Below are 57,923 nucleotides of genomic sequence, written 5' to 3'. Positions count from 1 at the left end.
CTTAAAAAATAAGATGAAGCCGGGCGGTGGTGGCACACGCCTTTAATCCCAGCACTCGGGAGGCAGAGTTCGAGGCCAGCCTGGTCTCCAAAGCGAGTTCCAGGAAAGGCGCAAAGCTACACAGAGAAACCCTGTCTCAAAAAACCAAAAAAAAATAAAAATAAAAAAAAAATAAGATGAAAAGGAATAGAAGACACTGAACAACAAACAACATCTGGTTTTCAGGGCACACACACACACACACACACATGCCACATACACACACACATACACACCATATACACATACATACACACCACACACACCACATACACATACACACACACACCACATACACATACACATACACACACACCACACACACCACATACACATACACACACCACATACACACACACCACACATACACCACACACATACCACATGTACATACATACACACATACATGTACTACATACACACACCACACACACACACACCACACACACACATACACATACATACACACCATACCCATACCACATACACACACCACACATACATACCACACACACACCACATACATACACAACACACACACACACACACACACACACACACACACACACACACACACACACACACACACATCTACCAACAACAGCTAGGCATTTTCCTTTCTAGCTGACTTTAAGATCTTCCTTTCTCCTCGTTTCTATAGTTTTGCCACCCTCCTGAGCTCAGGATTCTTCAACCTGAGGGTTTATGTCTGGATTTGAGTCTGGGAAGTTCTCTCTCTCTCTCTCTCTCTCTCTCTCTCTCATTTTTTTTTTTCAAGACAAGGTTTCTCTGTGAAACAGTCCTGGCTGTCCTGGAACTCACAGAGATCCACCTGCCTCTGCCTCTCAAGTGCTGGAATTAAAGGCGTGCGCCACCACCGCCCAGCGATTCTGAATGGTTTGTATTAGCTCTGTTTTCCAGTTCACCAGTTCTCTCTGAGTCTAATCTGTTTGGCGCATCGTTGCCCCACTCCCCAACCCACAATGTCCACTCTCTCTTCTCTCTGTTTTTTGACAGGGTCTTGTATTGCAGGCTGGCCTGATACTCCTCAGGTAGCTGATGATGACCTTGAATGCCCGGTCCTTTTGTCTCCACTTCCTGATGCTGAGATTACAGATGTGCACCACCATGGCGTCATGCATGCCAGACAAGCATCTTCAATATTTCTTTTGTGTGTATGTGTGTTTTGCCTACATGTATGTCTGTGCACCATGTGTGTGCCTAGTTCCTGTGGAAGCCAAAAGGTGTTGGATCCCCTGGAACTGGGGTTACAGACAGTTGTAAGCTGCCATGTGGGTACTAGGAATCAAACCCAGGTCCTCTAACCACTGAACCATCTCTCCAGCTCCCTGTTTTTCATTTCTTTCTTTTTTTTTTTTTTTTTTTTGGTTTTTCGAGACAGGGTTTCTCTGTGTAGCTTTGCGCCTTTCCTGGTACTCGCTTTGGAGACCAGGCTGGCCTCGAACTCACAGAGATCCGCCTGGCTCTGCCTCCCGAGTGCTAGGATTAAAGGCGTGCGCCACCACCGCCCGGCTTGTTTTTCATTTCTTAATGTTTTATTTTATTCCCTCAACAATCTCCTTATAATCATTGTTATTTTCATTACAGCCCACTTTCTTGTCTTAATATTTACTATTTAGAGTGTACTTAGTATATAGTAGTTTTCATGTTGCGTCATCCCAGCCCCCCCCTTTTTTTTTTCAAGACAGGGTTTCTCTGTGTAGTTTTGGTGCCTGTCCTGGATCTCACTCTATAGCCCAGGCTGGCCTCGAACTCACAGAGATCTGCCATCTGCCTGCCTCTGCCTCCCGAGTGCTGGGATTAAAGGCGTGTGCCACCTGTCCGCAGTCATCCCAGCTCTTGGAGCACTCTTGTTTGCTATGTCCCTTAGGAGGAATTACCTCATGGAATAATTTCATTTCATCTGGGAGTCACCCCAAAGATGGTGACAGGGCACTCTTAGTGGGCCACGGACACGATGGACTGACTAGTAGGGACCCTAAAGAAAGCAGCTCCACATGTAGGTGATGAGTCCAAAGCATTGATTAGGGGACACACATGCAAATCAGGCTGCTGATTACCTTCGGGACAGACGTGAGGTGAGGGATTCTGCCTGGGTGTGTCCACAAAAAGGGGTTCGGGCAGAGTAATGGAAGGGTTCAAGGAATGGCTGCAGATAGAGTGAGTTTGGTTGTCTGGCAACTTTTCCATTATTTTTAATTTATTTTTATTTTTGACAATTTCATACATGTATCCAATGTGCCCTGATCATATCTGCTCCCCATCCCTCCTCCCTGTCCCCACAGCCTCTGCCCCAACGTGTCCCTAACTTTGTATCTTAAAAAAACAAAAACAAAAAACAGAAAACAAGTCATTGAGTTGAATTAGTGTTCAGCGTGTGCATGGGTGTGCCCCCTCCCCATGGAGCATGGGAGGGACTCCATGCCAGAACAGAACTGGTTTTCCTTCCCCCAGCAGCCACCAACTGCCAGTAGCTCGTGGGCTGGGTGTGGGGCCAGGCGAGTCCCACCCGACTGGCCGCGTCTTGAGCGACCACCTGAACACTTGTACCAGTGCCTGGGGACGGCCGAGTCTGTGGGAGAAACACACAGCTGGCTGCGGAACCGTTTCCTATGCAGTCGGTACGTCTTCTCGTTTAGAAGTGGAAGAAACTGGGACTCCTACACAAACTTGTGGTGTCTTCAGTAGGTTTCTTTCTGGTGCTCACTCTCTCCATCCTCTCCTCTCCTTTCCCTTTTTATCTTTCTTTTCTTTTTTTTGGTGAAATTCACCCCATATACCCTGGCTTATTGAAACATCTCTGTAGAACTCTTTCTTGCTTCAGTGTGGTTATGTGGCGTTTCTAGGAATTCCAAGGGTCAGGAACCAGGTTTTCATTTTGTCCTTTAGTTAGGTCGGTCCCCAGCACCGTGTAGATGACTTAGACAAGGCTCCTCTCACACAGGACTCCCAAATGGATGCCTGGAAATCGTGTTTGTCCACTTTGACCACATGGACATAACAGACTAAGACTCTGAGGTGACTGACTGCTGCCATCAAGATCCTTTAGCCATACCTCTGGCCTGAGCAGGCAGTGTCTATGGCAGCCGGCCAAGGGAGATCAGAAAAGAATAAACAGGGCTTGTCCGGGATTTGAACCCGGGACCTCTCGCACCCTAAGCGAGAATCATACCCCTAGACCAACAAGCCACTGGCGTTTGCCCCTGGCCAGATGTGTCCTCTCTGCCACATCATCATCATTAGAGGCAGCAGTTGTGGTTCCTAGGAGCAGTTAGTTTCTCTGCCACTCCTCTCCGGTTGGCTGCCAGCCCAGGCAGGCAGTACTCCAGCAGGCCTTGCTCCTGGGCTCTTCCCTCAGCCGCTCAGCCACTCCTCCGCCTGGGGCCCCATACAGGGCTCATTCTTCCAAATGCATTGGTGGAAGAAGTCCAGGCCCTGGCGGGCAGAGAAGGCCAGGCCCCAGCAGGCACCTCTTCTCTGGGTAGCCCCGGGGCTGACTAGGCCTGTCTAGGAGTTCTTACAGTCGATTGGGAGCTGTTCTGCTTTTTTAGTTCCTGATCTGACCACCAGGGAAAGATTCTTCACACCTGGTAAACTCCCGGGTGCCAACCCAGAAGCTGGACCCAGCTCACTCTTGCCTAGGCTGCATTGGCTGACTTGCCTGGTCTCTTTCCATTTGCTGGGAAAGGCAACACTTGCCCTGTCTACCTTACAGGGTGATGTCAGGACTAGGTGAGGGACATGTAAAGAGCTCTACAACACAAGTAGTTACAGTGATAACTAAGACGAGGAAGGACCCAAGAGAAGAGTGGCAGCTTACTGCCTGCTGCAGGCCAGGCCAAGCGTGTGCTCTGTGCTTTCCCACCAGACAGCCTGGTGAGGGCCATGTTCTCTGCTGAAGATAAGGATGCTCACCTGCACTCACTCAGTGTCTCCGGTTATTGGAATGCTTCCTCTGGCCTAGCCTCAGCTTCTGCGGCCATCTGCATCTGGAACTGCTTTACATGCAGGACACACAGCTTCCCAGACTGTCTAGAAAACTGGAGACAGGAATCCATCTTTACATATCCACACTGCGTTCCCCACCCCAGCCAGCCCTGCTCGGCGGTCCAGGGAAACTGCCAAGTGTCAGCTCCTAAACTGCTCTCACCTCAGAGAGTTAGGAGGCGGTTTTGGAGGCCAGGCACTGGCACAGCCTTTAATCAGAGGCTCGGAGGCTGATGCCAGCATGGATTACATAGCACGTTTCAGGCCATCTGAGGCTGCAGAGTGAGACCCTGTCTCAAGAGGGAGGAGGAAGAGAGAGCCAACTATGAGTGACCAGGGCCCAAGGACACGGAATCAGCTTGCCCCGAACACCGTTTTCCAGAGTGGCGGCAGGTTCATGAAGTTTCTATAGTTATAGAACAGGGGTGTTAGAAGTTAGAGCCCTTTTCACATGCATTGATGGGAATGTCACGTAGGTGGATTAGAGCAAAGTGAGGAAATCTCTGCTATGGTGTCAACTGCTATCTGATGACATTCTTTTTTGGATGGTGGAAGCTAGTGGTCTGTTAAGACATTCCAAAATGTTTCATGTGATAGTCACAAGGATACTAGGTCAGACACGGAGGTGGGCAATATAGATTTAATATGGATAAAGATAACCCAAGATAAATAAACTTAGCTCCAGATCTACAACATCCCAACTGTCCACCATTATTAAATTTTTCAGTCTAGTGCTCTTCCAACTGAGCTGCTTTGGCAGCTAACACAATTATGAAATTCTAATCAGTTGAGTAGTCTCACAGAACCTTTGACATAGGCATAGTTTGTTTCTGAGGACTTCCATTCACACGAGGATGACCTGCACACTGCCTATGGGCGGTGTGGATGGGGGCCCAACAGGTGGGAAGGATCCCCAAAGAGAATGAGGGGTGAAGTCATGGCTCACGTGTTAGGACCGTGTAGGAGACACAGTGGTCTCCGCTGGGCTTATTCCACATCTAACACATATGGAGCCCTTTCTTGCTTTGGGCAGGGGCTTCTGTGAGCGGGGAGCCCCTAGTGGGCACAGTCTTCAGTGGTCTTCGAGTCTAACCCTGTGCCTGGCCTTTGGCAAGCCTGACAGTGCCAATGGCCGTCAGCAGATCTTAGGCCTGATCCGCTTAAGCACGTGACAGGACCAATCTCACCGAATTCTCCATGCAACTGTACCTGTAGTTGCCACACAGCAGAGGCTGTGGAAGTAATAAATGAATGAATGAATGAAAGTCTCAGGAATGTGCACACACAAACGAAATCACTAGTGGAAACAGATGTTCAGGGGAGTCCTGAGTAGAACCCCAGACTGTGAAGTGATAGGCCTCACTTCTGGGGATGGACGAGCCAGCCTTCCTTTGCTCCTGGGCTGGAAAGTGTTATTATTGTCGCTCAGGAGTGTCTGTATCACACAGGCGGTTCTTCTGACCAGTCATGGGGAGGGGGTGGGGCTCATCTATTCTTAAACCAGAGAAGCTTTTCCTGTAGCTGTTCCTGTGCTGCCCACTGATTTATAAATAAAAGGACTCAACACGTCATTCCATGACCTCAGCGCACATTTTCCCTGATGGGTGTGTCGGGGGCTGATGTTGCTCCTGAGGGGACTTTGCTGAAGAGGCGTCAGAGCTGAAACTCCACCTAGGTCCTGACCAGTGCTTTTGGGTGGGGGAGGTTCTGAGTTTGGGGCAGGATTGTTCTCTGTGTGGCCTCTCTGGAGCAGGATTCTGTGTCCTGAGTGCCAGCCATCTATCTCATTTCTGCGGTTTGGGCATCATGAACCATCCCTCTATGCTTTCAGATGCTTCCTGAATGGGATGGTGGGTAGGGGGTGGGGCAAGGGTGCCCTGATGGAAATCCATCAGCACCTGCCTGCAGTTTAGTGCCAGACTAAAGTGGCTGTGCCCTGGATCCATGCTGTAGAATTCCAGGCCCGTCATTGTTCATGTGTTTCTGCATCCAAGAAGCCACAGATAGAATTTTTCTAGAGAGCCCCCTGCTGTACCTCTGGAGCTCCTTCACTTCCTCCCAAGCAGGAGGATGGCTTTCAGTCAGGCAAATCCTTGGGGACTCTGTCATATCTACTAACGCATGTCAGGCCTTCCTGGTTCTAATCATGCATCCGGAGAACCTTGTGGCTCATACTCAGCAAAACTGTCACAAACATGTCAAGCTCACTGTCACCTCTGCAGGAAGAGCACAGCGACACTGCTGATGAGATGGCCCAGTGGGTGGGGGTGACTGCTGCCCAGGCTGATGACTCAGACGGTGGAAGGGGAGAACCAGCTCCCACAGGTTGTCCCTTGACCTCCACATGTGTCGGGGGCACAGGCTAACCCGAGATGTCTCTGGAAGGAGTGACTGAGGAGTTGGAGCCTGGGTAGAATGAAATGTGACGGTATGTTCTTTTGGTAATTTTTGAAGTTTATAAATACTAAGCAGAGAGGAAAAATGATTAGGACAGGGAGGCATACACCCCAAGCCTCCAGATACAAGACATTCCCTGGAGCAGAGGAGCTCCCTGGACTTGGGGAATTCCACCTCACCCAGTGCTTCTGGCTTATGTGCTGTGAGTCCATCCTGGGAGTCAGTGACCTAGTGGTACATTGTGTCTGCTGTTGAGGACATTGTTTATCGTATCCCTCTGCCCCGGTGTCTCCCCTGTGAGGTCCCCCAGAGAGGTATTCTTATCTATCAGAACCACAGAAATAGTTGGTTTGCATTGGTTTGTATCAACTCTTGCATAGACTCTCCTGAACTCCAAATTATGTAAATGAGTAGCTTCTTTAACAGTGGTTCTCAACCTTCCTAATGCTGTGACCCTTTAATACAGTTCCTCATGTTGTGGTGACCCCCCAACCAGAAAATTATTTTCATTGCTACTTTCAAAACTGTAATTTTGCTACTGTTATGACTCTAATATAAATATTTGTGTTTTCTTCCGGGCAGTGGTGGCGCACGCCTTTAATCCCAGCACTCGTGGGGGCAGCAGAGCCAGGTGGATTTCTGTGAGTTCAAGGCCAGCCTGGGCTACAGAATAAGTTCCAGGAAAGGCACCAAAGCTACCCAGAGAAACCCTGTCTCGAAAAACCAAAAAAAAAAAAAAAAAAAAGTGTTTTCCAATGATCCTAGGTGACCCCTGTGAAAGGATCATTCGACCCCCAAAGGGGTCACAACCCACAGGTAGAGAACTGCTGTCTAGAATGCTTGGACTAAGTCTGTGGCCCTGGGTGGCAAGTTCACAGGGTGATCAGAGTTCACTGTCAGAATTCTCACTCCACGGTGCTGGGTTCCTGCTTTTGACTCATGGCCTCTTGTGGTGTCCCATATATTTCTACAAGTCTCCTGTAATCTATTTAGGAATAAGAGGCTGTGAACCCTTAATGAGAATAGAAGAAAAATCCCTGCCGTGCTTAAGAAAATATCCCCTTTCCTAGGACGCTGAGCATTTAGAATGTGCATCTAAATGGAGGGGAGGGGACTCTTTTCCTCAGGGAGGAGGACTTGGCCGTGGAGGTCAGAGAAACAGAAAATGCCGAGTATCATGAAAAGCATATTTAGAAAAAGAAATGGAGACAGCTTTTTCGAGGAAGGAAAAGAAAGCTCTCTGCAGGTAGGAATTGCTGCTCTGGAAAAGGACCAGAGCTGGGCCCCTAGCACCTACCTCGGGCGGCTCACAACGGGCTACTGTAACTAGAGCTCTAGGGGATCTGGCACACTCTTCCAGCCTCTGCTGACACCCACAGGCACGTGTCACACTCATACACACATACACACTAAAAAAAAAAAATGTGAAAAGCATTCCCAAGAATGAGGATGCACTAGTGAGCCAAGGAATAGGCCAAAAGACAATGCCTTTTGTGTCATGGCCTTCCTTCCTCCTTTGCCCATGTCCTCTCCGTGGAATCTCCCATCTGTCCCTCACTGCATGGCTTCAGGGTCTCTGGAGAGGCGTGCCTCTGCTGGGCGTGGGTGAGAATGTGTGCTTTGGTGATACTCCTTTTGGCTTAAGCTTCACTGGGCCATCTATCACATCGTAACTGGGTCCGGGTTCCTCCCAACCCCTCTGACATGGGAGGGGGCTGTCTGAGCAGGTATCTGGATATCAGAGAGGCCCAAGAAGTGTCAACCATTTAGCCTTACTTTAGGGGTAAGAGAGCCAAGGCTGTCTTGACTCTAGGGCAGTCAAAAACCATGTGCAGACAGCAGAGGCTGACTTGCAGAACGCTGGTTGAGCAGTTGCCATGTGGCCTCTGGCTCTGTCCTCAGGTGCTGCCCAGGTGGATTCTGGATCCTCAGAAGGATTTTTCTAGTAATCTCTGCAGGATCCTACCTGTGGGTGGGCATCTGTGTGGGGTAACGTGTGTGTGCACCTGGGAATGTCAGTCTTTCCAAAATGGCTGCCTCGTCTCCTCCTAGTGCTTTTGACTTAGGATTCAAGAGACTGTAACAAATATCCTGGTCAGGCTAGGTTATGACTTTGGGTTTTGTTTTTTGTTTAAAGAGTTTTTTTTTTTAATTTTAATTTTTTTTTTTTTTTTTGGTTTTTCGAGACAGGGTTTCTCTGTGTAGCTTTGCGCCTTTCCTGGAACTCACTTGGTAGTCCAGGCTGGCCTCGAACTCACAGAGATCCGCCTGGCTCTGCCTCCCGAGTGCTAGGATTAAAGGCGTGAGCCACCACCGCCCGGCGAGAGTTTTTTTTAATGTATTTTTTATTATTTTAATTGTATGTAGGATGCACGCGCACACACGTGCGTGCGTGCGTGCGCGCGTGCGCGCACACACACACACACACACACACACACACACACACACACACACACACACACACGTATCTGTGGAGGCCAGAAGAGGGCGCTGGATCTCCTGAAGATGGAGTGAAAGCAGTTGTGAGCCACTCAATGTGGGTGCTGGGAACTGAACTTGGGTCCTCTGTAAGAGCAGTATGTACTCTTAAGCACTGAGCCATCTCTCCAGTCCAGGCTTAAAATATAACACACACACACACACACACACACACACACACACACACACACACACACACATATATCCAAACACATTGTATTAGAAAAGGCTAGTGGGCCAGAGGAATGGCATGGTGGAAGCTGGCCGACACTGTAGGTGTCATCCAGGCTGGGTGACTAGGGTAGCAGGGCCTGTGGCAGACAACTCATACAGGCCACGTCTTCCGCTCTCACACTTCTCTAAGGGTAGGAAAAGGGAAAGGTGGCTGAGAAGGCAGCACACGCTACATGGTGAAATGGCTGTGTACAAGCATGAGGACCTGAATCCAGAGTCCCGGGACCCAGCTCTCCTCTCCCCCTCTCCCCAGCACCCCCCCCCCTTTCGTGCCCATTCCTTTTTAGTTTGGTTTCTGTGAGCCACCAAGTCCAGTTAGTGCTGGAGTGTGGATGACCTGGTTGGCTGGATCTTCGGCAGGTAACCACAGCAGCTGTGTGGTCTTGAGTGCCATGACCTTGAGGTCATGAGGTCATGTCCAGAAGATGGCATTTCACAGCCCCCCTCCCCATTCTCCGGCTTTTATGTTCTTTCTGTTCTCTCTTCTGTGATGGTCCCTGAGCTCTGTGTGTGTGTGTGTGTGTGTGTGTGTGTGTGTGTGTGTGTGTGTGAGAGAGAGAGAGAGAGAGAGAGAGAGGGAGAGGGAGGGAGGGAGGGAGGGAGGGAGGGAGGGAGGGAGAGGGAGAGGGAGAGGGAGGGAGAGGACATAGATGCTCCACTTAGGCCTGAGCACTCAGTAGACACTTATTTTCAGCCCTTTGACCAGCTGAGTCTCTTCATTAACTGCTTCCCACTGCGGAAAGAAGCCTCTCAGGCTAAGGTTGAGAGCAGCTCTAATCCATGTGTGTAAGTATAAATACTTAAAAGGCAGTTAACAACATGTAGATAGGCCTCCCAAGCTATGGGCTTTTTACAGCCTTGTAAAAAAGATTTACAGTGCCAGGTATGAATTCCCTCCCGTGTGCCAGGCCTAAAATCCAACCAGGAAGTGATTGGCTATCCCGTAACCTCTACCTGATATGTGGGTATCATAGCCTTTAGGGTTCACTACTGGACAAAATTGACACCCCCCTCCACATGGCATGTATAGCACCTGCTGGCACCTTAAAAGCTAGCCTTCAGAGACGTTTTCAGGTGAGTTCCAGCTTGATTTCTCTTACGACAAAGTCGTCAAAGATAGGGTATCCCCCCCCCCCCCCCCCCGGTTTTTCAAGACAGGGTTTCTCTGTGTAGCTTTGCACTTTTCCTGGCACTCACTCTGTAGCCCAGGCTGGCCTCAAACTTACAGAGATCTGCCTGGCTCTGCCTCCCGAGTGCTGGGATTAAAGGCGTGTGCCACCACCGCCTGGCCAGAGATAGGGTCTTAACAATCTGGCTCTGGTGGGCAACCAAGAGCAATGGCAATAGCGTGTGCTGTTTTCAGGGACCTGTGGGACTTGTAGGGAGGTATCTCATGCCTGATACTAAGACACTCACTGAATAACCTGTATAGTTTGAGGGAAGTATTGTTCAGTGTGCAGGGTACCTGTGTTCAAACTCCGTTTAAAAAAATCCTCTTTTAAGTTTTCTTTTCTTTTTTATTTATGTCTATGTATGAGCACTATGTGCATGTCTGGTGCCTGTGGAGGCCAAGAGAGTGCTGGATCTCCTTGGAACTGGAGTTAGTCAGATGTAGGCCACCATGTGGGTGCTGGGAACCAAACCTGGGTCCTCTGAAAGAGCAGCAAGTGCTCTTAACCACGGAGCCATCTTTCGAGCGCTCGTATTTTAGTTTGCTGTGGTGGTTTGAATGAGAAATGGTCCCCATAGGCTCGTGTATTCGAACGCTTGGCGCACAGTTGATGATGGGGAGCGGGTAATGGAACTTTCAGGGTGTAGATCCTTGCTGGAGGAAGTGTCTCACTCACCAGGGGCAGGCTTTGAGAGATTGTGTGAGGCTGAGTGTGTCCATTACCCCACAGTGACCCTGACTGATTCAGGAGTTTCATTCTCTTCTGCTCTAATCTAAGAGGCAGCCTGGAGGTCCAACTAGGAAGATCTCATGCAGAGGACCAACGAGACAGAAGTGGCTCAGGCCCACCCTGGACCCCTAGGCAGGGTGCAGCTGCTTCTGGAATGTTCCATGACAAAGGGGGCTGCAGAGATGGCTCAGTGGTTACGAGCACTGGCTGCTCTTCCAGAGGACCCGGGTTCAACTCCCAGCACCCATATGGCAGCTCACAACTGTCTGTAACTCCTGTTCCAGGGGGGTCTGACACCCTCACACAGACATATGCAGGCAAAAGATCAATGCACATGAAATAAAATTATTAAAAAAAAATCTAGAAAATGCTCCCACTTTCTGTTTCCTCTGAGGTGGATTCCCAGCCTCTCTGGATAGGGACCCACAAAGGACCAGGTGAGGTACAGAGAACCCTGAAGCCCAAAGCAGAGGTGAGGATGAGATGTAGGCAGCATTTACAGTGGATATAGGTCAGCCTCTTCCAGGCCACAGAATATTGACCCACCTCAGCACCCAGCCTTGCATATCCAGGTTCTCTGACCCCAATCTTTTATCCTCTGAAGAACACAATCAGCTTTGGGATCATGAAAGGTTTAGGTGGGGATGGAGAGGCCCCTAATCCTGGACTTCATCTTTGGGAGGCTTAGGATCATTCCAAGTCCCACTATGTCTTTAAAGGAAGGTACTGTGGGGAGGGGCAACAGCAGAATAATAATCTGTAAGAGGGACTGGAGGTGGTGGTGAGGGCGTCCCAAACACAAGATGTCAGGAGAAGACGAGTTCTACCTGTTTCAGAATATCTCCTCGGTGGGGCCCTGGGACGGGCCCCAGTACCACATTGCTCCTGTCTGGGCCTTCCGCCTCCAGGCAGCCTTCATGGGACTTGTCTTCTTTGCAGGGACCCCGCTCAATGCCACAGTGCTGGTGGCCACACTGCTTTACAGAAAGTTGCGGCAGCCCCTCAACTACATTCTGGTCAATGTGTCCCTCGGGGGCTTCCTCTTCTGCATCTTCTCCGTTTCCACTGTCTTCATCGCCAGCTGTCACGGCTACTTCCTCTTTGGCCGCCATGTTTGTGCTCTGGAGGCCTTCTTGGGCTCTGTAGCAGGTACCACAGGCAACCGGGGCTAGGAAGAGGCAAAGGATGCTGCTCCAGGATTGGAACCTGGAGCCAGACTTTTGGTTTGGAGCAGGCCCTTAATTACCCTGAGTAGTTTGACCAGAATAGGATGTGTGAGCATTCGACTCTATTCTAATTCTCTGAACTTGCGCAATTCCATTTGCATTCCGCTCCAGGCTGGGTGAGGCTACCTACCCTATTTGTTTCACATTTGCCACAGGTCTAGTGACAGGATGGTCGTTGGCTTTCCTGGCTTTTGAGCGCTACATTGTCATCTGTAAGCCCTTTGGCAACGTCCGCTTCAACTCCAAGCATGCATTGATGGTGGTCCTGATCACTTGGACCATTGGTATCGGCGTGTCCATCCCACCCTTCCTTGGCTGGAGCAGGTGAGAGTGTAGGGCGGTGGTCTGATGTGGGAAGAGACTGGGTATAAGCTTTCATTCTTGGATATGCATTGGTAGAGTAAGGTAGGGAAAAGGGGCAGCTGGAGACATCGGAGTTTACTATGCAGCTGGAATGGCTGTATTCTTTCGGCATTCTTCCAACTGGAGAAGCTAACCCAGGAATCCCTGCTCCTACCCTGCTAGTTCTCAAGGAGAGTCCAGAGTGAATGTTGGATCCTTTTCAGGTTCATCCCTGAAGGCCTGCAGTGCTCCTGCGGCCCGGACTGGTACACGGTGGGCACCAAGTATCGAAGCGAGTACTACACCTGGTTCCTCTTCCTGTTCTGTTTCATCGTGCCTCTTTCCCTCATCTGCTTCTCCTACTCCCAGTTGCTGAGGACTCTCAGAGCTGTGAGTGGCTTTTGAGAGGGTCAGGTAGGAGTAAATCAGGAGGCTCCAGGACAGACAGCGTGTGTGTCTGCCCCAGGACATGTCTGGAATATCCACAGTCAGATAGAAGGAATATCAGGAGCTAGCGAGAGTGGGTAAGGGGGAGTGAAAAATTGTGGAGTTACAACTCAGCGGTACAGCACTTGCGTAGCAGGTGTGCGGGACTGGTCCCCAGCACAAGAGGAAGTGAGGGAAGGAGTAAAAGACCCAAGAAAGAGGGAGTGAGGCTGTGATCTTTCTGAATGTCAGAGCTGAGATTCATCTCCATGATGCCTCCCTCAAGGGAAAGCCAAACTCAGCCAGAAGAGCCAGTGAGAGGGTTATGACCCTTGTGCTCATTTCCAGGTGGCAGCTCAGCAGCAAGAGTCAGTGACGACCCAGAAGGCTGAACGGGAGGTGAGCCACATGGTGGTGGTGATGGTGGGATCCTTTTGCCTCTGCTACGTGCCCTATGCTGCCCTGGCCATGTACATGGTCAACAATCGTAACCACGGGCTGGACTTACGGCTCGTCACCATCCCTGCCTTCTTCTCGAAGAGCTCATGTGTCTACAATCCCATCATCTACTGCTTCATGAATAAGCAGGTAAAACTCTATCTACATTCCCATGAGGTCCTGGGCCATTAGACCCTGGTTCTTTCCCTATTGACCATGTTTTAACTCAGCACGGTGGACGCTACACAGGCCTTATAGATGAGGAAAACTACAGGAAGTCCAAACAAGCCAGGAAACTCTTGGTAGGCACATGTATGAAGAGGGTGGTTCCTAAAATACTAAAGAGAGGATAGACTTCGAGCTAGAAAAATTGAGTAGTCAATGCTAAGGATTGAACACCGGACCTTTTACATGCTAGGCAAATACTTTTATTACTGAGTTATATATCCCTACCCTTAAGTTTTCTGTTTTGGTGAAAAAGTAATAACATCAGTAATAACAGACTTCTAGCTTTTTGTAATTTTTTCCCCCTCTTTTTAAGATAGGGTCAAACTGTGTAGCCCTAGCTGTCCTGGAACTTCTATGGAAACTAGGCTGGCCTTGAACTCAGAGATCAGCCTGCCTGTCCCCAAGTGCCGTGTATGTCCAGCCTTCTGCAAATTCTTAATCTGGCCCTCCTAAAGTCTAGCCTGCAAGAGCAAGTAGTTAAAAGTGGAGTTTACGTAGTTTTTAGGACAAGGATGACATACACCTTTCCTTCTAGTTCCGGGCTTGCATCCTGGAGATGGTGTGCAGGAAGTCCATGACAGACGAATCCGACATGCCTGGCTCTCAGAAAACAGAAGTTTCTACTGTCTCTTCCAGCAAAGTTGGCCCTCACTAAGGACCGCCAATTGGCCTGCTGGCGGCAAGCAGAGCACCATTTAGTTTCTACATTCTCCATTTAAACCCTAACGCAGGGAAAAGATGGGAAGGGGAGCGGTAGCACTCCTGGCAGGCAGTTCATTTCCTATTGCTGACTTCCTGTCAGCAAGGTTGCTGTTCCCATGCGGGCCATTTCAACAGTCACAGTTTCTACTCCTAAGTGGCCCTTCACTCCTGGAGAACTGTAGGAGAAAGGGCTGTTTCTGGTGTATGGGTAACACTTTCCTTTTCAGTCATTTTTCTTCTTCCTTGCTGGACCCGAGATATGTCTTGTGTTAGAGTAAGCGATGGGGCAGTGGGAAAAAAGGCAGCGACCACCAAGCACCTACAGGGAATTTAAAGGAACTTACCTGTGTGGTGTCTCCCAGCTGCTGCAGCCTAGGCTGTGGCGGCCATGGTTGGAGCTGCCTCAGCTCCCTCATCTCAAACAGAATTATTCTAGGCGTTCTCCTCCACTTGGCTAAATGAATGTATTCACTTAGAGCTGTGCATTGATTAAAGTTAGAACTTTAATCCTGTGACGTCCTCAAAATGAGTTTGCATGTCTCAGTACCATTTATAAATCAAACCCAAGTGCTAAAAACATTTTACCTTACCCTCTTCCTACACCTGCTGCTCTTGGAAAAATGAGCTCCTTTGAAATGAAAACCAAGATAAATGTGTGTTCAATTCTACTCAAGGAATGCTGGGTGCCATTATCAGGTAATGATGCACTGGAAGGCAGGAGGGTCATAGCAGTGAGAAGCAACCAGAAACCTCAGGAATAGGAAAGGACTAAGTGTGAGGGAGACGTCAGTGTTCTCTCTCAGCCTGGTGGGGAGATATGGTGGACCTTCTGGGAGAATTCCTTTTCTTTGACATTTTACAACAGAATTCTAAGCCATAATCCCATTTCTTCCTTCCTTCCTTCTTTCTCTTTAAGAAATGATTTATTTTTATTTGATGTGCATTGGTGTTTTGCTTGCAATGTATGTCTAGGTGAGGGTGTCACATATCCTGGAATTGGAGCTACAGACAGTTGTGAGCTGCCATGTAGGTGCTGGGAATTGAACCCGGGTTCTCTGGAAGAGCAGTCAGTGCTTTTAACTGCTGAGCTGTCTTGCCAGCCATTTCTTGGTTTCTTGAGACAGGGTCTTGCTATGTAGCCTTGGCTGTCCTGGAACACAATCCCATTTCCAAGAGAATGAAAGACACATAAGACCCTGATGAATGTAAACAGTTTTATTCAGAAACAGATAGGTACCTGTTTGCATTACAGAATATAAAACTTGGTTTACACTCTATAAAAAAGAACCAATACTCAAATTCAAGAGAGTTTAGCATTCACAGAGCACACCCTATGGACATGCAGCCACTGCTCATTGCCTCAGATTTGATTTAAACCAGAAACCCAAACCCCAACACTATGTGGGGCTCATGGAGATGAGAGCAGTTCTTGCTGCTGAGCACCCCATGTCCAGAATATGTCATCGTAACACACTACACTTGCTGGTTAAGTGTGTGACTTTCACATCAGTGTTAGGCTCTGTGCACCGAACGAGCTGTAAGGCCCTCTTGCCACACAGTGTATGATGCACCCTTTCTAAGCCAGGGCTGGTGGCATTAATTATCTCTGGTCTCCTTAACAATAAAGAGTTGAGGATCTGGAAGGCAGAGAATGTTCATTACTCCTATCCTGGGATTAAAACATCGAGTGTATCTGCTATCAAGAGCTTGATGCAATGGCTGGGGTGAAGTTATACCACACCTGGCTCTTCACCACACCAAGCAGCCTACCTCAACAGGATTGTGGAAGACCAAAGGGTAGGTCTAGGTTCAGATATGACCACCACCCAGCACCACCTGAATGTATTATTCAGCTATAGGAAATAATAAAGATTACACATATATATCTATATATTTATCTTAGTAACCTGAGGGTTAAAAATTTAGAATACAATAATTCTTCTGAAGAGGCCCATTAGTAAGAGACCAAAATATTGGGTTGCACAAAATATGGGTAAATGGAGTTGGCAACCGATGGGGTTTTTGATAAGGACGGCAACCTGATGGTCCATGACCTTCCTACCTACCCCACCTTTTAGTGTCAGAGAGAAAGGGAGATGGCAAAATGGGATGTGATGGTTAAAGACAGGAAGGGTGAGCAGTGGTCCTCAAACCAAGGAGCCCCCTCTGTATGTCCTTCCATCCTTGAGTCAGAGCTCAAGCTCTGGTAAGCAGAGGCCTGACAGAGAGTGGTTTGTGTTCTGAGGTATGAGGATCCCTGGTCAAGTCAGCAGCATGAGGGTTTTAGAAACCAGCCCACAAGACAGGAACGCTGCAACCAAGCTTGTAACTAATACTGCTGTTTAACCGTTGTCCACAAGAGAAAAAGAAGGAAAAACCCCCACTGTATCAGGAGGTTCAATGTGTTCATGTAAGGTGCCCAAGTCATTCATCTTGTGGCTTTTTAAGCAAATTCCCATTCAGTAATTATTTTTCCCGTTAAAGGCACTTTCAATGACATGATTGGAAAAAAGTCAATTGTAATTGCAGTAAAACCAAGATTGATTCCTAGGAAGGGGCTGGATGGGGCCTTACAGTGACTTCAATAGGTACACAATCAGAATAAAATGCATGCCCTGCACACACTTTTTTCCTTTCGTTTTCCAGCTGTTTCTAGTTGGAAACAGCTCTATAAAGAGCTAGAAATAGCCCTGTGAAGAGATCATACACACTACTTGATTCATTTTTCAAGACACTGGCCCCAATTCTTCCCACCACAGCTGTGCTTGACAGAATTAGCAAACAGCTAGTCCTAGAGGGGGAAAAGAATGAAGTCAAGTTGTGTCAAGCTGCTCTACAGCACAGGGATCCAGCCTTGCCCAGACGGCGGCAGGCTCAGTGGTTGGCCTGTGACAACTGAACGGCCACTTATAAAATGAAGCTTTTCAACAGGCAAGATAAAGCATTCTCTCTCTAAACATAAATGACGGAGTACAGGTTTTTCCTTTTTTTCTCTCCTGAACATTTCTATTGATCTCAGGCTTTAAAAAAAATTAGTTAAGTGAGAATTACAAAAAAAATGTGTGGTAAGGGGTGAGAAAGAGTAAAGGCTAATAATTGCCTACAAGTGTGGGTCGAGGATCTTGATCCTTCATGTTATACTCCCAACTAGAGAACAATACAAAAATAAACACACCATGTTATACATTATACAAAGTGTAAACCTACAAACACAAGTGTACTAATCAGAGTTGTTTCTCAGAAGCACGGGTCCCCTCCAGTCCCTCAGAGGGGAGGAGTAATGGGGACGGGATGGTTTTCATTATCTCAATATGCCTTTTCATGTCTTAAAAAGTTTGTAACAACAGTCTCAGTAGCGCAAACAATTTCATGTGAAACCAGAGCTGTAAAAATAAATTACTTTTGAAGAAATGTAGGTTCCTCTGTCTGCAGCTTAGAACTCATCATGTCGCACTAAGGCCTCCCCAAAATCTGTGGCCTGGCTGCCCACAAATAAATCATACTTGTCGACAATCTCCTCCTTGGTAAGCTTGCCATCCTGAAATCACAGGGAACAGTGAATTGAGGTCATATATACTTGCCATCCAAATTCAGAAAGACTGCTATAAAATAAGAATAACTTGAGACTGTGATAACTTAAGATTCTAGTTCCCTCTACATGCAAACTCAAGTGTTACCCCATCCCTCCTTTGCATGCACGCACGCATACGCACACACACATAGCGCACGCGCGTGCGCACACACCACACACACACACACACACACACACACACACACACGCCAGCATCTTTTTCACCAAGAAAGTCACTAGTGAGCCGGGGATATAGTTTAGTGGTAAAGTGCTTGCCTCGCATGACTGAGGCCCTAGGTTTGACTCCTGTAATCAGAAAGCCAGACAGAAGAGTTGTTCAAGGCTAGCCTGGGCTACAGAGGGAGATGCTATCTCAAAGGAAAAAAAAGTCTCAAAAGTGAAAAGATGGGCCAAATATACTCAACAACTTCAGGACAGAGACACAAATCTGTTCCCTAGGCAGCAAACGCTCCTTTTGGAGTCAGAACTACAGGGCAGCTGCTAGATATGGGTGGAAGATGGCCAGGAACATTGTGTTGATACTCTAGGGCGCATTCTGAGGCCTAACAGTGAACTCTCCAGGGCCAATCTTTCTATCACCCCAACTCTAACAACATGAGTCATATTCAAAACAGGCTGTCACTCATCTCAAACAGCACCACGACTCCTCAAAGAGGACTGCTCACATTTCTCACAACTCAGGACATGACAGCTGGCTGTTGAAGTAATGCTGAGCAAGAACTTAAAACTTATCAAGCCTGCCGGGCGGTGGTGGCGCACGCCTTTAATCCCAGCACTCGGGAGGCAGAGCCAGGCGGATCTCTGTGAGTTCGAGGCCAGCCTGGACTACCAAGTGAGTTCCAGGAAAGGCGCAAAGCTACACAGAGAAACCCTGTCTCGAAAAAACCAAAAAAAAAAAAAAAAAAAAAAAAAAAAAACTTATCAAGCCTTAGTAAGGGTCTAAGAAACAGCATTTGAAGCCTAAAGAATGTTTAAAACAATTAAAAAAAAAAAAAAAAAAAAAAGCTGGTCTTTAATATCCAGGTCTCTGAAAAGGTGACAGGGCTTAGTGAAAATTTGATTTCACCTAAAATTTCACCTAAGCACCTCAGACAATTTTTGAATTTTAACAGGGTCCAGAGAAAATCTGGCTTATAACCACATGTAAAGGGCTTAAATTTTAAGAATATATTTGATTTTGGGAGTGGCAGTATACACCTTTAATCTCAGCACTGGAGAGAGAGGTAAGTGTGTCTCTGTGAGCTAGAGGCCAAGCTGGTTTACATTGTAGTCTCAGGCCAGTCAGCAAGAGCTATGCATTTAGAGTCTCAGCCAGTCAGTCAGCTGCCTGTCTGCCTCTCTTCCTCTAAAGAATTATATATATATATATATATATATATATATATATATATATATATATATATATACATATATATATATATACACACGTATGTGTGTATTTGATTTAGGATGGCAATGGCAATAACTGGCTTGGACAATAGGTAACAGAACACAGGAAATAACAGCCAAGAATTTAAAAAGACAATTTCCTGGGGATTCAACAGGTAGAGTTGATGCATGCTGGGTCAGGCTTTAAACCAACACTCTGCTGAAGCCCAGGTTTCTCCAACACTATGAGCACAGAGCAAACACTTCGCAAAATGAGATCAGATAGGTAGTGCTGTTCTGAAGATTTCTGGTCATTAAATTTAAGTCCTTGGCAGACTTAAGGTAATTAAGACCCTAAAAATACTCGGTGTCTTTTGGTGACATCTGTTTAAGGCAACTTCCTAGGAAGACTTTGGTCGTGGCTAAACTGCTTGGGCCTGGAATCACTTACCTTGTTTTGGTCTGACTCATAGACTAGATGCCTGGCTTCTGCCTCTGCATGGTCATAGTCTGAAGGGAGGATCCAGTCCTTGGTCTCCTCCTTGTCCATCTTCCCGTCCCGGTTCTTATCTCGGAACTCAAGAAACTGTTCTCGCTCTGTCTTCACCCATTCTGGCTCATCAGCATTTCCATCATGACTGTACATGTCACCTGTGTGCACAGACAGATACAACAGAATTAGTCTTGTTCCAAAGGCTCCTCATGCTAATCTGGCTTAACCCTTCTGGTACCCATACACAGTCACATAGTTTTCTTAGGCCAGACAGACTTCAGAAAGTAAGGTAGTTTTCCTGTGGCTTAACTGCTATCTTTCACAAGAATATTTCCAGATGCTGACCAAGTGATAGCAGAGCAGGGTCTGTATCTTTAAAGCAAAGTAGAAGCCCAGCGGTGGTGGCGCACACCTTTAATCCCAGCACTCATGAGGTAAAGGCAGGTGGATCTCTGTGAGTTCGAGACCAGCTTGGCCTATAGTGAGTTTCAAGACAGCCAGAGCTACACAAAGAAGCCCTGTCTTGGAGGGGTTGGGGGTGGGGGTAGGGGCCAGGAGAAAAGAAAAGGCAGAAATAAGGAGGTGAAGCTGAGCATGGTGGTGTGTAAGCCCAGCACTTTGGGAAGCTGAGGCAGGAGTTCAAAGCTAGCCTGGGCTACATGAGAACTTACCTCAAAATAAAAAAATAAGTTGACTAATGTCAACGAAGATTCCCTTGCTTACTACATTGCATTTTACCCCAAGTGGCTGATTATACTGGACCACTGGTTTAAGGAGGTATAGCTCTAAACTCTGAAGGAAACAGTCTACTTACTAGTCAATGCCTATATAAGTGCACTGTACCAGTAGTCTTCAGTTAGGACAAGCATGCCCTTGGAACACCCTCAAGAGTACACTGAGAAGGGACAAGCTAGAAAGAATCAAATTTCTGAGTCTCAACTACATAAATATATTTTTTTCTTAAAAATTCAACTGTGTAAGAATGTGGCACGGGGGCCAGGTGGGGGTGATGCACACCTTTAATCCCAGCACTCGGGAGGCAGAGGAAGGCAGATTTCTGTGAGATCGAGGCCAACCTGGGCTACAGAGTGAGTTCCAGGAAAGGCGCAAAGCTACACAGAGAAACCCTGTCTCCAAAACCGCCCCCCCCCCCAAAAAAAGAATGTGGCATGGCTCTTAAGGCTTCTATCCAGTTTCCTCTTCTACAGCCTCCCCTTCTTTACTTGGAATGAAACTTACTAAAGCATAAGAAGCTCTAGAGACAATGAAAAACATTGGTGTTGGTCTTGAGAAAGCAGATGGCCAGGAAAATTGGTAACAAATGCTTTCACATGTCAAGAGGCTCCTAAATTTTTGTGTGTGAAAAACAAAAACTAAGTCTGAATTTTAGCTATGAGATCATTAAAAACAATTCTGATGATAGATTACATCATAAATTTTGGCATATAACTCAAAAGCTGGAAGAACAAAGTAGCACGGCCCTCGCAAATCTCCATTCCACTTGGCTACACAGACAGGTCTTCACTACAGATACAGTTCTGTTTTCTATTAAGGTAGCATATGTACAGGAAGTGCCATTTGTTCAACTGGTTTTGAGACAGGGTTTTAGCCCAGACTGGCATCAAACTGGAGATGCTCCTGCCTCAGCCTCCCAGTTCTGTATAACATTTTCAGAGTAATTTAATATGTAAGACACTGAATACTAGGCTTTACTCTAGAAAACAATTCTTTTTGATATTTCCATTTAAATGCACAATACACTTGCAAGCAATTGTGTCAAGATAATTAAAGCTTCTAAGATAAAATGAATCAAGAAGAAACAGAAACATGTCTGCAAAAAATAAAAATAAATAAAATACAAATAGTAGAGAATGGCTTATATTTTTGTTTTCTCAAGTCAACACTATTTCTTGTTCATTTTGTGACTAGTAAATGGAATGAACACCCCTACAAAATTAAACAAAAATCAACTATAATCAAGGAATGGTCACACTATTGCCAAGCAAATATTGGCATTTAAGAAATTATATAGGGCTGGGATGTAGCTGAGTGGTAGAGAGCCCACTTAACGTGCTAAAGCCCTGGGTTTGACCTCCAGCGCCTAACACAAACACATAAACAAAAATAAATGTGTTTCCAGTTTAGCAAAGAAAAAAGGTGTATATTTTACATATTTACCTTTTTGCATGCATATAACTCAAAGCACTATTCCCCTTTTAACAACTATAAATGGAAAAATAACAATTAGCCGGACGTGACAGAACACATCTTTAGCTCCAGCACTCAAGAAGCAGGGCAGGTGAGCTCTGTGAGTTGTAACCAGCCTGCTCTATACAGTGAGTTTATTGCGTGCTCACTGTACTCTAGGATCATGACTGGCACCTACTTACCACCTTTTGTTTTCATCAAGAAAACTTTCAGGCCGGGCAGTGGTGGCGCACACCTTTAATCCCAGCACTTCGGAGGAAGAGCCAGGCAGATCTCTGTGAGTTCGAGGCCAGCCTAGTCTACAGCGCGAGATCCAGGACAGGCACCAAAACTACACAGAGAAACCCTGTCTCAAACAAACAAACAAACAAACAAAGAAAACTTTCAAACATACACATACTTAGGGAAAACCCCATAGATCTCCCACTTAGCTACCAACTCCAGCAGCTGCCATGGCTTTGCCACACATGCTCATCCATGATTCCCCCACCCCAATTATTTTAGGGCAAATACTAGGCACCACCTACTCCCATATACTTTTAAATTTTCTTATAGGACCATGACACCATTACCACGGTTTATAAAGTGACTCCTGTGCATCATCTACTATCTATTGCAAGTTTAAACTTTTGAATTACTTTTTAAGAGTTGGTGTATTTCAGCTTCACAAAATACTCCTGCCTCAGCCACCTAAGTGCTGGGATAACAGGCAGGGACACCACACCCAGCTTATACTGTTTTAGATGTCTAATTAAATATTTTAGAAGTGCACTTGAAAACATAGTGAACAGTGTTGAAATTTCTTTAGGTCTGGTGCAGTGGTGCACACTACTCCCAGCACCTGGAAGGCAGAGAGAGCCAGGAGGATCACCACACGTGTGAGGACAGCCTGGGCTACACAGCGAGACACTGTCCTAAAAAACAAAACCAGAAGCTAAACTATACCATGTGAGTACATTTTAAAGGTCTATGAGTAAAGATGAGGAAAAAATACTATTTAGTTTATTTAAAAAGTATTCAACCTACCAGATAATACGAAGGTATTAATTTTTTGGTTCAGACTGTCTTAGAAAGTCTGGAACCATAAATGTATCATAGAACAATGAAATGCATACAGACAAAATGGGAAGATGATTAGGATCTGGGCCAAACAAGAAAGGAGTAAATGGGGCTCTTTCACTCTTTCTTTTCTGTTCTTTTTTTACAAGTCTACTTCCTGTAATAATTTTTTAACTTTCTTTTTTATTTATTCTGTGTTTTTTACATCACATATCTTGATCCTATTCATTTCCCCGTCCCTTCGTGTCTGCCCCCCTACCTTTGCAACCTCCCCCCAAAAACAGAATAAAATTTAAGAGAAAAGAAAGGGGAAAAAAAGGAAAAATCTCATTATGGAAGCTGTAACAAGACACAGTGAGTCACAAAGTATACTTTTTTTGTCCATGTATCTTTCCTTGCAAGTGTTCATTGTAAAGAGTCATTGGTCTGGATCGAGGCCTCTGGTTTCTGGGATACTATCGACACTAGGCCCTCACTGGGACTCCTCTTGGATACCCTTTTGTTGCTCTGTGTCATGGAGGTCCTGCAGCTTTAGGTCTGCAGGACCAGCCCCTTCTCTTTCTTTATGATCTCTTTCCTAACACGGCAGACACTGGCACATGCTCACAAACTGGAGGACACTGCTGGGGAGAGAATCTGAGGTCTCTAAACACAGCACCCCAGCTGCACAAGCTTGCCATAGTTACTGACCTACAAAAGAAAGCTATACACACTCTTGATTGTTTTGTAGCTTCACAACGTAATTCCTCTGCCCCTGAATCTGTAAGATGCAAAAGAAAACCTGTACCTCTTTATTTGGCCTCAATGCTTGCAAGTGATGTTACTTAACTGTGATAAGCCTGAATTTCTCTGCTTCAGAAGTTTAAATGGGGAACTCAGCTTTATCAACAAAAATGCCAAAACCAAGAATAAAAAGATAAAATACTTAACAGTAGAAAATATGTTAAACATCAACTTGGGTTAAGAAAACAAGACACTGTCATGATGAAACTTAATTATTTCACAAAAACCCTCTCTTCCTGTTCACCTCACTTTCTGTCAGGGATGATGAAAGAAGACCTAAGTAAAGAAGTGCCTCTGCTCAGCGCAGTTACACGCAGTAACAGAGTAAGCTTTAAGACTCCCCTTCAGGCTTAATACTAAATACCTGAGACCAGAGATCAAAAAACAAAACCAGGCCGGACGGTGGTGGCACACGCCTTTAATCCCAGCACTCGGGAGGCAGAGCCAGGCGGATCTCTGTGAGTTCAAGGCCAGCCTGGGCTGCCAAGTGAGTCCCAGGAAAGGCGCAAAGCTACACAGAGAAACCCTGTCTCGAAAAACCAAAATAAATAAAAAAAAAAAAAAAAAAAAAAAAACAGAAAGGTCACTAGAAAAGTTACTATGAGCAAGTATGAATGTGAGTGCAACAGAACTGAGAACCCAGAAATCAATCTATGTATCTGCAGCCACAAGGTTTTCAATAAAGAACGGAGAACCTCTTCAGGAAATGGATATCCATGTATAGAAGACTGAATAAACCAGACACAAACGCGAACCTCTAAACTGTAAGATCAACAGAGGAACACGGAAGTCATGACTCAGTACAGACAAGGAGAGTTGTTGAAGACGCCCAAACACAGACAGCAAGAGTAAAAGCAGACACACGAAATCGTACCAAACTACAAAGCTTCCGCACAGCAAAGGAAACAGTCAACAGAGGAAGAGACAGCCAGCAGAAAGGGACAGAAGAGCCAAGCGACTCACTCAAGGCTAGCCTGAGCAACACTGTAAGGCCCTGTCTCAGTACTCAAAAGATATGCACTAGAATTACGTTTCAAAACAGAATGCCAATTGTAACAAAGACACTGAGTAATCAGAAAGCCATTTGTTAAATTATTCTCAGGATATAATAAGTTTCACAGGGAAGTAGGGAGTGGATATGATCATGATACATTGTATACACATATAAAAATTCTAAAGAATAAAATAAATACTTTCAATCCTCTCAAGTTTCATTTGTAGCCCTGCTTCTGCCCCTCAGAGACCAAAAAAAAAAAAAAAAAAAGGGGGTGGGGGGGGGATGGCCAAAATAAACACCCTAGATGAAATGGAAACTTATCAGAGACTGGGAGAAGGTGCATAACACAGTCAGTGAACCTTGGCTGGTCACCATTTACTAACACTTTGTTCCACACAGTCCAGACTTGCCCTGAACCCCGAGCAGTTACCTGCCAAGTGCTGAGATTCATGCCTGGCTTTTCCATCACTTTATTTCATACACTTTCTTTTTAAATTATTTAAAAATTATGTGTACATATATACATCTGTGTGTCTTTGTGAAGGTATGGCGTGTGAGAGTCAGGCGGCTATGGAAACCAGAAGCAGGTATCAGATTCTCTGGAGTGGGAGTTATAGGCAGCATGGGTGCTGGGAACTAAATTTAGGACCTCTGGTCAAAACTGGGACATGCCAACCTCTCCTGTCCAAGTGATACTTGCAATGACCTCACTACTATTCATCACATTGGTCTGGCTTACCAATCTGTTAGGAGTTGACCTATAAGGTCAACTGTTTCTATGGATGATTACAACTTCTAAAGCATTTCGGTATTTAAGGACACTAGAAACAGGGAACTTACCAATATACTCCTCTAGATCAATGAAACCATCAGCATTCTTGTCTATATCCTCCATTGTTTCCTAAATAGGAAAGAACAAAAGACTGTTAGTCTCTGGTGGAATTTTCCAGAAGATGGTATGGTATGTGGGGTTAAAACTAGGAAGGATAGCACACACGTAATCCCAGCTTTTTGGGAGCCAGAAACAGTCGGATCAGAGGATATGATGCTCATCCCACGTTGAAGGTCTATATACAGACCTATATAGAAAATCCCAGGTCAGGGATATGGAGTGATAGCCAATCTCGAAGCCAGCTAGTCAACCAACCCCAAATACACACAAAAACAAAAACCCAAAACCAAACAAAAAAAAGAAGGAAGGAGGGAGGGAGGGAGGAGGGGAAGGAAGAAAGGAAGGAGAGAAGGAAGAAAAAAAGAAGGAAACTCATTCTTCTAGTTAGAAAATTGTTAAATATTAGCAATTACTTATGCTTCTACCTATAATAACTATGAGTCCTTTGGAGGACACTATCAAATGACAAAAGATTGTAGCCCTAGTCACACTGAGCTCTTGCTAATGGGAGATGAGTCTGCCTTCTGTGAGAACTCCTGAGTATCACAGAATTACCTGGCTTCTGAACAGCAATCATAGGATATGTTTGTTAAGTCCTCTTAAGGCACTGAAGCAGCAGCAGAAGGAAAAGGTGAGTTGCTGTTGGCCATCCTTGGCCTTGCCTACCTGCACAACTATGTCTTTCATGTAGTCATACTCCTCAGGGTGCAGGAAAGCAGTGAATTCCTCCTTTGTAGCAATTAGGTCTCCATCTTTATCTGCCATTTTAAACCTCCGCTCATCTCTCACCATCATCTGTTTATAATTGAATCCATCATCAGGGTCTGGATCATCTAGAAAACAAAAATTTAGGCCAAGTCTTAAAAGGCTTCCAGAAAACACAAAAAAGGTACAGGGATCAGACTGATTTCAAACAAGATAAACCAAACACTAAACACACAGGTAAAGTTAAACCAATCATGAAGAAATGATTTTGAGTTCAGAGGCAGCAGTAGAAAGACACTTGGTTTGGGACTAAAGTTTCAGTGATCACACCTCCAAATGGGGTCTAAGCTGAAGGTAAATGAAGCCATTCAACATTGAACTGGCCCCTGATTAATTAACTCAGTTATGTGCTGTTTCATCATACTGGTGTTAAGGTTAAGAGAAGGCTTGGATTTCTTAGTTCTATCTGGGAAGCAGTGGAGGCTTTAAGTTACACTGGGTGTGAATCTATCACCTTTAGCTGTGTGTGGCCTAGGGCAAGCAACTTTTTTCTTTTGATTTTTTTTTTTTTTTTTTTTTAGTATTTTATGTGCACGAGTGTTTTGCTTACATGTATATCTGTGGACCATGTATGAGCCTAGTGCTTGCAGAGGTCAGAAGAAGACCCCAGATCTCCTGCGACTGGAGTTACAGATGGTTGTGAGTCACCATGTAGGTGCTGGGAATTGAACCCAGGGCATCTGCAAGTGCTCCTAACTACTGAGACATTTCTCCAGCTCTTGGGCAAGAAACTTAACTGTGTCTCAGTCTCCTACTCTGTAACATGAGACTGTGCCTACCTCACAAGTGGTTATAAAAAGTTTAATAAGAAACAAACAGCTGGGCAGTGACGGCGCACGCCTTTAATTCCAGCACTTGGGAGAGAGAGGCAGGTGATCTCTGAGTTCTAGTCTGGTCTACAGAGTTTGTATCAGGACAGCCAGAGTTACAGAGAAAACCTCTCTCTCTCTCAAAAAAAGGAAGGAAGGAAGGAAGGAAGGAAGGAAGGAAGGAAGGAAGGAAGGAAGGAAGGAAGGAAAAAAGAAACAAACGAAACTAAAATGGCTAGACAGCTGCCATCATTTTTATTAAATGTCAGAACTTCCATTAAGACTCTAGGTATCAAAGGTCTTTGTCCTTTTAATTTTAACTTCATTTTAATGTCACCTGGATAACAAGAACATCACCATTCTGAATGGTCCCACTGATCCTCTCCCCAAAATCTACTGAAAATTACAGGTAAAAAATACAGACTGCTCCAGGGGTAGAGAAAGTAGGTCAATAGTTTTTTTAGGGACTGAGGCAGACAGGAAGGTAAGACAGGAGGACATTTTGGGAAGTGATAGATACATTTTAGATGTCAATTATTCTTTGATCAAGCTTTTATTAGAAAATAAATATTAAAATATGGAACTGGAGAGATGGCTCAGTGGTTAAGAGCACTTGCTGCTCTCCCAGAGACCCTGGGTTCAATTCCCAGAACCCATACGGCAGCTTATAATTATCTGTAACTTCAGTTCCAGGGGATCTGACACCTCTTCTGGCCTCCTCTGGCACATACCCATACACAGAAACAGAAACACACAGAAACACACACACACATACATACACACACACACACACACACACACACACACACACACACACACAGAGTAAAACAAGATCTTTAAAAAAAATCATAATATAACCAAATGGAATGTAGACTAACCTAACTGTTATGATTTTGAGTTGTACAAGCAACAGCTGGTTCCACATCTAGGAGACTAAAATTTAATTTCCCTAAGCTGAAAAAATATAAAGGAGCTAACTGCAGAAAAGTAAGAAACTGGGCTGCTGTGTGGACCAAAAGACCTAGGAGGTATGAAGATACTTTGAGCAGTAGAAAATACCACATTAAAATTAGGAAATTAGCCGGGCGGTGGTGGCACACGCCTTTAATCCCAGCACTCGGGAGGCAGAGCCAGGCGGATCTCTGTGAGTTCGAGGCCAGCCTGGGCTACCAAGTGAGTTCCAGGAGAGGCGCAAAGCTACACAGAGAAACCCTGTCTCAAAAAACCAAAAAAAAAAAAAATTAGCAAATTATTGTTCCTGTAACACACTAAATAAAAAGGCCACGGTACTATTTGTCTAAAAACTCACTGTTCTCTTTTAACGATAATAGCATATCGTTGATGCTTAATATTAGAGGCCAATCTTTCCATATTTTAAGCACTTAAAACACAAAACGAAACAAGAAAAAAGCTGGGTGGTAGTGGCACACCCCTTTTTAAGGGAGGCAGAGGCAGGCAGATCTCTGAGTTCGAGGTTAGCCTGAACTACAAGAGTGTTCCAGGACAGCTCGGGCAACACAGAGAAACTGTCTGGAAAAACAAAACCAAACAAAACAACAAAGACAGGCCAGGCATAATGACTCACGCCTTTCATCCCAGCACACCAGAGGCTAAAGGGCAGAGCCAGGCGGATCTCTGTGAGTTCAAGGCCAGCCTGATCTCCAGAGAGTTCCAGGTCATCCAAGGCTACATAGTAAGACCCTGTCTCAAAAAATCAAAACCGGCCAAACAAAAAACTCCCACAAACAAACAAACAAACACCCAAGCAACCAAACAACAAAAACCCAAATTAAAAAAACAAAAACAAAAACAAAAAACTGCCCTATTCTGAAAACTAAACAGCTTGAAGCTTCTTTGTTGATCATCAAGAATTTAGTAAACAGTACTAATATTAGTTCACACAAGGCTGTGGGACCCTGCATAGGTAAAGTCAAAACCACAGTAGGTTAGAGACAGAGAACGAAGGAAACAACATCTTTCTCAAATACTAAGTTGTCTTTTAAAAACAAATACCCAGTTTCAGTAAAGTTAAGTAACGGTAGTCAACTTATGCGTTCAGACTAGATTCCTATGAGCCCTCTGTCTCCTTCCTTGGGGTAAAACATGGTGACTAGAATCAAGTAGCCTGACAGTAACACACACCTATAAAAGACCAGAAAGGGAAGGCAGACTACTTGAAGTGTGGCGCCTATCCCAAACACCAGTTTACAGTCCTTGCTGGCCTTGCTCTTACTCAGCCTCTGGTCCTGCTCTAAGCAGGGCTAATCTTGGAATCTTTTATTTTTACTTATGAGAGACAGTGCATACAGTACAAATGCTCCTTTTGTGGAAGGTGGAATCACTGACGAGCCTTTAAAAGTTGAGCTGATTCACACATAAACTCAAATCGAGTCAAGAACATGTTCTCACAGAACTCCTCAGCACTTGTTTAAAGCTGGCCTGCTACCCGCTGAGGGCTGATCACCCATAGTCTCCTAGGACAGAGGCCTTATAAAGACATTACTTCTTCAGCCACGGCTTTGCCTTGTGCAGACTCAGGCAGTAGAAATACCCATTACATTGAATCATCAGCCCTCTGAGGCAAGAAAGCTCTCAACAGATTTTTATGCACATAATTATACATAGTTGAAGCAGAATTCTGGACAGCAAGGGAGTACCAAAGGCTGAGCCGAGATTTATTAGCACACCATTTTGTTGAGATCACAGATAGTCTAGTCTATCCTTTGCTTCATATTTATAATTAATTCTGATTAAGTCAGAAGGGTGTTGGGTCTCAGCCAGAGAGCAAGAAACATGGAATGCTTCTCCATCTGTGCTGGGTTCTTAATACACATGTTCTTAATTTGGTGGATATGTTTGGTTCTTGGCTCAATGTCAAGCCCTGAGAGACTGCCTCTTTAGTCTTAGGAACAAGAACAAGTCTCTTCCCCAGAAATCATGCCGTCCTGTAATTAACACGACAGCTAGGTGTCTGGTGGGGGAACAAACCTTTACACACTCCTGTTAGTCATTGGTGGGAAACATGTCCTGCAACCCTAATTTGCCTAATTTCAGGATTAAAGTACAAAAAGTACCGTTTATATATTCATGCCTCAAACTAAAACTACACACAATACAGAAATCTCTATGGATAAAAGCACCCCTGCACATCAGTTCGGTAAGACTGCCACCTGGAGTTCAGCAGCAGGCAAGCAGAAAAGCATCAAAGTCAAAGAAAATATTAACCAGTAGTCCCGACAAACAAAAAGCCTACCAAATCAACAACAAAAGCAATCCAAGCAGTGCTTGCCTTGAAGCATCTGCAAAGCAGGCTGATATAAACTCATGTGCCAGAGAAAACAAATGGGACATTTTCATTTCTACATTTCAGTAAGCATGACACACTGACGGCTATCTTATTTGAATTTATTCCATCCATTCCCAATAGTTTCCACTTACTCTCACCAGTTACAAAAGAATCTAATTTGATTTGAATTTCAGGCCCAAAATTTGAAAAGTACCATGGTAAGAGACAGCTTAAGGCAAGGCCTCTTGCTTTGCACTGCTGGAACACAGTCTTATACATGAAATCTATTCTAAAAATTACCTTTATATGAGATACAAAGGAAAAAAATAGCAAAATATATTTGCAGTGCTCAAGACATAAATGTCAAACTTCAGAGGATCAAAATAAAAACTTAAGATATATAATATACAAGTTTTAAATTAATGAAACGAAGGAGAGTCAACTCAGAATCAAGCTATTGAAGTCTGGCACAGTACCCCTCTTTTCCTGTCTGACCCATTTGTTTCTTTGACTCAAGACCACAGTCTCGGCCAGCCTGACATCTCGCCCCTTACCCAAGTAAGTGCCATAAGTCACGTTTCTGTACTCATCCCAGGAGATTAAGCCGTCTTGATTCATATCAAACTCCTGCCACTGGTTTTCAACATTGTCATATATGTATTTCTTCTGGGCGTGCTTAATCCAGGATTTCAGCTCCCCCTCCGTCACAAACCCATCTTTATCCGCGTCTATTTTATCTACAATCATTCTACAAGACAAAACAGTTGTGTTTCAAGGGCCAGGTCCACAAGGCTTTTCCCCCAGACAGTAGGGACCTACCTAAAACGTAGCCGTAGGTGGCATTTTTATACTCCTCCCAGGACACGAGGCCATCCTCATTGAGGTCATGCCCCTTCCACTGCCGCTCTACATCCTCGTGAATCCAGCGCTTTTGTGCAAACTTAATCCAGCCTTTGAGTTCATCCACAGTGACAAACCCATCCTTGTCGCCATCTATTTTACTTACAATCTTTCTGTAGAAAATGCAGAGAAATCCAGCAAGAAGTTAAAAAAACCACAAGTCTCTGGACATAGCCAGGAGTGTGCTGTGACCATAGGTGTTGCCCAGGGCTAACACACAGAAATAAAAAAAAGCTTCCAAAACAAAACTGTTGGACAACGGAACACTTTTCTCTTTACTAGTCTGTTCCCGGCCAAAAACAAGCCATCTAGAAAAGGTGACTAGATCATGGCCAGGGGACTGGGTCCTAAAGTCAACCCAGACAATCTCTTCGGTTAGGTCTGAGTCTGATCTGAACACCCATGTCAACATGGGTTCTCACTTGTGCATCAAATACGATGTAAATCTTTCTATTTTTCTTTACCATGTTTTTAAGAGAAAGTATACCTATGGGTAAATAACCATAAGCAGTTACAATGTTTTCCTTAGAATTCAAGATATCTAAATCAGACTTCAAAATAAAAAATTAGTTGCTTTTAGAAAAAAGCTAATTTTTTTTGTTAAAAACACACTTTTTTTAAAAAAAAGTTCTCAGGTGAGACCCTGTCTCAAAAAACAAACAAAAACTCAGATCACATATATTTTAAGGCAAGATAATTGTAAAAAAAACAATTGAATGCAGGAGGCATGCATCTTAAAAAATGCCAGTAGTTCTTATATATTACATGGAATTTGGTTTTTACATATAGCCATGAAAACGGACCTCTGAGGAAAGCTATGGAAAGAATATGTATTCCTGGCTGTAAGACTGTTAATAAGCTGAGAGGTTATTAGCAGGCAGATTATAAAGCAAAACAACAAGGCGAAAGGATGGACCTACTTCCTTTATAAGCTTTTTTCTAGATATGTCACTTTAATTAAGGATTTAAAAGCAGTCTGCAGGCTTTAAGTGTGGCTCAGGAGTAGAGTGCTTGCCTGGTGTTTGTGAGGACCTGAGTTTGAGCTTTAGCACCATTAAGTAAATGCTCGTGACAAAAAAAAGCCCCAAAAGATGTAACCTCCTATTTCTAGAGGACTCAGACAGGCTATGTAAAGCCACACAATAAGCAGCCCCGTTTAAAATGGGAACTCTATCAAAACTTTCAGCAAAAGTGAACCATCAGCACATTCCTCTGCTTGGATGAACAAAACTATACATGTTGGCAGCAAATGTCCTTTCTTAGTTCATGGCTGTTTCATGACTAGAACATGAGAAAGTGATTAGGAATCCGATCTCAACAGATTCATACTGATACAGCATTAGCGCTACTTCTTATCTAGACACATACAGCATTAGCGCTACTTCTTATCTAGACACAGCACTTTCCCCTAGAGAATGTATAATCTTCTAACCTGGGCTCTATACCACTTGCAGAACAGGGAATGCCCTGAGATGGCCTCTCCTAAACACTGTTCTCCACCTGCATGGACACAGGGTAAACTTTCCTGAGAGAATTTTAATAACATCAACAATTAAGAAAATTTCTGCGCCGGGCGGTGGTGGCGCACGCCTGTAATCCCAGCACTCGGGAGGCAGAGGCAGGCGGATCTCTGTGAGTTCGAGGCCAGCCTGGGCTACAGAGCTAGTCCAGGACAGGCTCCAAAGCTACAGAGAAACCCTGTCTCGGAAAACAAAAAAAAAAAAAGAAAATTTCTGCATCATCTACAGTGGGATCCAGTTTATGTTCAAATGGTACTTGCTACCAATGGAGCCACTACTAAGAAAACAATGGACAAAGTATCAGAACCTCTCCCAATCCCAGAAGGATCTGTGAGTTATTATAAATACCTGAAGTACTGCTCAGATGAAACAGACTATGACTGTTCAAGATGGGTTCTCTTCACAAAGGTGGCTGGCTGAGCAGCAGTCTATTCCACATCAACCCCCAAAGGCTTAACTTAGGGGCTGGCAAACTCTTTTTGGAAAAAGTAAACATTTTTACTTCATGAGCCACATGTAGCCTGGTGTATGTGTACGAACAAACAACCTTCTGAGAGAAAATAAGGGCTGGAGAGATGGTTCAGTGGTTAAGAACACTTTGCTCTCACAGAGGACTCAGGTTCAGTTCCCAGGACCCACATGGTGGCTCACAGCCACCTGTAACTCCAGTTCCAGAGATCTGATGCTTCCTTCTGACCTCTGCAGACACCAGGCATGCCTTTGGTGCACATACATAAATACAGGTACAACATTCATATACATAAAATAAAACAGATCTAAAACATTTAAGTGAAAGATTGGGACTGTAGCTCACTTGGTACATGCTAACCTAGCATGCACGGAGCTCTGGGTTCAATCCCAACACCACATAAACCTAGTGTAGTGGCACCACCTATAATCCTAGCACTGAGGAAGTAGGGGCAGGAGCATCAGAAGTTCAAGTAATCCTCAGCTACATAGTAAGTTTAAGGCTAGTCTGAGATAGTTAAAACCCTGTCACATAACAACGCCCCGCCCCCCCAAATAAAGCAAAGTAGAAAAAAGCTGGGCATAATAGCACACGCCTGAAATTCCAGCACTGAGCTAAGCATGGTGGAACACACCTTTAAACTCAGGGAGGCAGAGACAGGCTCTAATGGTTTGAAAGAAAATGGCCCCCAAAGGGAGTGGCACTATTAGGAGGTGTGGCCTTGTTGGAGGAAGTGTGTCACTGTGGGGGCGGGCTTTGAGGTCTCTTGCTTAAGCTTCCCTCAGTGTGACTGTCAGTTGACTTCCTATTGCCTGCAAGATGTAGTACTCTCAACTCCAGGACCACATCTGCCTGCATGCCGTCATGCTCCCCACCATGATGATAAGGGACTGAACCTCTGAAACTGTAAGCGAGTCCCCTCAATTAAATGTTTCCTTTGTAAGAGTTGCTGTGGTCATTGTGTCTCTTCACAGCAATAAAAACTTTAAGATACAGGTGGATCTGTGAGTTCCAAACCAGACAGGCTATACAGTGAGACCATGTCTCAAAAAAACTCAAAACCAAACAAACAAAAGAAATCCTAGCACCCAGGAGAGATGCCTGTAATCTCAACACTGGGAGGCCATCTTGGTCCGTATAGTGAGATCCTATCTCAAAAGGCCAAAGAGCCGAAGCCAACCCAATCCCAAAACAAACAAAAAAGTTCTACTTGTCAACCATCTTAACAGAAAAAGATACTGAAAATTATCTACTAAACTTGTCCTGAAAATGCTTCCTGTGGTCTTTTACATATTATGAAGATTTCAAAAATAGTATTCATTTTTTAAACTACATATACAAACAATGACTTTTCTCCTTAACAATCACTCTCTTAAAGAATGACAGGGGTGGTGTGGTGGTGGTGGTGACTGTGATTTGCAAATTTTGATGAAAAGTTGGCTACCAAATCAATGTTTTCAAATGCCACAATAAAAGTTTATCTGGGTTTCTTCTCTCCTGGGGGGGAAGAGAATCTCACTATGTAGTCCAGGCTGGGCTTGAACTAACAATCCTTTTCCTTTAGCTTCCCCAAGAGCTGGTGCATGCTATCGTGCCTGGCTTCACCTGAGATTCGTGCTTTCAAGGCAGTCACTGCATAAATGAAGAATGTCTGTCACTGTCTCTAAAATTTGGGGAAAGCAAACTTTTAAGCTCATTTACACATTGCATAAAAACATGGCTTCATCACTTTTTCCAATTATACACAGCCTGCCCAATGTGCTGAACTTTTGATATTTACTGATGAAAAAGTGGAACACTATTCTCTACTGAAAACTGCTAGAAAAGCTATTCTACCACCCACAAAGCAGAGGAGGCTCACTAAAGTCCTATCTACCCTAAGTGACCCCAAACCTAAGGGTCATCCATTATTTAAGAGTAATTCTGCAGAGACTTGCTCAAACCAAAATGTATGTTGGACATATACAATATTAACAGGTATGACACAGGGATTGAGAGTACCCACATGCACTGCTCATTTTAGCCCAAAATGTTAGCATGATTATAAGGTTAAAACTAAAAGCAAGCATGGTCTGTCAAAGACAGAGAAACAACCTAGAGAGAAGAAAACTGGCTTTCTGGTGTATATTTCTCAATCATCTTCAGATGTTGAGGTATAGTTCATTCAATATAGCAAAATCATTTCATTACTTCTATCAGTGCTGAAGAATAAAACTGTACACTCCAGGCAGCATGTAACACAAAGAATAAATTGTTATTTAAGTTTTCATCAAAGAAAACTCTAGAATATCTTACAATTAGAGCATTGCACATGATGGCAAAAAATTTCAGTGTGGTACAACTTGCTACATAAACCTCTTAAAAACAGTTCACAAAGGTGCACCAGTGGTACTCATTCAGGGAATATTTTCACAGAATTGACCTGCATTTTCTTAAAAATCAAAGTTTTAGAGGAGCCAAAACAGACATGCTTAGAACTCCAGAAACAGCGTTCTTCTAAGTGAAGATTAAAAAAAAAAATTTTTTTAGTGTATGTGTTTTACCTGCATACATATCTTTGTACCACATGTGTGCAGTACCTATGGGGGCAGAAGGCGGCACTGGACCCCCTGGAACTCAAGTTAGAGATGGCTGTGAGCTGCAGTATGGGTGCTAGGAACCAAGCCCAGGTCCTCTGGAACAGTCAGTGCTCTTACCCCTAGAGCCATCTCTCCAGCCCCACTACTGAAGCCTTTAGGTTGAGAAGCTGCTTAGGGCCGTGAAACTTGACTAGAGCAGCACCACTGAAAGCTCCCCTATTCTGAAAGTGAGGCCACTATTGCTCTATCGTTTTTGTCTTTACTCCTTATTGTTTTGTTCGTTTTCTGAGGCACTGGGATCAAGTCCAGGATCCTGAACACACAGGACAGTGCTCTCCCACCGAGCTATGCCCCCAGCCCTAGTTTTGCTGTAGACAACGTCACATCACAGTGTCAAGAGGTTGGACACCTCTGTTAAAGGGCATGGTTGGTTTGACTTTTATTAAAGGCCACGCAGGGAAATAATAAACTTTACAGAAATAGGGAATCCAATTTCTAGTTTATTAGGTACTTAAACATTACTTGGCTTGGGCATCATTGAATAAATTAGAGAACGTTTTTTAAAATTAAAAGCAGCAGAACTAAGAACCCCCATGTAATTTTCTGGAATCAAGATAATGAAGCTTAAGCTGGGTCCAATACTACTGGTTACTTCAGGAAAAATATTTTATCATTTTTGAATTATGTGTACACGTGTCTGTATGTTGCCACGTGCATGTGAGTGCAGGTATCCTTGGAGTCTAGAAGGCGTCAGATACCCTGGAGCTGGAGTTACAGATAGGTAATTCTCAACAGGAGTGCTAAGAACCGAGTCTGGGTTCTCTGCAAGAACAGTATATGCTCTTAACCACTGAGCCATCTTTCCAGGCCTAGAGGGTACTTTCATGAAAATGATTTTACTTTGTAGAAGTATATTGTTATTCACTGCAGAAGTATATGAAAGAAGGGATTTTATTAGATTTTTTAGTGGTAGCAATTCTGCTGTTAGTACTCAGGACAGAGCTCAGTACAGCTTTATTAGTGACTGAACCAGAAAAGAAAAAAAAAACAACTAGTTGATTTATAAGTGGTGTTTCTCAACTCCCTGGACCCCTGTCCTGACCAAGAACAGGCATCTTACCCAAGCCTTTCCTTGCTCTCTTCTGGTGTCAGCTGATCAAAACTCTTTGCTTCTTCTGCACCCAAGAAGGCATCATGGTCATAGTCAAAATTCTGGGCATCATTGTGAACTTTGTCGCTGAGCTGAGGCTCATGGTGTACTCGGTCCTTTTTTTCCGTGGGCTTGCTCAGAGCGAAGGCTGTGCACAGCGACAGGCACATCAGAAACTGCCGCAGGTCCATGACAACCTACTGTAAAGGAAAACCAAGACAGTTAACACAGAAGGCAGTACGCTTGATAATAAGGAACCAAAACACGGCTCAATTACATTATTAATTTGATAGGTACACATAGCTAAGTCTTTTATATTAGCCAAATATTATTACTTAATCTATAAGTACAGGAGGCTATCAGACCTCCAGTTCCTACGGTGGGACATTTTCATCAGTTTCCTTTACGACTGTAGGCTAATCAGGAAATTATAGTTCAAACAACTACTTTGTAAATAGTTTCTCTTTAAGGGACACCAAAAGTTTAATCTTTTTTGTCCAAGATGCTAACAGTCAAAATTGAAAGGATAAGACTTAAATCCTGATTCTAAACCCTTTGCTTTTTGTACTTTTATCAGTGAGCTGGTCTTCCAACACAGCTGAGTATTAGAATTATCTAGAAGAGTTAAGTAACGAGTCCCCACCCCATTCTCTTAGACTCTCTCAGGTTGAACCCAGGCATTAGTGGCATTCAAAGCTTCTCTGGTGATTCTGATGGTCATCGGAGCAGGAACCACGGACATCCTCAGTGGCTTCCTCGTTCAATAGCACCAGGTCTCTCACACTGGCTAACCTTGACTCACCAAGCCATTTGGATGCCCATTCCTAAGTAACAACACCATTATATATTCATCTGCATAGTTGTACTTCCCAGACTTGCTCAGACACAAAGGCCACCAGGTACTATTCAACGTACAGATGCCTGAGAGCCCCCTCCAGACTCTCGGATCACAGTCGCAGGCTAATCTAATAAACGTAAGGCTGGAACTCTACTGAAAAATGTGATAGAAAAATTCCACAGAGGCTATCAGTTAAAAACCTGTTTCACACCAGGCGTGGTGGCACAGGCATTTCAACCCAGACAGCCAGGGTTGTTATACAGAGAAACCTCGTCTTAAAAAAACCCAAACCAAAAAACTGTTTCATACACTTTACAAACAACTTACTCTATTACTAGAGAGGCTAAGATCTCAAGGAACAACAAAACCTTAAAATCAAATAAATCAAAGGGAATAGTTTTCCTGGACTTTGATATTTTAATTAATATTTCATTGTGGAACATGAATGCTGAATGTGTGTGCCCCCATTCCATCAATGAAAATAAGTTCTTGGCAATTTCACAGTACTTCTTATTCCTCTCCTATTATGTCTTATCTCTGGTATCTCTGAATGTGCCTCTATTTGGAAATACAGTTCTTGCAGATGTAATCAAGTTAAAATGACGGAAATTTGGGCACAGAATTCAAATGTTGTGCTATGACAGATGCAGAGATTGGAGTAATACACATGTGAGTCAGGGAATGCCAAAGATCGCTGACAGCTACCAGAGGTGAGGCGAGTCAGAGAAGAGCCTTCAAAGAGAGGAAGGTCCGACCAACATCTGTGCTTGAATCTCAGCCTTTGCGATGGTTAGAGGACATCAACCTCAGTTAAAACAAAACAAACAACAAAAACCAGGCAGGGGCAGGTGAGACAGCTCAGGAGTAAAGTGCTTACTGCTCAAGCCTGATGACTGGAGTCCGACCCCAGAACCCACACAACGGTGGGAGAAAGAACTGGCTCCACACAAAGCTGTGCTCTGACTTCAAGTGCACACCCATACCACACAGACAAGCAGTAACTAAAACTCCCGCTTAGTTTGTTGCAATTTGCTGTAACATCCCCAAGAAATGAATACAAGGTTACAGTAGTCAGGGACGCTCCATCTTCTGAAACTAATTACACCACCCTGCCCTAACTGAAGAGCAAACCCAGCCATAGATGATCTTCCTTTCCAGGGGATGTCACTAGTGAAACTAACTAGTGTAAGTACTCACATTTATATGTAAACATTTACCTAATCAGAAAACTCTCAGCAAAGCTTCTAACTCAGAGGCTGTTAATTCGACTACACCCTACAAACACCTCTAGCTGGTTCTGCTTCAAAGTTTTGAGAACCAGGGCAAAGGAAGAGAGCTGTGTTAGGAAATAAATTAAACATGCCAACATATTATATTCAAAGTGTCTATTTCCCTGTAATCCTCAAATAGTGGCTTATGAATTTAAACTATTAAGTGGATTTATAGAGCCCTCTACAAAAACTAAGAAAATCCTTAGCACAGCTAATGGTGAACATGCTTATATAAAAGCCCTTAAACATAAAAGAAGGGGCCAGACATAGTGACAAATGCTTTTAGATCCCAGCACCCAAGCGGCAGAGGTAGAAGGATCTCTGGGAGTTGGAGGCCAGCCTGGTCTATATAGTGAGTTCCAGGACAACCAGGGCTATACAGTGAGACCCTGTCTCAAAAAACCAAACCCAAACATCAAACAAAAAAGAAAAAGGAGAGGAGGCTCATCAGTTAAGAGCACTTGCTGCTCTTCTAGAGGAGCAGGGTTTGATTCCCAGCACCCACAGGTGGCTCTCACCCACCTGTAACTCCAACTCCAGGGAATCTGACCCATTTCTGAGGTCCCTACCACACAAATCACTCTTTCCCAGACAGCCATTATTTCAAGCTTCCCTTCACCCACACATCTATGCTGCTTCTGTTCCCTCAACATCTACAGTCACCCTGAAATCTGCTTTTCTATCTTATCACTTATTAAACTGCCTAAAAGTCACCAGGGCCAGCTAACTGGCAAAGCCAAGGACCCTACCCCAGTCTTCATCTCTGCAACAGACAACAGGAAATTTGTACTTTGAGTAAGGTCTATTTAGAAAAAAAAAAAAAGTTCTGTGCCGGGAGGTGGTGGCGCACGCCTTTAATCCCAGCACTAGGGAGGCGGAGGCAGAGGCAGGCAGATCTCTGTGAGTTCGAGACCAGCCTGGTCTACAGAGTGAGTTCTAGGACAGGCTCCAAAGCTACACAAAGAAAATTATCTCAAACACTTCCCCTAAAAAAATGTTCTGGCTGGGCGGTGGTGGCACACGCCTTTAATCCCAGCACTTGGGAGGTAGAGCCATGCGGATTTCTGTGAGTTCGAGGCCAGCCTGGTCTACAGAGTGAGATCCAGGACAGGCACCAAAACTACACAGAGAAACCGTCTCAAAAAACCAAAAAAAAAAAAAAAAAAAAAGTTCTGTAAGGAAGACGGCTCAGTGGATAAGAGTGCTCGCTGGGCCAGCATGTGAACTGGAGCTCCAATCTCTAGCACCCACATAAGCCCAGTACTGTGGGGAGTGAAGACATGAAGACAGCTGGGGCTTGTTGGCTGCTAGCCTAGCTACAGATTCAGAGCCCGTCTCAAAAGGAATAAGGCAGTGGAAATTAATAGAAAAGGACACTCAACACACACCCAATACACACACACACACACACACACACACACACACACACACACACACACACACACACACACACACACACACGGGGGGGGGGGGGGGGGGGGGGGGAAATAACAGCAAGTTATACATTCCAGGCCAGCCTGGGCTACAGCTGAGATGTAGTCTCTAAACAAAATCAAAAGGTCAAGCTAGAGCCGGGCGGTGGTGGCGCACGCCTTTAATCCCAGCACTCGGGAGGCAGAGCCAGGTGGATCTCTGTGAGTTCGAGGCCAGCCTAGACTACCAAGTGAGTTCCAGGAAAGGCGCAAAGCTACACAGAGAAACCCTGTCTCAAAACAAACAAACAAAAAAACCCTGTCTCAAAAAAAAAAAAAATTCCTTGAAAGTTCTGGTTTTTTAGCACCAATCTCACCCATCCTTTCTGGTCGCTTAGATGTCTATACTGAATTCAGTCCTTCAGAAACATTAATTCTGAGAGATTCCACACTTATTCTGGACGACCAAAGACCCATTGCTCAATGTTAGCAAGTGGGAGAAGTGGGTGTGGTTGTAAAATTCCAGTTCTCTGAGTTTGGACACTCAGCAGAAGGGGAATTTTTGCACCATGGAGTGGAGGACTCAGTGGTTAAGGCTCTACTTTATTTAGTGGGGATCAAGGGTAACAGCTTGACAGCATTATACTTAACTATATTAAGACTTGGGTTATGAAATCTAGAAATAAAAACGACCTTGTTATCTATCTGGCATTCCTTACTTGCAGACTAAAGCGTAAGAACCTCTGATACAGGCTGTGTCACAAAAGTCAAATCATCCTTGAGATCCGGAAAGGCACGATACTGACCAATCAGCTTGCACTTGTCTAGTGACAGTCAATTCACACTAGGTTACCAATACATTCTAATTCATCAAGTGCCAAGAAATACAAGAGGGCTGAGTATATCAAAGTGCAAACTTTAGCTACCGAAGCTCTGAGAATGACTGAAACGATTATCCAGGTTTAGTTAGTTCTACAACCAAAGCAATCAAGCACAAACTAAAATGTTCTGGCCACACAATCAACTTTGAAGCTGGAGAGATGGTTCAGTGTTTAAGTGTACTGACAACTCCTCCAGAGGACCTGGGTTTGATTCTCAGTACCCGAATGGTGGCCAAAAACTGTAACTTTAGTTCCAGATGATCCTACACCCTCTTCTGGCCTCCTTGGAAACTGCACACACATGGTACACAGGCATATGCAGGCAAAATACCCATAAACATAAACCAAAACAAATCTCAAAACCTCAACCCCTGAAAAACAAAAACAACTTACTTGTAAGAAAAAGGTTCTAGAAATCCTTGGGGGGCGGGGGTTGGTTTAGGATGAAATTTTTTTTTTTTAAAGATTTATTTATTGTGTATACAGTGTTCTGTCTGCATGTATGTCTGCCAGCCAGAAGAGGGCACCAGATCTCATTACAGACAGTTGTGAGCCACCATGTGGTTGCTGGGAATTGAACTCAGGACCTCTGGAAGAGCAGTCAGTGCTCTTAACCTCTGAGCCATCTCTCCAGCCCCTAGGATGAAATTTTAATATATAACTCATGGTCCAAGTTACTCTAGCAAAATATATGGATTCTGTTGTGTATGTTTAACATGCATAAATCTTTTGAGAATTTGGTAGTCATTTTAGCCTAATCTTGCTTCAGTGTCAAAAGCCTAAATAATTTTAAGATCTTAGATGGGGGGGGGGGGGAGCAATCAAACAAGATGTTAGCTGAAAAAACCTAGCTACGACGGTTATAACTCCAACTGGAAGAAGTCTGCACCAATTATCCTGAAGCTCGTTTGCTTTATTCCACAATGACCACAAGCTATACTGTTTTGCTTTAGTTCCCTCACAGGTTCTACTTTTTTGCTTTTTTTTTTTTTTAACATTTATTTATGTGTGTGAGAATGCATGTGGCCACATATGGGCTGAGGTCAGAGACCAATTTTAGGAGATTGGTTCTCACCTCGCACCATGTATGTACTGGATAGGAAACTGAGGTGTCAAGCTTGGCAGGTAACACCTTCAGTGGCTGAACCATCTCAATTCCACCCTTTTTTTTTTTTGGTGGGGGGTGGAGGGTGGGTAAAGGGTCTCATTGTATCTCATACTGGCTCAGAACTTATGTTGCCCAAGGTAGCCGCTAGCTTGAGGCAATCCTCCCATGTGGGCTTTCCAAATGCTAGGATTCCAGGCATGCGCCACCACACCCACCAGATTCTGCAATTCTGAACAATTTCTGCATAAGATAATATAAATTATAGCTCCTAATGTAAAGTCTTGTATTTTTTAGAAACAATACATTTTATTGGATTAACTGGTTGATATTTAGCTACAATGTAGTTTTGCTGTGCTTTTCAACTCCCCGTTTCCATTACTGGATCTGACCAAATGCCAGGTATAGGCAGAAACGTGATTTCAGGAGCTGGCAAGATGGTTCAGTCAGTAAAGGCACTTGCTACCAAGTCCAACAACTTGAGTTGGATCCCAGATCCCACACAGTGGAAGGTGAGAATGGACTTCCACAAGCATGCCATGGCATGTGTATGCCCGTTCCCATAAACAAATGTAATTTAGAAAATCGTGTTATTTCATATGTTTAACTCTAATATATGCTACAGCATAACAGCATTTATATTTAGGAGTTCACAGAAAAGCTGGAGTGGCGGTGCACTCCTTTAATCTCAGCATTCAGGAGGCAGATATGGGCAGATCTCTATGAGTTTGAGGCCAGCCTGATCTACATAGTGAGTTCCAGGCCAGCCAGGACTATGTAGTGAGACCTTTTCTCTCACACACAAAAAACAACAAACCCACAAACAAAAATTCATAGAGAGAGAATCCAGGATCTCAATCATGCATTTCCCAAGACTATTTCTGGCTATCCCTGAAACATCCCGTCACATCAATGTTACAAGCTAATACTAACATACTAGTCTCCTGCACTGAGGCAATGATAGAAAACTCCATCAAAGGTATATGGAACGTATCATTGGATGAATGGTACCAAACAGATCGAAAATGACCGAGATGATTACCACCCACTTGCACGTAGTTCAGGATCTTTGTGAGCTCAAAACTCCTACTTTGATTCCACAAAATATCCTGTTGGAGACCCTTGAAACACTGTCAAACTCAGATCAGGATGAAACAGACTTGCCTTTACACAAACAGTTACAGGTTACCTCTGGTCTCTCATCCGGACTTCCCACAAGTTCTTCACTGGTGACTATCCCTTGATACTTAAATCTAACTGAATGAGGTCAAATATATATATTTGTCTTGGATCAGCTTTCAAATATAGTAAAGAATAATTTATCAGTCATTCCAAGTTTCTCTACCTTTAAGCTCAATTAAATAAACTTGAGCGTCACTATTCCCAATTTATTAATGCTGACTTGATAGTCCATGACAGGAAGTGAATGCAATTCTTGAAAAATCCTGTTCCAGGGCTTTATACGCTTAGGAATTTGGATCAAAGACCCAAAAGTTTTAGCAGGAATCCACTGAATTGTCCCACTCATGCTTTACAAAATAAAAATCACTCTTAATTACAGCAACTATAGGGAATTAAGTCCACTTCTGAATACAGCATGCCAAAAATCAGAACTAGTACTTGGGAAAGACAAGCAAAAAACATGGTTATTTAAAGGCAATTAACTTCCTAGTAGTTAACATGTGAAAACTGCTTTTTATTAATGACTATAATCAGCCAAACACAGAAAAGTGGGGCGTTCCTTTCTAATTAACAAGACGTTTTTAAAATAATGACATCGGGTTAGCATTCGTTTTGTTCCCCATCTTCCTACATCCTGTAAGACAGCAAACTCTTTCTTTCTTGGCCCTTCCAACCCACTCACGGGATGTGGCCTTGGGGCGGGGTGGCAGCTCCCAGTAGGCCTGTGAAAGGTGGCAGGGAGCTGATAGAACTCTATCTAATTCTCTCCGACCTTCAGGAAACAAACAAAAGTGACCCTCTAGTCCCAGGGACACTGTGAGTGGAGGGGGCCGGGGCGAAGGACAAGGACGCGCGAAGCCAGGCACAAAACGGTGCCCAGGAGGGCGCAGGGCCCGGGGGCCAAAGTCTGCTGGGCCACAGCCCTCGCCGTGGAGGTGCGGGACGGCGAGCCGGGGGACAGAGAGCAGTCTCGGGCCCACCAGGGCACCCGGGTACACTGAGCCCGGAGTGAGGAAGACCCACTCCGCATGGGGAACAAGGCGGACGGACAGAATAAGGGCAAACGAAGACCCACAGAGCACCACGGTGCTTACCTTCCGCGGGAGCTCCACGCTGCAGGATACCGTGGCCGCAGCTCACCCAGGGGGTCAGCTCCCGCGCACAAGCACCGCCCAACCGGAAGTGGTTCCTCGCCCCGCCCCCATCCGCCTAGTCGGCGTCCTCCCCACCAATCATCAGCAAGACCGCTGCTGATGCGTTGCTTTTCCGTGCGGCCATTGGTTCCACAATCGCGCAGCCGTGATTGGCTTGAAAGCGCCACGTCCCCGCGAGCGCGCCGAGTTGCGTGGACCGGATTCCCGCCCAGCTCGGGTCGCCCATCCTGTGGGGACGCCGACTCCCAGTTCTATGTTCTTGGACGTGTGGGCGCGGCCCGCTGACCGTGGCCCACTGGTCGCCACGTCCGCATTCACGGCGCGCGACTGACTCCCAGGGCTTCTAGGGTTATTCTGATAGCTTTCTTCCTGCGCCCAAGCTCCCGGGGCCGGAGTAATACCGTTGTAACGTCACCACCCGCCGTGAACCAGCCCGGCTTCTGGCTCTAGAGGGTCCTGGTTGATCTACTAGCAGATCTCCACCCTGCCGTCCTGTATCTTTCAGCTTCGGTTCACACCCACCACGCTCCTTCGCACTTCTGCCTTCCCTGAGAGCCTTACATTTCACATCCTTGTGGTCTTTGTTCACAAAGCGGCTTCCTCTGCCTGAAAAAAGTATGTTTTCCCGATTTTCCAGCTACTGAAAGCCATTAGTCATGAAAAAGTCATGAAACAGGTTACTGTCCTGGAATGTCTTAGTGGAAACTGGGCAGGTAGTGAAACTGCCAGGGGCTAGTTCAGGTGTTAGCTCTAAGGAATCTTCCCTGGTCCTAGCAAGCAAATATTTGCTTTCCTAACAGTTTGCATTTTCAGTACACAGCCAGATTTTGCTAAATAACGGTGTTTATCCTTGTATTTTTGATTAGACCAAGTGCTGGAATATGTTCCGCCGGATTATGCATCAGGAGCTCCCAGTTTACAGCCCAGGTCCAAATGCTCAGTAATACTACATGAATCTAATAATAGAAACCCATTGCGTCGCAGGCCACCATTTGAAAAGAGGCACAGGAAATTAGCAATTTGGTTTTGGGGGGGAGGGTGGGGAGCAGGGAGAGTTTGAACCTAGACTTTGCCCAGGACTCTTGTCTACCACTGATCGATCTATAACATTACCTACTCAGTGCCATGAAATTAAAGCATGTATTCATTGAAGGCTACTATATTTTGAGCACATATGGAATGAATAGCACATGAAGCTCATGAAAGACTTAGAAAAACAAATTAGCTTCTCTTAAGTTGAGGAAAGGCTGGCAACTACTGTTTGAGGCATTCAAACTGTCGACTCAAAACACAACTCTCCTCTCAAAGAGAATTTATTCTGGAGCCAAATGTGGGTAACTATGACCAGGAGAGCAGACTAGGTTACCCCAAATTCCATGTACCAAGGTAGTAACGGTTTGATGAAGTTTTTATAATAACAAAGAAACTATTCACTCTTACATTGCTGGAAACGTCAAAGAACGGGTCACAGCAAAGTGGGGAGACCTTTGTTACAGCCCTCAGATGTTATCTGATGACACACTTAGCCCTTGAGTTGTAAAAGCTCGTGGTCTGTTAAGTCAGTACATTCCAAAGAAAACTAGTGCTCCGTTTCTACAGTCCCCACAATTTGCCTAATGGTCATGAAGCTCTTAGGTCAGTTATACAGGAGAACAGTAAGCAGCTCTTAGACAAGTGGATATTAAGAGGGATACATATGGCCCCAAATAGTTTGGCTCTGGACTTGCAATGTTTTAACTTCTCCACATCATTGAGGGCCTAATCAGCTAACAAGCCTTGGAGAAGGTTCAGTTTGAAAGTGCTGCTGCTTCCTGGGAACTCTCATCTACTGTTCCTCTGTCGACCAAGCATCACGTTTTGTACATAGGGCGGGGACACATGGTACTTACTAAATATTATTAATGTTCCATGTTGCTAGGAAATGCTCTCTAGCATCTGAGGTAGATGAAGCTGAGTAGTAGGCAGTACAGCAATCTTCAGGAGAGGGGAATAGCCTGTAAAAGCCATTAAGGAAACAACTTCTGGATCATATCATTAAAATCTACTGACCATTATGTTCCAGATCTATTTTTTAAAGCCCTCTGTATTTGACATAATGTGACATATATTAAGAGTAACACACCAAAAATTAAAATAATCAAGAACATTGTTTGGCCTAATGGCATAAAGGTAACAACAGGTGAAGGAAATGGGCATATAAACAACAAAAAAATTTTAAACAAACAAAAAACCCTAGACTGACTATATATTTGCCCCTGTGATTACAGTTGCTTGTACTCTGTGGACTATCTTTATTTATAATTGGTGTATTTGCCGGGCGGTGGTGGCGCACGCCTTTAATCCCAGCACTCGGGAGGCAGAGGCAGGTGGATCTCTGTGAGTTCGAGGCCAGCCTGGACTACCGAGTGAGTTCCAGGAAAGGCGCAAAGCTACACAGAGAAACCCTGTCTCGAAAAACCAAAAAAAAAAAAAAAAAATTGGTGTATTTAAATGACTCTTATCTTTTAATTCTAGTAGTTTTTATTATTGTTATTGTTTGTTTTTGTTCTGGCCAGCTTGATTTCATAGCTATAACCTCAGGTGGAGTGCCTTACTCTTAACTCTAGGAAAGATTGATCTTCAGTATTCAAGTTATCATAGCTCTTATCCGTTGGCTACTGGCCAGATCTGTTTTATTATATTGGTATTAATCCAGATTTAGTGGGGGAAACTAAATAGAGAGCCGCATTGTAAAAGAAATTAGATAGCAATATAGTATTCCTATCAACCTCCTTTTAACAAGATTGTTTCATGCACCAAATATTAATAACAATGATAGAAACAAGAGATTAGACTTGTTAGAAATCACAGTTTTAATTGGAGGATGTGGCACAACAGCAAAGTGCTTGGCTAGCATGCATGAGGGGCCTAGGTTCAATCCCAAGCATTACCCCCAACTCCCAAAAGAAGTCAGAATGTTATAGTCCTTATAAATCTCATTTCGGGCTGGAGAGATAGCTCAGAGGTTAAGAGCACTGCTTGCTCTTCCAAAGGTCCTGAGTTCAATTCCCAGCAACCACATAGTGGCTCACAACCATCTGTAATGAGATCTGGTGCCCTCTTCTGGCCTGCAGAGATACGTGCAGACAGAACACTGTATATATAATAAATAAATAAATCTTTAAAAAAAGATAAATAAATCTCATTTCAGTGGTAGAAATGGAAATGGGACTCTGTAAGGAGTCACTGTAGTTTTGCCTATTTCCTTTTTATTAGCAAAATATAAATATTGTTTAAAAATCCAGCTTATTGTACTGTAGAACACCTTAAATACCCTTAATGAAGAAACTTCAGCACTGAAGGTATAAAACATTGTGGATGTTGTAGTTATTAGAGGTTGGTGTCTTTTGTATAAATGAATGAAAAGTTAGCCAAATCAGGTATCTCTGGCTAGAATAAATGAAGGTAAAGTTACTTTGTTCAACATCTGAGCATATTATAGGGCCTTTTACAGTGTTTAATTGGATGGACCTAGTTAATTTTTTTAGTCAGAAGTTTATATCTTCTGGTAGTAATAATTTCCGTGCAAGAACAAGTGCTCTTAGCCACCGAGTCAGCTCTCCAGGCCCACACTTGAATCTTTTAAACATGAAAACTAGTTTTGAGTAGGCAGGGGTTCTGGGTAAGCAATCATTGCCAAAAAGCAAGCAAGCAAATAAGATTAATGACTTTGTGAGCTCATTAAAACAAAAAGTAATGCTGTTTTATTGCTTAGGAGTATACCGAGTGAAATACTAAATATCATAGACAATTTTTGAAAAGACCTAATTATAAAAGGATTTAAGAAACAAAGAGAAATATTGTTACTTGAGATACTTGACTGTCAATGGACTTGAAAATGAGTATCATCCAGCATTTCTGAAGCCCATTCAGATGTGTTCTCAGATGAAGTTAGTGTATGCTTCATCTGAGAAATGTGAACCAAAAGTTCATCCTATCTAGTCTTGTTGTCCAGGAGTAGGTTAGAGGTGACTGGGTTCATTTTTTCCCCTCTCGTCAGAATGAAGCCTTTGCTGTGATGACCCTTTTCCCTTTCAGTTGATGAAGCATCTGGTTTCCTTATTCTCTGAGGAAGACTCTGTAACTAATTTTGAATTTTTGGTTGTCATAAGTTTCTTTGTAGTAGCAAATGCTTTTTTTTGTTTTTGTTTTTTGTTTTTTGTTTTTTGAGACAGGGTTTCTCTGTGTAGCTTTGTGCCTTTCCTGGAACTCACTTGGTAGCCCAGGCTGGCCTCGAACTCAGAGATCCGCCTGGCTCTGCCTCCCGAGTGCTGGGGTCAAAGGCGTGCGCCACCACCGCCCGGCAGCAAATGCTTTTAATAGAGATGGCTCATATACTTTTTACTTATTTTTTAATAGAATGTCAAGTACTTTAAAAACTTTTTATTAGATCTTTGAGAGTTTTGTACATTCCTTTTTTCTTCCTTCCTTCCTTCCTTCCTTCCTTCCTTCCTTCCTTCCTTCCTTCCTTTCTTTCTTTCTTTCTTTCTCTCTCTCTTTTTCTTTCCTTTCCTTCCTTTCTTCCTTCTTTCCTTCCCTCCCTCCCTCCCTCCTTCCTTTCTTTCTCCTCAAGACCAATTTGTGTTAAGTATCTTGGATGTGTGGTCTTCACTGGCTCATGGTTGACTTACCAGAGGCTACACTCTCAGAAAAAACTCTCTCTCTCCCAGTAGCTAACAGTTGCCAATAACTTCATGGCTGAGGGTCGTGTTGTGTGCTCAATCCCCTGTGAATGCCTGGATTGGATCTGCACGGGGTTTGTGCCAGTTATTGTAACCTCTGTGAGCTCATGTGTGCAGCTGCCCTTGTGTCATCCACTCCTCTGGCTCTTACACTCTTTCCACCCTGTCTTCCGCAATGATGAACTGTGAAGTGGGCTGGGGTGGTTTTCTTTGGGGCTGAGAATTCTGCAGCCTCTTGTTCTCGGAACCTTGGCCACTTGTGGGTCTGTTATCACCATCTACTGCAAATCGGGGCTTCTCAGATGAGGGCGAGAGATGCACTGATCTCTATGGGTATTCTAAATGAAATACACATCTCTGAAATCTAAGGCTAACACCTGCAAATTAGAAAAAGACATGTGACATTGTCTTGACCTTTAAGATTCCTTTGTTATAAATCATAAAACTTAAAGACACATGTATTTCCTAAAAATGCTACTAAGGCTATTTAATGTTGCCTGTACGTATATTTTTAGGGATGACCAGTTGGTATTGGATAATCATTTTGGTGGTTAATTCCTGGAGAAAACTAATTTTTCCTCTCAGCAATTGTTAGTTGTCTGTAGTTCATCTGGGGATGAAAATGAGATTTCCACGTTGACATGTGAGCTGGCATCATTGTTAAGCTCTTGTCTAGACAGCATTTTGTCGAGACCAAGTATTTATTTCATTAAAATGATAGCTGGGCGGTGGTGGCTCATGCCTCCAATCCCAGCACTTAGGAGGCAGAGGCAGGCCGATCTCAGTGAGTTCAAGGCCAGCCTGGTCTACAAAGTGAGTTCCAGGACAGCCAGGAATGTTACACAGAGAAACCCTGTCTGAAAAAACAAACAAATAAAAAATAATTTTTTTTCCAAAATGGGTAAACCTTAGGAGAAAGTCAAAGCTTTAGTTAATTTTGAATACTTATTGGTACTATTTTTCAATTGAATAGGCCAAATTTTATAATAAAATTAAATATTTGTCTGTTAAAATGACTTCCATGATTATTATGTAGTTAGTAGGAATGCCCCAAGTTACTATTAAGGCAATGGATATCTAACAAGCAAAGGCTTTGTCCAGTGGGAACATAAAAATAAAATTTAATCCCAGGTTTTGAATGTCTCATTTAGTAAATAATAAAAACACAGTCCTTGCTTCTTGAAGCCTTTTTTTTAAACATTAGTAAAATTAGATCAATACTTAAGAAAATCTTAGTGTCACAAACAGAATCAAGCATTAATTTATCTCAGGCCATTGAATTTTGATCTTAAAATTTTAATAAACTTTATATTATACTTAATTTTAGTTATAGCCATACCCACTTTAAGTTTTATTTTCACAAACTTTCTATAATATAATTCAATCTTCTATAATTATTCTCATTCATTTTCATTTTGGAACAATATTTGTCTTACCATACAAAGTCCTTTCTCAACTAAAGCATTTTTTCTTTAACTTTATCAAAAATATCTCTTATCAATAATGATTATACCTCATTTTCTAACTTAGTTTTTTGTACTTAGCCAATTATTATTGTTATTTTAAAAATAAAATTTAAAGAACAATTTTTAATCAGATAATTTTCAGTAAATTCCCAGGAGGCTGTATCTAAAACAAGAATACACATACATGTTGTCAATAGTTAGCTTCAGCTGTAAACTTGACACAACCCAGAGTCACTTGGGAAGAGGGAACTCAGACGGGATATTGCCTCCATCAAACTGGCCTTTGGAAATATCTGTAGAGCATTTTTTTTTTTTATTTTGCAATACAGTTCAGTTCTACATATCAGCCACGGATTCCCCCGTTCTTCCCCCTCCTGCCCCCCTCACCTTCCCCCCAGCCCACCCCCTATTCCCACCTCCTCCAGGGCAAAGCCTCCCCCCCAGACTGAGATCAACCTGGTAGACTCAGTCCAGGCAGGTCCAGTCCCCTCCTCCCAGGCCAAGCCAAGCGACCCTGCATAGGCCCCAGGTTTCAAACAGCCAACTCATGCAATGAGCACAGGACCCGGTCCCACTGCCTGGATGCCTCCCAAACAGATCAAGCCAATCAACTGTCTCACCCATTCAGAGGGCCTGATCCAGTTGGGGACCCCTCAGTCATTGGTTCATAGTTCATGTGTTTCCATTCGTTTGGCTATTTGTCCCTGTGCTTTATCCAACCTTGGTCTCAACAATTCTCGCTCATATAAACCCTCCTCATTCTCGCTAGTTGGACTCCCAGAGATCCACCCGGGGCCTAGTCATGGATCTCTGCATCCAGATCCCTCAGTCGTTGGATGGGGTTTCTAGCACGATAATTAGGGTGTTTGGCCATCCCATCACCAGAGTAGGTCAGTTCGGGCTGTCTCTCGACCATTGCCAGCAGTGTGTTGTGGGGGTATCTTTGTGGATTTCTGTGGGCCTCTCTAGCACTTTGCTTCTTCCTATTCTCATGTGGTCTTCATTTACCATGGTCTCCTATTCCTTGTTCTCCCTCTCTGTTTTTGATCCAGCTGGGATCTCCCGCTCCCCCAAGCTCTCTTTCCCTCGACCCTCGGCCTTCATTACCCCCACTCATGCCCAGGCTGTTCATGTAGATCTCTTCCATTTCTCCGTCATTGGGTGATCCCCGTGTCTTTCTTTGGGTCCTGTTTTCCAGGTAGCCTCCCTGGTGATGTGAGTAGTAGCCCTCCTATATACAATGGACAAAGAAGCTGAGAAAAAAATCAGAGATACATCACCCTTTACAATAGCCACAAATGACATAAAATACCTTGGGGTAACACTAACCAAGGAAGTGAAGAACCTATATGACAAGAACTTTAAGTCCCTGAAAAAAGAAATTGAAGAAGATGTCAGAAAATGGAAAGATCTCCCATGCTCATGGATAGGCAGGACTAACATAGTAAAAATGGCAATCTTACCAAAAGCAATCTACAGATTCAATGCAATCCCCATCAAAATACCAACACAATTCTTCACAGACCTGGAAAGAATAATACTCAACTTATATGGAAAAACAAAAAACCCAGGATAGCCAAAAGAATCCTGTATAATAACGAAACCTCTGGTGGCATCACGATCCCTGACTTCAAGCTCTACTATAGAGCTACAGTAATAAAAACAGCATTTTTTTTTTTTTTTGGTTTTTTTCGAGACAGGGTTTCTCTGTGTAGCTTTGCGCCTTTCCTGGAACTCACTTGGTAGCCCAGGCTGGCCTCGAACTCACAGAGATCCACCTGCCTCTGCTTCCCAAGTGCTGGGATTAAAGGCGTGCGCCACCACCGCCCGGCTAAAAACAGCATTTTTTAAATTGACAATTCATGTAGGAAGTCCCAGTCTACTGCGGGGAGTGCCACCCCTAGGCAGGCGCCCCTGACCTGTTTAGGGAAGGAAGCTGAGCCAGTTAGTGAAGAGTGTTCCTCCACAGTTTGCTTTAGTTCTGCCTTGAGTTCCTGCTGTGGCTTCACTCAATGACAGGCTGTAACCTATAGCCAAATAAACCTTTTTCTCCACCAAGTTGGTCTGTGTTTATCATAGCAACAGATAATCCATCTAGGACAGAAATTTATCCAATTAAAGCAGACTGCCGTTCATTATCTCTTGTTGCCTGAGACTTCTGGTTTTTCATACAAAAATTATCAAATTTAGAATAGTAAATATTCCTCATTGAGGGAACTATAAAACCAAGTTATTGTTGGTTAGCTCTCCCCATTTCTCCAAACACAGTTGAAAGTCTGTAACTGTCTCACATAAAGCTGGCTGCGTGTTGGATAGTGGTAGACCTAACGCTTCTTCCTCTTTGGAAACATTGTTTCTCCTGAAAAATCCCAAACCTCCATGTGCTATCTTTAGGAGTATGTGTTTTGGATGAGGGCTATATTCTGCTTTGGGCATTAACTTTTTCAGATTTTACCCTGAGACTGTCTTCTCCCGCTGTGTCTCAAGTTACCCCGGATGTTTACAGAAATGGTAGTGTGCTCAAGATGCTGGTGATCAAACCTTTTTTAGGTCTTCCTGGACATGCCAATACATTTCCTTCTGATTCAGGAGCAGGGTATATTTGTTGAGTGAGCTTGAGCAAAGTGAGGGAAACCATTGTTGCAGGTCTCAGATGCTATCTGATGATGATCTCAGCTTTCGGCTTGTGCAAGCTAGAGCTCTGCTAAACCGATACATTCCCAAGGAAACCAGTGCTATCTCTACACCCCACTACATCATTTTCCTAATGACCACCACGCTGTTAGGTGAGGTACACAGGAAAGCAGCAAACTACCACTAAATAAATGCCCATTAAGACGGCTAAAGGCGGCCCCAAATAATTTGTCTCTGAACTTGCAATTATATTTGACGTTCTAATGAGTTAATCAGCAGTGTAGAAGGTTCAGTTTGAAGGGAGAGCTTCTTTATGTGTTTCAGGTATTTGATCATGTTGTGAACCCCGAGTTTGTGTTAATTAAATAAAACCTTGCGTCAAGAGGCGGAGCCAGCAACTAGTTGACAGGAAGTAGCCATAAAGAGTTAGAGGGAGTTAGGAAATTGGATAGAGAAACACACAGGAAGTAGTAGGGGGACTTGTTTTGGTTTGGGATGGTGGAAGGAAAGCTCTCTTGCTTGGGTCACCAGCTAAGAAGGAAGGTCAACTGGTTGTTTCCTGGCCACTCTGAGCTAGCAGGTTTTCACCCCAGTATCTGACTCCTGAGTCTTTACTGGTAAAATAAAACGATAGACTTAGTTAAAAGCTTCATTTGGCTGCAGAGGCAGAGGCAGTTCAGCGGGACCCAGAAGTCCCACCAGGCCTCGACCTGAGCACTGGGGAAGTGATTTCGGAGCCACAGTCAGCAGCTGAAACAGCAGTAGACTGAGGTGCAGCTGATGTGCTGACACTAAAACACTTATGGGAAGTTTTGACCACAAAAACGAAAGGGCATTGGCCATCACTGATGGAGAGCTCATGAGGTGAGACTCAGGCTGGACTAAGGAGGTCTTAAACAATAGAAAGGAGTGGGTGTGAGGTAGAACAGAAGGTAAATTCTCAGGCCAAGTAGGGGATGAAGGTGGTCAAGAATGGCAGACACTCAGGGAAAGCCTGGCTGGCAAGTTGAGAAGGGGAATGGAAAGTCTTCACCTGAGGAATCTGAGCTGGAGGTAGAGGGAAGTGTGCCCTCATGAAGGCAGAATGAGATTTAAAGTGGTTCTCTCAGGAAGGCATGTTTTCACATAGGCCAACTACAGACAGGCTACCTGGGGAGTGCCTTCCTGAGGTGAGGCGCAATCTGAGGCCCTGGCAAACCACACTGAAAAGAACACCATCCCTCCCCTCCAGGAACTGCAGCCTAGTGTTAGGATAATGTCACGGAACCCTGTCTTCTGGACATGATACCAGCGGCCAGACCAACCATTATTACTCCTGTAAGGGCCTCACAGGTTAGGCCCACTGACATTTCCTTGTAGAAGGGAGGGCTCATACTCCCCGTTATAAACAGTTGACATTTGCTGGGGGTGGGGACTCTTCTGTGCTGTGCCTGCCAACATTAGTGCCCTATGCTGTTGCAACCCCTCACTCATGTTCCTGTGAGTAACCTCAGGGAACTTATTGGTTTGAAAAGCTAGACTTGGATGGACCCGATTCTTTGGTGTGTGGTTGCTCTATCTGGGGTGAACGGCAAGACTTCCAGGGAAAAAGTCATCAAACGGGTTATCGGCCTGGAAGTATGTCAATGAAAGCTGAACAGACAGTGAATGCTAGCGGTTCCCCGTGAACAAGGGCCTGGCCTAGGAAGGGAAAGGGGACAGAAATGAACCCTTGTACACGAGAGAGGTTTTTTTAAGTAAGAACGACAGTTGGCAGAGCACATGTCCAGCACACACAAAGCCCTGGGCTGAAGCCCTAGCATTACACCAAGTCAGGTGTGATGGCCACACCTGTGTGTAGAGGCAGGCGGCTCAGAAATCAAGGGCATTCTCTGCTATCCAGCAAGTTTGGGGCCAACCCGGGATACATAAGAACCTTCCTCAAAAATAAATAACACAAAAAATTGTATGTAACACTTAAAACTATATACACATATACAATTTCATATGCAATTTAAAAAATATAGAGGGTTGGGAAGATGGTTCAGTGGGTAGAGGTATTTGCTGCCTAATGACCTGAGTTCAGTCCCTGGGACTCACACAGAGAAAAAAGAAAAACAGCATCTGGAAGTTGTCCTCTGACCCCTGCATATGTGATTTCACACACACACACACACACACACACACACACACACACACACACACACATCGAGAGAGAGAGAGAGAGAGAGAGAGAGAGAGAGAGAGAGAGAGAATAAAGAAATTGAAATAAGTTTTAGAGTTAGTGTTGGATGAAAGAAATTAAGGTGGCACTCAAAAATTAAATGTTTGGGCTATGGCTGTAGCTCAGTGGTAGAGTGCTTGCCTAGTCCACACAAGGCCCTGAGTTCAATACCCAGTACAGCAAAATAAAACCCTTAAAGAATGGTCCTGATCCCTAGAAGATGAGGGAAGTGAGTAGAGTATGGCATGGTGAGCAAATGTGATGGAAAGAATTCATAGGTTGGAGGAGATACTTAGGAGTCTTTGTTCAGGAGGCAGAGGATGGAGTCATTCTCAGAGAGAAGAAGGAAATTAAGGTCAACAAGAGCCCCAGAATTAGAAAGTAGCCAGTAGAGAAAAGGGCTTAGGAGTGATACTCTTTAAGAAATGAGACTGCCGGGCGGTGGTGGCGCACACCTTTGATCCCAGCACTCGGGAGGCAGAACCAGGCGGATCTCTGTGAGTTCGAGGCCAGCCTGGGCTACAGAGTGAGTTCCAGGACAGGTACAAAGCTACACAGAGAAACCCTGTCTCAAAATAAATAAATAAATAAATAAATAAATAAATAAATAAATAAATAAATAAATAAATAAATAAATAAAAATAAATATAAATAAATAAATAAATAAAATGAATAATTAAGTAAATAAATAAAATGAATAAATAAGTAAATAAATAATAAATGAGACCACCAGGGCTGGAGAGATGGCTCAGAGGTTATGAGCACTGGCTTTTCTTCCAGAGATCCTGAGTTCAATTCCCAGCAACCACATGGTGGCTCAGAACCATATGTAATGAGATCTGGTGCCCTCTTCTTCTGGTATGATGCCCTCTTCTGGTGTGTAGGCATACATGTGGGCAGAACACTGTATACGTAATAAATAAATCTTAAAAAGAAAAAAAAAAAGAAATGACATACCCAACTCTACTCAAGGCCTACTAGTCCATCTGTCTCTGAAAACCATACGTATGGTCTGCTGTGGGCAGGCATAATGGCTCTGGCTGCAAAGGCTGATGCTACCCTCTGAGCATCCTTACTCTACTCATGTGGTATGATTGAATACTCCACAAATGAAGTATTTCCTGTGCTCTGGGCACTATGAATGCAGTGGTAAACAAAAGGAATTCAGTTCTGTCACAGTGCTTATATTCTGATCTGTAGGAGCAGGTGAGGCGGACAATCAGGATTTAAAAAGCAAAAAGGAGAGGTGGCAGCATGTTCAAAGGAGTCAAATAAAGCAGAGAAGGCAGTGAGGAGTGCTGAGATGATCGTGAGTTTGAGATGGGATGGCTAATTCAATGAGCACTCAGAAGGTATGTCAAGCAGGTGTGTCGATGTTTCAGGGGCTGTCAACCCGAAAGGAAAGGCACCAGTGTTTCCAAGACTGAGATGGTAGCAAACCTAATAAGTTTGAACAACAAAAGGAAAATTCACCCTACCTTAACACTTTGTCTTCCAATCTTCTGGAAAAAATTGTTCCTAAGAGGGGCTGGTGATAAAACTCAGGTTGTGGGGTGCTTGCCTAGCATGTATGAGGCCCTGTGTTTGGTAAACCGGGAGTGATTGAAAAGGCCTGTAATCCCAGCATCCATGAGGTAGGATAGGTGAGACCCTCTGTCCTCTGTCCTCTCTCTCTCCTCTCTCTCTCTCTCTCTCTCTCCCTCCAAACCTCCAAACCTCCCTCTCTCTATGGTTGAGACAGGGTTTCTCTGTGTAACAGCCTTGACT

General features: G+C 44.2%; 3 protein-coding genes and 1 non-coding gene across 6 annotated transcripts in view; 1 reads left to right on the top strand and 3 right to left on the bottom strand.

The window, feature by feature from the left end:
- Positions 1 to 3,177: 3,177 nt before the first annotated feature.
- On the bottom strand, positions 3,178 to 3,249 carry Trnap-agg (transfer RNA proline (anticodon AGG)). The gene has a single exon. It is a non-coding gene; the product is annotated as a tRNA-Pro (tRNA).
- Positions 3,250 to 11,468: 8,219 nt separating this feature from the next.
- On the top strand, positions 11,469 to 15,499 carry Opn1sw (opsin 1, short wave sensitive). The gene is made up of 5 exons (XM_052722246.1): positions 11,469 to 12,206; positions 12,439 to 12,607; positions 12,850 to 13,015; positions 13,400 to 13,639; positions 14,253 to 15,499. The coding sequence occupies exons 1-5, from the start codon at positions 11,861 to 11,863 to the stop codon at positions 14,370 to 14,372; spliced, it is 1,041 nt and encodes a 346-aa protein (XP_052578206.1). The 5' UTR covers positions 11,469 to 11,860; the 3' UTR covers positions 14,373 to 15,499.
- A 120-nt stretch (positions 15,500 to 15,619) lies between these two features.
- Positions 15,620 to 45,175, bottom strand: Calu (calumenin). 2 transcript variants are annotated; one of them, XM_052722244.1, is made up of 7 exons: positions 45,073 to 45,175; positions 37,260 to 37,489; positions 31,491 to 31,684; positions 26,478 to 26,644; positions 25,760 to 25,820; positions 19,831 to 20,030; positions 15,620 to 17,957 (listed from the first exon to the last, which is right to left on the bottom strand). In XM_052722244.1, the coding sequence occupies exons 2-7, from the start codon at positions 37,478 to 37,480 to the stop codon at positions 17,853 to 17,855; spliced, it is 948 nt and encodes a 315-aa protein (XP_052578204.1). In that variant the 5' UTR covers positions 37,481 to 37,489; positions 45,073 to 45,175; the 3' UTR covers positions 15,620 to 17,852. The 2 variants fall into 2 exon arrangements, with proteins under 2 accessions (XP_052578204.1, XP_052578205.1); XM_052722245.1 differs by lacking the exon at positions 31,491 to 31,684 and adding an exon at positions 31,226 to 31,419.
- Positions 45,176 to 57,863: 12,688 nt separating this feature from the next.
- Garin1b (golgi associated RAB2 interactor 1B) overlaps positions 57,864 to 57,923 on the bottom strand; it is an 18,561-nt gene continuing 18,501 nt past the window's right edge. For both annotated transcript variants that reach the window (XM_052721423.1, XM_052721424.1), the window contains exon 5: positions 57,864 to 57,923. This exon is cut by the window's right edge and continues 755 nt beyond it. The gene's annotated coding sequence lies outside the window, so the exon portion shown is untranslated.

Source organism: Peromyscus californicus, unplaced genomic scaffold (assembly GCF_007827085.1).
Source record: "Peromyscus californicus insignis strain IS unplaced genomic scaffold, ASM782708v3 Scaffold_6__1_contigs__length_162567912, whole genome shotgun sequence".
Lineage (NCBI taxonomy): Eukaryota > Metazoa > Chordata > Mammalia > Rodentia > Cricetidae > Peromyscus > Peromyscus californicus.
Note: the sequence above shows the minus strand (reverse complement) of the source record. Positions and strands in the feature narration are given on the sequence as shown.

Coding starts and splice junctions, on each gene's coding strand:
- Opn1sw (XM_052722246.1), top strand. CDS start 11,861: ATGTCAGGAGAAGACGAGTTCTACCTGTTTCAGAATATCTCCTCGGTG. Junction 12,207..12,438: donor CTTCTTGGGCTCTGTAGCAG/GTACCACAGGCA, acceptor CATTTGCCACAG/GTCTAGTGACAGGATGGTCG. Junction 12,608..12,849: donor CCCTTCCTTGGCTGGAGCAG/GTGAGAGTGTAG, acceptor GATCCTTTTCAG/GTTCATCCCTGAAGGCCTGC.
- Calu (XM_052722244.1), bottom strand. CDS start 37,480: ATGGACCTGCGGCAGTTTCTGATGTGCCTGTCGCTGTGCACAGCCTTC. Junction 26,645..31,490: donor CACCTACGGCTACGTTTTAG/GTAGGTCCCTAC, acceptor TTTGTTTTCTAG/ATGATCCAGACCCTGATGAT. Junction 17,958..19,830: donor ATGAGTCAGACCAAAACAAG/GTAAGTGATTCC, acceptor CTGTGATTTCAG/GATGGCAAGCTTACCAAGGA.